This window comes from Telmatherina bonti (genome assembly GCF_933228915.1).
Source record: "Telmatherina bonti genome assembly, chromosome: 7".
In the NCBI taxonomy this organism is placed as follows: domain Eukaryota; kingdom Metazoa; phylum Chordata; class Actinopteri; order Atheriniformes; family Telmatherinidae; genus Telmatherina; species Telmatherina bonti.
Genome location: NC_136625.1, coordinates 18583364 through 18655452, shown reverse-complemented (window position 1 = coordinate 18655452; position 72089 = coordinate 18583364). Strand labels below are relative to the sequence as shown.

Here is a 72089-nt window from a genome sequence, read left to right as displayed (position 1 = left end):
TACTGAACACGTTCTATTAAGCAATTACTTAAAATTAGAGACTTTAGCTTTGGGATAACATGCAAAAGAAAATGTTATGAGGAAAAATTGGCTCACATGCTTCCCAGCATAAAATCGAATTTTGTCTTAATACAGTGAAAATGATCTCATCAAGAAAGTTTGTTCCTGTCACTAAAGCTTGGAGATTTTTATCATCTCACTGCAGGACTTTCCCAAAATCCTGTGGAAAACTTAATCAAATGCTAACAGGAAAAATTTGATTCATTTCAGAGACATTTGTGAAAAAGGCAGAATGAAAAATTCATGAACATAGAAATAGCTGCAACTAAATGAATAATGATGACATAGTATGTGTAATATTAGTTTCACAGAGTGTTTTGAAAGTGAAATGATCACACCACTAAATGGATGCAGAACACAGACAATAAGCTTTCACAAAGGATACAAAGTTTGATTAATAAACCATGTTGTGGTACATTTCAAATCATTGAACTGAGTTTGTAAAATCGGTTGCAAAGTTCAACCACTTCATGTTTACATCTATTTGTTTATGAGGACATCATCATGATGGCTACATTCATAAACATTTCAAATATCTACAGTAACATAAGCAGACAGTAGCGGCAACAATTACCTCTCACTAATCCGGTCATCGACAGCCACTGTCCCATGCATGTTTTGCATGTTTTTCCTGTTTCAGCACACCAGGTGTCCTGGGTCAGGGAAGCACATAAAACCTGCAGGTTAGTGAACAAAAAAGTCTGAGATCTCAGTTGTATTATACTGAAATAATTCTATGGGATGATCTGCTTGAAAAAGCTTGATTTTAACTTCATTCTGTAATTGCAACCAAACAGTAAACAAATTTGGTGATGTCATTGTAAATAAGAATCAATTCTTGATCACATTGCATCAAGTATATTAACGCATTCTGTATTCAGTGTGATAACCCCTTAAGTTTAACTGCAGCAGTTGCAGTCCTGCTACATAGGGGCATCTTTGAGTGAGAAACTCTTGTTTTTTGCTCTGCTTCAACCGATTCCAACAAAAAATAGAAAGAGACTATTTACAAAATGTCAGTTCATCAAATAAACTCCTACAAGGTTACAAAAACAAAACTCGAAACAAGTTGCTGTGATTTCCATTTCGTTCTGTTCCCACTTATAAGGCTGTGCTTGTGGTCTCATGTCCTCTTTGAAGTCTCATTTGAACAGAGAGGGTAAAGACCAGAGTCGCTGGCTAGCATGGAGATCAAGTAAATGTGAGGCCACGTGGGCCTCTTGATTCCCCTTTAATGCATGCCATTAGCTCTCACTCCAGAGTGTAATGCCAGCAGCGATCCCACAGCAAACATCCAAATGAAATGTTTATCATGGCAGCAACCGGCACCAAATGTGAAACATGTTATAAAGTATGTTTGCTGTTTTCTTCCAATTGTCACCCCTTCGTTCCTCTGTGCATTACTCATACTAATTGGCGAGCTTGCTTTTTGTGTGGTTTTATTTCCCAATAGGGTGTCAGTACTTCCACACCCGTTGATACTGAAACAATATGTATAGGAGAAATCCTCAAAGGACTCTATAAACAACACCACTGGAAGCCCAGAAAAGTCAATAAATCATCCAGAGCAGGCCTGCATGCTGAAACTCACACACACACACACACTGATATTCTGAAAGCATGCTTGAGAAAAAAAAAAAAGGGGCTGTTTTATTTTATCTGTGTTCTACTGCCAGGGAACATTAAGCTTTCCCAGTACTTAATAGTATGTGAACTGGTAAGGCAGGAAGGTCAAATGGCAATATGGAAACACTTTAAGAACGGGCTGCATAAGTCCCTTGCAGTATGAGCACAGACGGCAAACGTCTCAGTTTTCCCGTTTTAGAGAGGGAAATTATCTTTGTCACCTGAATTGGACGGCATCTAAAAAGAAAATAAAACTTGTCAAAATAACCAACGTCACATCAGCAAAGTGATTTAATGTAAATAGTCTGGAAAAAATCATTCATATTAACCAATGGTCCATAAAATAAGAGGGGCTAAACTTCCTGCAGGTTCACTAAGTATAATTGTCCAGACAGCTACCAGTTAGAAAACACAGGACTGTTGTAAACATGTCCAAACATATTTCTATATGCAGAAAAAAAGAGATTATTTCTACTGTTCGTAGACATATATGTGCACTAAAAAGGTTTAGATTCTGATCAACACATCTGATAGCATGTTGTGTATAAATTAATCTTTTATTGCTATTTTAATAAAAGGTCATGGGAACTGGAAATATCTTTGACTTTGCTTGATTTAGTGCGATTACTACCAGCTATGGCTGTGTTATGTTTTAGCGGTGTCAGAGAGAGCTGCATGCTCTGGATCATATTTCTGGTTTGTTTTAGTGTTGGGCTAAACTCTGAAGGAAATGAATACAAAATTAAATTCTGCACAATGAATAGAGTTTTTCACAATATAGAGTAATTTTTAGCACATCGCTTTATGATCAGGGGCAGAATGTTCTTTTGTATCCACAATGGTGACAGCAGCTTTTCATCCATAATATACAAGTATGCATGTTCAGTGCTCAGGCTTTTTGATTCACATGAATGGGTATGTTTATGGGGTCTTCATACACAGAAGACAAACAGAGAAACTGTACTTATTTATTTTATTGCATACCAAATGCAGAATTTTTGGTTTTAATTCTACAGAATACAGCCTAAACTCAAGCCAGGTATCATGCTTCTGTAGAAAAAAGCTCATTGACATTATTAAGAACTTAAAACAAACCCAGTGACTCAATCAGACAAGTTTAAACAGTATGCCAATGACTCTCTGCAGTGAACCTGCACTAAATGACCTCAGCCACACCTGATATCTTCTGAAAATAATCCCTTTCATTGAGTGTCCGATAGAGGGAAGAATGTGGTGGAAAGTGTAAACACGATGAGTCACATGAAGGTTGGCGTCAAACTGAAAAACGTTTTGCGAGCAAGCGACAAAGGTTTGGGTCAGACACTCACAAATTGGAGCTGGATTGCTGTCCAGTTGACTAAGTCTTCAAAATTTACACTGCTCGACCACATCAGGTCTGCGTTGTGGCTATGCCATGCTTCCTTCGTGTTTAGAATTAAAGAAAATGTATCTGTGTGTTCTGCATACAGTCAACATGGATAATTGCCTTAGCCTACATGTGATGAACATATGTTCACAGACCTTTTTCCTAATGCCAAACACAGCCTGTGGATAAACGCACACCACCCTGCAGCTCTTAATAACTTACCACAGATATGTATTCAAATGAATTCATCCGCTTATGGTGCGGTGTGATCGTGTGTCAGCCATGGAGAGATGAATTTGTAATTGTCTCCTTAAGTATCATGATACATTACTTCCCTGTTTTGATTAATAACAAATGACAGATCGCTCCGAAGGCAGATTTTAGATAATCTCCTCCTTGTCGATGGTCTCCAGATGCACAGAACAGTCTTTGATTATTTTTCAATGTAGCTTCATCCATGATTGAACCATTCGGAAGATGGTTTTGAGATATAAATAATTGCAGCGAGGTGAAGAGCTTTGTCTGCAGATTTTACTCCTGATTAAAATGACATAAATTAATTCTTGAGGTGAATTTTCATTGTTTTTTGAAACATAGTTTTTCTTTCTTTTTGTGGTATAGTCATAACTCTGCTTTTTTCTATGTTTTTTGTGTTTTCTCTTTCGTTGTGTTTTTTATATATATCTGTCTTTCTCACTCTGTATTCTTGTGCTTGTATGCACTTGGGCGTGGCGTTTCAGCCCTCATTCAGATTGCATCAGCCATTTCAACAGCTCCTCATCATTTCGTTGATGTTCAGGTCTCATGTTGTTTGCTGCCAGATGGATTGATCTGGCACTGTGTGTTTCTGCTTCTTTGTCTTTTTCATCTTTGCTTTCCACAAGCTCCTCAGCCTTTATATCAACTTCTGATCCCTCATAACTGCAGTTGTAGACTGTCCACACTCCCATGCAGGGTTAGTACATTTTTGTATCTCTTTTTAACTTTAAGAGTATTTTCTTAGCCAGCTTGCAAGGTAGTTTATTAGATCTTAAGATCTACAATGTAGAGATTGGGATTGTATCTACTTGTTGTGGGAGATTTATCGCCATGGGAACCTAAAATATAGGGCAGGTGTATGTTGTGTATATTCTATTTTACTCTATTCCACAGTCATTTTTCAGACACCTTTTGCTAAAGTGCATAAAATTTTTATCAGTGTGAATTTTAATCCAACCCTAACAGAGTGTTTGTGTTTCTCAGGATTTAAATTCAGTTTACTGTAGGCTAATTTCCATTGATAGTTTGGGCTGATCCACCTACCCTCAAGTTATTTTTTTGCAAGATGCTGATGTGGATCTCTACCACACGCTTAGAAAAAACAACAGCAAAAAGTAGCCAAGGAGTAAAATATGAACCCCAGGTTTCTGACTGAGGAGTGAGAATGTGCTGACTGCTTGGCTTCAGCAAGCTCCATATCTCCTTCTGTCAGCTCCCCTTCCTCTTTCCCTGCCTGCCATGCCAGCTCTCTCTGACTGCCAATCATTGCCTGCCTCCCTGCCTCTCAGTCATCCATCAAACTGTGCTTCCATCACATTGCGGGTTCCTCAGCCTGCTTCACCATCATCCATCCTCAGTCCTCTACTGGCCAATCAAACTGTCCCCTCTAACTAGCATCCTGTTGAATCCTGTACCATCTTTTCACCCTTAGTCTGAGTTTTGGCTTTTGGGTTCAATAGTCATGACAGGTAGTTACAAAAACAGCAGCTAAAGAAATTGATCGACTTTGTCTTGATACCAGGGTCTCAAGGGTTAAGTTATGATGATGATGATGATGATGATGATGATGATGATGATGATGATGAAACTAAAACTTTATAAATGTATTGTGGTATAAATTACCTTAGGTTAGCTCAGTGTTCAGCTTTTCGTCATAGTTTCACTTTACAAGAACTCAACAGAGCCTCCATGTAAATGAAGCTGCCTGAAGAGAAGACAGCAAATGGGGTATTTTAGGTTAGTAGAAATATAAATATAAACAGAGTAGATTCATATGAAATACTTACTTTTGAAATAGCTAAGTTTCAAAATTATGAAATAGTAAAATGTTTAAGAGAACTCGAATGATCCAGCTTCATACTGTCTTTACTATGTTTTATGTAATTATTATGCTGATACCTTATAATCTCATTCCAGAGTTGGTCACTTCACTTGCCTGGTATACTATTTTTGCCACTATTTTGGTTGGATAACCATGAAACTCAGTTTAGACTCTGCTTTATCCAAAGCTATCAACGGTTCCCTTTATCACCAGCGTCATGCTGACAAGTGCAGCTCTGAGGAAATTCTCCTGAATACAACATTACAGATTTAAAGTGAATTAGTTACAGATACAGATAAATGATGCATGACTCTTCAAGCTCTGATGATTTATCAAGTTTTTACTTTTGTAAATATCTCTCACTTTACAAAAATAGTAACCTGTTCAGGTTGACATTAAGTAATTAAGTAAGATGATCTTACACGGCTACAAATGGCTACAAAACACAACATTGTTTTGTAGCCATTATTTAAAAAAAAAAAAAAAAATCCCAATTTAAGACATGTAATGTAAATGTCTTTAGAAGAATACTTAAGAGTTTTACTTTAGAAAAAAAAAAATCTTTGCTTGGAGGCTGTAAATTGTGGCAGTGGTGAAACACACAATTGTCATTCAAAAGTTCAGAATTTAGCCTCTGCCTGACACAGTATTCTTATAATAATTTTCCTTTTAACTCGTCATTTGACTTGGAGCCCAAGTTATGTATATTTTGGCTATAAAAGGCTAGGGTAAAAAAAAAAAAAAAAAAGTCAGAACGTGCTTGAACGTAGGTGGCACTACTCTTTGAATAACTTCTGATGGGAGTGCTATCGGTCTCTCCAGAAAACATGTCATACGTGTGTAATATAGCTATAAACTTGGCAAAAATAGAGGAAGTTAGATTTTGGGATAAAGAAAAAGGCAGTATGATGGTCCATGAGGCCGACATTGTCTCTTTCAATTATCGCACTTTGAATCTTTTGACCACACAGCATTCATTTCTGAGGACGTGCGCTGACCACGCTTCAAACACACTCAAAAGATGTGAGGCAGCCATGATACATGTGTATACATTAAAAAATTTCTCTGTCTTAGGCTCTTGTTTTTATGATGGGTAGCATCACGGGGCTGTACGAGTACACGAGTGTAAAATCAATCAATCAAATGTGCGCAATTGACAGTGGAAAATATTGACAGAATGGACATCTTGTACTTTATTTAATGGGAATCAGTAGGAATTGCCTCCCGTCATCCATTCTCAATAAGTGTTTATGAAATAAAAATCATCAAACATTTACATATTTATGTAGTGAGATGTCACTTACCAACTTCATAACAGTTTGTCGGGAAAATTAAACTACATGGAAAGTGTGTAAGAAAAACAGTAATTTTGAGATTTTTCTTTCTATTATGATAAAACTGTGAGAATCCGCAATTTATTTACTTGTGAGATCAGGTTTGATGGTGATGGAGACTGGTGAAGAAAAAAAAAACTGAAAACAAATAATGCATTACTTTAAAAGTTGTGTCAGATATCAGGAATAAACAAATACATTAAGGGTAGCTTAAGGTAGGATGTGTGATCTTTTATTCACCTCCTGTTCAGGATTTTTATCCGAGGTCCTACAATCCTCACCCTGTAATGAATCAAACAAAAACAGCAGAAAAAATTAATATAAAAGTACTCCAGTGGTAGTACATTGGACACAAATGTAAAAAGTCTGCATTTCATAAAGCCATTTCTCGGGTTCACTCTTCAGTCATTATATAAGCAGATGGTTAAAGTTCCTCAGTTGGTGGATGTTGGTTTTTCGATGATTTACTGGCAACACACCATAGTATATTAAGATGTTTTTGATGGAGACTAACTTCTGTGCCAGTTCTCAATTTCTACTAATCTAAAACATGGTTGGTAAAATCTGTTTTAGCTGAAATGTTGTCACTTCTGCCAAAAACTGGAAAAATATCATAAAACCATGACAAAATGATAGGTTGCAGGCAAAATAATTAAGACCAAGATCCCTCTTTACTGTTGCAGTCGGAGTCTTAAATGTCTCTCACCACCTTGTTTTGCTCTTTAAGGCGATTTTCTTCAGATTGCAAATGCATTGTCATGATTTTAGCATGAAATTGCCACAGAAATATAATTTGATTTGCACCTGAACCCGTTGTGCGTGACAACTGAAACTGCACACACACACACAAACACGCACAGACAAACACGTTTAATTATACACAGAGTAGGATTGGTCGTGTGAGCCATGTGCTTGTGGAAATCTGTTGGCATCTGGCTCTTATTTCCTTACTCCATGTCACAGACGCAGAAGCTTGAAGCATGAGTCACAGCACTCAGACCTCCAGGGCATCCAGGCTCTCCTCTACAGACAATACATGATCACTGAAAATGTCACAGCCATTCTGCCAAATTACAGCTAAAAAGAATTGATACAACTGTAAAAAAAAAAAAAAAAAAAAAAAAAAAGTCATGTCTTAACACCAGAAAGGCTTTAGTAATCCAGAACAGATGTTCACAACTAATGAGACTTAACTTACTGTATTTTCATTTAGTGTTAAGCGGTTTGAAAAAGGAAACAAAATCATCCTTTTTTTTTTTTTGCCTTGTGTAGTTCACGATTGTGCAGTTGATCCTGCTCCACAACTGCGACAAACATGCCGTTTCACATTTTATCATCAACTTTGTTCATTGCACAAGATGCTGATGGACCCATACACAGGGATATAAAACACAGACTGCAAAGAAAATAAAGGTGCTGACATGTCAAAAACCTGAAAGTTGTGTCTTAAACAAGACAGAACTGGACCCAACAAGTAGATGTGAGCGCTTAAGATGGAGCACATAACCAGTGGAAAACATGCCATTATGATTTTTACTCAGAATATTTAATGATTTTCCTGTCTGCGTTTATTCCTCCACAAATATTTTTGATGCATTTGCCAGCAAAGTGAATTAATAATGGAAGTGTGGGAACAGGACTGGGGCCACAGGCCATGCTTTGTTATCTTCCTACAATGCTCTGGTCCATGAAGGTCTGTAGGGAATGTTTTTGAGGCAAACAGCCACAACAATGATGCACTGACTCACTTGCAAGCTGTACAGGCCGCTTGATTATTTCCAGCATCTATTCAAATATGCGTCACAGTGTTTGAAAATAGTCAGATACACAATTAACAGACAGAAACCGTGCCAAGTACATGGCAGATATTACAGAGGATTCAAACAGTCAGGCGCCGGCAGGCATGCAGATTTTTTCAGTCTTCTATAACTCACTGCTGCTGCTCTTATCTCATTCACAGCTGACTATAAAGAGAATCCCACAGGCATCTTCTTGACTGTTGGAAATGTAAAGTAAAACGTTGTATATTTTGGTTCACTGTGGCAAAATAACGTAGCGATGGAGTAGAGCATCCTCATTTAGAAAACTGGATTCATAAAAAGGCAATTTACTAATTCATCAAAATAGAATTCTTTGAGTTTTGCAACCATTTTCCTGTTTTATAAAACTCCATAAAAATGTTTAAAACTCTTGAGTATGAGAAAATTGAAAATTGAAAAAAGGAGAAAGTCTGGTTTTCTTCTGAATGAAATTACACTGAACAGTTTTCAGTGTTTCTCCTGTATTCACAATGAAGCAGGTAAAGGAAACAAACAGTGCATTTAATTGTGTTCTTTGAGTTATTCCTATTTTTTAAAAAAAAAAAAAAAAAGAAAATTTAGTAAGATGATTATAAATTATGCATATACATATAAAACACCAATTATTGAGAAAGGATTACTTACATTTAATTATGCAAGCAGTGGATCTCATTTTAACTCTTGGACCATGCAATATGTTCTTAACAACTATAACCGCATCACTTAAATTAAACTAATAAATGACATTATTTAAAAACATCAACATTTTGGATTAACTTTGAAAACAATTGTCTACAGGCAATAATAATCAGTATTTTTATTCATTTCATTTGTATACATTTCATTAGTATACATATACATACATTCATTTGTATTTTTGTACAGCTAATTGTTATCCCACAATGCCAAACACGTTGGCGAATATATTAAAAGAGCTTTTTTCAGTTTTTCTTGTTTTTATTTATTTATTTATTTATTTTTACAAACAATTATATTGTATTGCACAGTACACAAACATTTTGGTTATATTCAGTAAAATAAATAGAGAAGAGCAATGCAGAGCACACATTACAGTCACGCCACAATTCTTCTTTTTTTTTTTTTTTTTTTTACCATCCACCAGAATATTGGTGCTTTAAATGCAATTTAATTTAAAAAGCATAAATAATGTGCTCATACCGGCTTTGCTTTTTACAGGTAAATACACAATATGGCTTAAGTCTGAATCCTCATTGATTATGACAAGTTCTTCACTCAATGTTTTCCCATAGTGAGGGTCAGACGCAGCGGTAACTTTGCCTCTGTCTGCTTCTCGTCTGTTCCATTACAACTACACTGTTGTCCAGTCAGCCAGCTGGTCATGACTGTCAGCAGGGCCTCGACACAGGCGGAGGGATGGTGGCCAGATGGTGAGCCTCACACACGCACATACACACACACAGAGCAGAATGCACGAGTGGTACATCCTCCCAGCTATAGAACCTCAGCTGACCCCACTACATGCTGGTTTTATTTCAAAGGCAGAGGAAGAGCTTCTAGGGAGGAACATGAACTGTAGCTCGGGAGTGAAGTCACTGAAATGTGTAACATCAGTAGAGCAACTTTACAGGTCAAGACAAGACAAAACAATGCCACTGCGAACATGTGCCAGTTACTAGCTGTAAAGGCAGCAAAAGCACAACGTTTCTGTTCATCAGGAAAGCAGATTTTTCCTTATATAACATATAATTTGTTTTCAGCCATTAAATACATTGTCATGAGAGGCCACACAAACTGTTGCAAGTTGCTGTGAAGTATGTTGTGATATTCAGATTAAATAGTTTTTCTTTCTCTATTTGTGTGTGTGTGTGTGTGTGTGTGTGTTCATGTATTATCTCTTTAAAATACATACACTTTATGCAATTTCAGTGTGAAATATAGTAAGACCAGCAAATGTAACAAGATTTATAAAACTGTAACTCAAAAACATGTAATTAATTGGATACTAGGATGTGTATATACTAGGGGTGGGAAAATCAAGTCACATTTTTTCACAATTTTAAAATAGATTTTTTGTTAAAAAATCGTTTTTTGTTTTTTTTTAAAATAAATATAATTAATTACAAAATTTTTGTCATTTTTATTGTTTTTATTGATCTTTTTACTTGTTGTTTTGGGCATTATAGCAGCAGAATGATGGTCTGGCTACTGTTTTGTTTTTCCCAATTGAAATCAAGAAAAATGACGAGCAAAAGAAAAAAAGTTTCATACATTTTTTTTTTGTTGCTTTTAATCTACAAAAAGCAATATCAAATAATTGTGAGAATCACAATTTAAATCAAATCGGCACCCAAAAAATTGGAATCGAATCGAATCGGGACAAAAGCATATCATCACAGCCCTAGTACATACATTTAAAATTAAAGAAGAAAAACTAAACTTATTGGATAAATATTTCCTGAGACAGGATGTAGATCCTGCCGTGACCCTGAATTTGAGTTAGCAGGATTAGAAAACAAATGCATCAAAAACAAAAGCTAAATACCTTTAACAATTCTAGTACAAGTCAGTAGATTGAACACACCCTATCTGTTCAATGACCTTGAATGAGATACGGGAATATTAAGTAAAGTTAGAATAAAACTTATTTGATGTTATAACATAGAATGCTTTACTGCATATCATCACTGTTCAAAGGCTTAAACTGTGACTTTTGTTTTACAAAAAATATAAAAATGCAACATTAAACAGAGTTGCAGAAAAATGAAGGACAAAAACGTGTTTATTTCCCCACCAACATCTGTTATGCTGCATCCAACCCTGACAGATCACATCATGTTTGTCTAAACTCAGAAATTATCGCTTCATATTTTCTGTCATTAGTCACATTAATTACATGTTTAGGCAGGCTTGTTTCAATGCCGTGTTTGACCAGCAGAACTGTACATCGTGTATCCAAAAACGACCTCAAACAGAGAAACTATGGGACAGAAATGAGGGGGAAAAAAGGGGTGAAAATTTATTAACTTTTTTTTTTTTTGTGGCATTCTTTTATTTTGCTTGATTTACAGAAAAACAGAAAAAAGAAAAAAAAAAGCCGTATAAAATAATAGCTTCTCTTAATTCAACCTAGTGGGATCTTTTCAGTCACTTTATATAATTTTATCTGACATTGCTGTAGCAAACAGATTCTTATTATCTGGATTTTCTTTAAAGACATGCACATATTTTAAATCAAGATTTTGTGCATATAATACAAGATCAGCTCCAGCAGTAGTAGGGTCACAAATGTTTAGACCCCACAGGGTTTAAATCCTTGAGCATTTGTTTCTTCCATGTTGACTGATGTTTATCAGAACAGAAGTGGATTTTTCTTCTCTACACTTGGACACTCACCAGCAGAGTATTTTGCTGTAGCTGGCGGTGCGTCTGGTGAAGCGGACTGGCAGACAGCCGGCGTTCAACTGCAACCATCTGGGTTTGCTTGAACAGAAAAATATGTCATCTGCAACTATATGTTCTTTATCTAACCTTTAAGGGATTTCATCATAATAGAGATCCACTTTCCTTAACATGTTTCTCCTGGTAAATGAAAGGGATCAAAGGAAGTGCATGCCGTCAGTTAGAGTAACGAACCATTGAAGTGAAAGTAAATCCTGGTCATCTCAGCAGAGTCTGATGAAACAATCAAGTGAAATCAGCAAATGTTTATCATGTTTTCACTTTGTGTTCTTCTTGTTTTCTGGCTTATCTGCACTTTTAAAATTATCTATTTCCACTTAACAAGCTACCCAAGGATTAAAGAAAAGATGTATTTGTTTTTTGTAGTTTTGCTTATGCCCATGTGAGCTGCACCCTGTGTGTGATCCTCTGCAACTCCTTTAGTTTGGTAGCATGAGTAACAACTGATCAGCTTTTGCTTCTAAGAGCACAAAATTTCAGTTTCAGTTGTCTGTTTTGCTTACAAATGCAAGTTAACCCTTTAAAGCTACCATAAAAGCCCAGAGTGAAGTTTGATGCTCTCAACCAGCAGCACAGTACAACATTTTTGTTTAGGTGTTTTAGGCTCTTACAACACTAAAAGGTGAACTTTGACTGGTAGGTGAAACTATTTGAAATGTTTGTTTTATTAATTAGCATGTGAACAGTGGTCAGTACAAACATAATGTAAAAAACGAGGGAAATTTTTTGCAAAGGAGGCAAATAATCAGGTTCCCCAGACAATCTGTTGTTACGTCTATAACCACTAAAAAAAGATCAAGCTGCTGGAACATGCAATCTACCTTCACACATTGTGTACATAGACATTTTTAGTGCTTTGAAACTTTATAACATGGATGAGATTTGAGCTTTGCTTTGTTTTCCAGTTATGGAAACTTCCTGACTTGTTTTTATTTATCAGTGATCTACCCGCCCCTGGTAGGCCTCCATTAGTTTGATCAACCAGAACTCCATTTCTCTTAATTCTTATGTTCCCAGGAAAAAACACATGGGTGTGTAGTTAGTTTAAACCCGAGTTTAAGATTAAGTCTACATTTTAAAAATAAAGTTTAAGCAGGAATAGCTTCTGTTTTTACAGTAATATCAGTCCAAAATAAAAATGTTCCATCCTCACACTATTATGCTCCTTTTTTTTTTTTTAATCTTATAAAATTACTCAAATGCGCATCTCGAAAGGATGGTGGAATAATAGCGATATGGTGCTCGAATGACCCTGGTGGCTTCTCAGTATTGCTTGTCTGTCCCTTCAGTCATTTCTTTAACAATATGTGATTTCCAAAAAGGCTAATTTCTGTGGGTTACATTCAATGCTTACTTAAAAATGAATGAATAGCGCATTTTAGTTTTAGCAACATGCTACACATGGCAGACAGAACTTAAACTGTAAATTTGGGACACTGAAAATAAACTTCAGGGAGAGTTACTGTCAACAAACCACAGTCATGAGCTGAAACTTTGCATTTTACCTCTTCGCACATTTTCCAGTGTGTTGAGCTCAGATCCCACTCGCTTTGTTCTATCAGCAGACAGAACTATTCAGAAATAAGCTGCAATAGTCTGACTTTTAAAAAACATATTGTTCTTCTAAAGCACATGGATGCAGATGTTTATACAGGTTTCACTTGGTCTAAATGGAGTGAATGAACATTGTGGTGCTGCTTTGAGCTACTAATTGAAATATACCTTTGGAGCAGTAGGACACGATTTAGGAAAAAGTACCTAAGGCAGATAAACTATTCCTTTTCAAAATGAAGGATGTGCCCAAAGTTTTCACTATAATGTGACTTATTACTATAAAATAAACCTTTAAATATGTATTTGATGGATATGGGTGTGTAAAGTAGAAAGATGTTAAGTTAACAAAGTGTCCATCTGATAAATGCGAATAAAAAGTGTTTCATACTTCACAAGAATTCATCCAACAGCATTTCAGTGTTTTTCTACAGACATGTACTGTTTGGCTTTCTAAAAGCTTTCCAGAGTTAATATGAAATTAATCTTCTTTCCTGCATCTCTGGAGAAGGTTCTACTATAAAAGGCTTTACAGTTGGGACCACCATCCACGTCCTTCATTCTGACAGTGTCTGTTTGTTATTGCAGGCAACTGCAGAGCCTGATAGGCCTCCAGCACCACAGTCTCATTCAAAATACGCCTCTCTGATTCCCCGCCACAAACCGTTCCATGCGACTTAATCTGTCCGCTCTCTGTCTCCCCCCACCACCTTTGCCTGCTCCACCTCTTTCAGCTCATTTACCCGTGAGTCATCGCTGTGGTTTGGACTGAAGATCAAGAGACTGCAGATGTATGAATGCATCTCCAAAGAGGAAAGGAGTTAAAACAAGTTTAAGGCCTGGATAAGAACTGTTTCAAAATGCCCCGACTTAGTGGTGTGCCAGAAATACTGTCCAGCTTTTCCATAAATGGTGCTGGAGGAGAAACTAAATAACCAGAATGTACAGTTTTTGAATGTGAAGGATATGGCTCATTTATGGCTGAAGCTGTGAACTGTGTCCACTCACCCTGAAAGATGATGTTTAGATATGAAGCTCTGACAAGACAAATCGAACATTGTCTTTCAGCAGACTTGAGAAATATTTCTTTTTGAATTAGCTGGACCACAATGGCTCAAAGGAACCATATAACAACATAGAAGTATGTGAAGGTGAACCATTTGACATGAAAGAAATCCTCATCTCACAGCGCAGTAACGTTTTTTTTTTTTTTTGTCACTTCTGTGCATGCAGCGTGATGGGAGGAAACAAAAATAAATAATGCTTACAAAGAAAGTGTTAAAATTATATTCTCTTTTTAAAGCTCTAATGGGCTACAGTGTAGTTTACAAACTGCCAAAAAAGAAAAAAAAAATCAAAAAGCTGTCCTGTCATGAATTATTTCCAAGCATATATCCCAGCAGGACATGCTTGGTGCAAATCCCTGTTAATGTTCCAGATATCTTAAAGTGTTTTGAACTGTAATTTCTCTCCTTAGTGACTGTCCTGGCAGGATATGTTTACAGTAGCAAAGCTTTTGGATGATAACCTGTAGACTAAATGCAGTGCCAAGCAAAGACAGTTATAAAACATTGTCATTTTGTATCACCATTGACTTTATTTCCACTAAAAATAAAAAACAACACCTTGATCCTGCTGAGTTCTTCTGAATATATATTAAAATCAATGCAATGTGTCTGAATAAAACATTGCTACACACTAAACCTAATTTCACTTCCTATACCTTGCAGGTCTCTTCATCTGTTCATTTTCTTTCCTTTTCTTCCTGGCACACTGTGTCATTCAATTTTAGAGTCAATTTAGAATGACTTATTTGTATGTTGTTGTTTTTTTTATATTCGTGGTGGCTCCAGCCAAGACTGAGCCGAAAAACATCTTGCTTTAATGCAACTAACCATTTGCTTCATACTTTATCTCTGGATTTTAATGCCATCTTCTATGGACAGGTTAGCATAATCTTAGTTGTTTATATCACTTCAATACATGAGCAGAACGCCACATTTTTTTAAGGGTCTGAGTTCCTGTTAAATCCCTCAGACTGAGGTCCTCAGCAGAACCTCTTTATCTGTGTCCTGTATAAGTCAGTATACAGGTGATCATTATTAAGACTTTTTCATTGATAACAACAGCTAGAGGACAAACCTTCCTCTTTTCAGAGCTACGCCAACAAAAACCCAACATCATGCAAACTGAACAAAAACTAATAATCATCTTTTTGCTGATAACTAGCTGGAGTTAGTGATTAAACTTAACTTACATCTTTAAAAAAAAAACAAAAAAAAAAACTCCCCGCTGTGTCCATTTGGTTCATGGAATCACTGTCTTACAAGCAGATGGGAATGAAAACATGGAGCAGCAATAAACAGACAAAATCTGGCTACCAGGGCTTTAAAATGGGAAAAAAGGAGTTGTAATCCAAACATCACTGAACACAGCTCAAGTGATCATTAACATCTCAGTATTAAAGACGCATTACACAACTTATTGACCTTAAAACTTTGCGTCCCGGTCTTGTTCAAGTTAGCATTTTTAATCATCCTTTATTTAACCTGGTAAAATCAGTTAAGAACAACGTTTCATTTACAATGATGATCTGTTAAAAGGCTCCAGGAATTAAACACAAAGACGACACAGTGATTTTTATCATGTGCAACACTGGAGCCACTGCTACCCAGCAGCGTCCCGAGACTGAGAAATTGCGCTATAGAACTTTCACATCCGGGACGCAATGTGACGTTTCACTTCACAGTATCATGAGGAACTGTCTGTTTCAAACACGCAACATCACTGATTCAGTTAGCAAAGCAAGAAGATCAATAGATTAAAAGAGTTAAAGGGAAAAAAACAAGACTCATTGTATTATCGTCTTTTGCTGGCTGGAGAGAACAAACAGGTCAGGTAGGATGCAAGATGGATGCCAAATCAGCCGTCGATAGGAAAAGGTCTGTAGTGTGTCTTTAAAGCATGTATTGGAATCAATGACGGTATGATTTTTAGGGGGGGCTAAAGAACAGTTGAGGATGGGTGGCTCTAGACTTTCTAAAACAGGCCTGACAACGCCCATGAGCCTGACTGTCAGAACACCTAACCCGAACCCATTATACACGCTAGCTTTGCTTTGACCTTTGACTCGAGCTTAAAGTCAACATTAAAAATCTAGTCATGAGAAATTTGTTTTGTTGTATTCAGCCTTCACTAACTTTTATCACCTTGGATAGAAATTTATTCATTTTACACTAGCAAGGTTTCCCTCCTGGAGATTTCCATTTGTTATTCTGTAACTGGGTGTAGTTTTTAGGCTCATCTGTTTATTTCTGCCAAACTGAGTGTCTTTCCGATCGATTGACTTGTGGAACAAAACATACAGTCACCTAACAGTCCCATGGTATGGTAAATGTTTAATCTTTATCTAAAGCTAGGGAAGCTGCTGGGGGTTAACAGAATCCAGATCACAGTTAATCTCTGCTTGAGTCAACCTTCATTATAAAGCAACAGGGAGGAGATGCAGCAGACCCGAGCCTGAGAGCACAGCCCTGTCGCATACACATGCTTGATGTGGGAACATTGCTACTGACAGGGACATATATTGTTACTGCTGAAATTGCTGCTGCACAGAGTACCTTTGTTTTTGTGCTACTTATTCCTTATAAAAGCAAAAAAAAGAAAGAAAATAGAAAAAAGGTCAGCAGCCCATGCACAACAGTTCATTTCTTTGGGGACCTGTTTATCTTTACAACATTTCAAATATCCTTAGGTAGTGTGCAAATGTTTAGTTTGCATAAGTTAAATATTAAAAGTTAAAGTACTTCATGCTGTATTAGTTTACATTTACAAAAAAAGAAAAAAGAACCACAAAAATATTGGATATAAATTTGTTTGGGCTATGACTTGTATATACTTTTAATTTTTTTAATGTCAGGTCATGCCAATCTTAAAACTTCATTAATATTTTGACACATGAAAACATCTGCCATAAGCAATCATGTGAGCCCAAAAAGAAGACATTTTTGTTAACTGCATTTAACAAGAATGGTGGAGACCGTGTTAATGGACATCATGCCAAATTATTAAGTTCAAATCTTCAAAAGGAGTATTTGATCCTATGAAGATCCACACAAAACAAAACCTGCAGACAACCTGCAAAATAAAAGTCTCATGAATAGCTTTTCTTATCTACAATAAATATTATTTTAAGCTTTGTACATTAATTTTCATCTTTAAACATGCAAACACAATTTAAGGAAATATTGATAGCATACACAACTTAATTCTAACTTATATCAATTTATCCAAAGAACTGCAAAGCTGGTGCTGACAGAGAGAGATACCTGTTGTAACATGATTGTATAAGCGTGCTATGTTATCTTCCTCTTTACCTATCAGTGTTTACTTGAGGTGGTTCCTCTGGTATAGCAGGTGAGGTGTGTAATTTCGTAATCTACAATAAAAACAGTAATAAAACCTAAAGAACAAAAACAGGAGGGTAAACACTTTTGAGTTATGAACTACTTTTAACTACTTCTTGTTGTATCTAATGTTGCTAACAATGCTTATACAGACTAAGGTAGTCATGTTATTTCAAACATAAAATGATATAATTTCAAGCAGTAAATTTACCAGTTATGTTTCATAATATTTCTAAAAGCTTTGGAGGTGAAATAAGATAAGTTGTGTCCTCTCACTCCTTTTGACAGGGATAGTTTGTTGTGTTGATTTCTGTTTCTTTCTTTGTTTTTTCTTTTTCTTTTTGTTCTTTTTTACCTCCTGTGTATGAGATATCCTTTTCCAAAGTGTCCACACCCATAATACTCTGTTTCTCTGCTTCCATGGAAAAAAGTGGTGTATCATCCAGTTACTCAAAGAGCAAGGACATGTTGAAAGTTTGTTTCTGTGAGGCATTCCTTTAGTGTAATGTACATTCATTCTGTGATATGGGCCTCACTGAGTGTGTTTTTTGTTCAAGAGGAAACATGGCTTTGTTGAGTCACTGTTGAATTTTCTGGGCCAGCAGTTCTTTCCTGTAGCACTTTAAAAACAACAACAATAACAACACCCTAACAATGGATTTTAAAACTAAAAGCTAGATCTACTAACATCCTATTTCTGCGAGTGGTAATTTGCATGTGCAATCCAGAATTGTTCACGTGGGGCTGAACCACGGTTTGTGCGTGACTTACTAAGTGATTGCGTAACTGGACGGCAGGTGCAAACGTGTTGCAGACTCCCTTTCTAAATTAGGGTTTTGCGCGTGTCGTGGTTTGCAGCATGGCGAGTCTGGAAAGAAAGCGTGGCCTACAGCAAAGAAATGTGTTTGCCACATAAACTCCATATGGGAGTTTATGAAAAAGTTTATGCTGTCAGTAAAGTCACGTGAACAACGGATGATGTAAAAAGATAATGTAAACATTAGAAAGTGAAAAAAAGAAATAGCCTATACAAGCTACTGGCATATAATAAAAAACATCCCTAAATTGAACAGGTGAAGGCGTAAGGTGAAGCACTAGTCTGTGATAAGAAGAGATTTTCCATCAACTTATCACGTGTGACCGCTAACCTTTGATCGCAGGCCGGAGCCTCTGTGGATTGGTTCTGTTCCCGCACATCCCACAGACAATCAGTGTTGATTTGGGAGTTTAGGTCAATGCCATAAGCACTTTGTCATATTCCACTGGTCATTGTTTAAAAATAGTTTTTAATTGTTTCTTGCAGCTAGAAACGTCTGTTAGGGTCAGAGGAAACAAGCAGAATTTGAATAATGCATTGATTATTAACAATATAAAACTTGTTTTTTGTAATGTTCAGTAAGTGCAATTTTTATATAAAGATATTTAAGCAGATTCAGATACAGTGAGTACTAAATGGTGATGCTTTAAGGTGCTTAAAATTCAAAGCATAATGGCAATAAGATGAGTAATTCTGTGTAGTTATCATTTGAAATGCAAGAATGTGTGAAAACAGAGAATAGCTGAGTATTTTTTTGCCTTTTCTTTTACTTGAATCTGACTCCTAGACTGAACATTTTATGCCTTACCTTTTTTAAAAAATGATCACTGGCAGTTGGACACTTCACTTCCACGGTGAAGCCCTGACACAGGCCGTTGAAGTGAATAAATGTCGATTCCAAAAGGACCTGCTATTCTGATCTTCTACTTTGATGGTAATTCACAGAGATGAAAGGCACAGACGGTGAAAGATGTTGGAAATGTTCTGAGAGGAAAATTGTGAAAGGTGGCCTGTCTTTGGTTTAAAGTATGTAAAGTTAAATCACAGGTTATTAATACAGTCCGTGAACTCATTTGTAACCTTTTAGCCAAATTGATTGTATCTATTGTATTCATCCATCTATTTAAAAACCATCTTATTAATCCTATAATATATATATATATATATATATATATATATATATATATATATATATATATATATATATATATATATATATATATAGCCCTGCGATGGACTGGCGAGCTGTCCAGGGTGTACCCTGCCTGTCGCCCAAAGCCAGCTGGGATAGGCTCCAGCATCCCCGCGACCCTGAATTGGAATAAGCGGTTCGGAAAATGAATGAATGAATGAATATATATATATATATATATATATATATATATATATATATATATATATATATATATATATATATGTATATATATATATATATATATATATATATATATATATATATGTATATATATATATATATATATATATATATATATATATATATATATATATGTATATATATATATATATATATATATATATATGTATATATATATATATATATATATATATATATATATATGTATATGTATGTATATGTATATATATATATATATATATATATATATATATATATATATATATATATATATATATATATATATATATATATATATATATATATATATATATGTATGTATATGTATATATAATATAAAATATAGATTTATTTTGCAGCAACTCTCGGTTGCCATATCTGTCCAGATACAACACATTTAAAAGGAAGACTAAAGCATTGGATCATCCAAGTGTTGACCTGTCCAACAGATTATTCTACTGTCAATTTATAGTCTACAAAACATCATTTGGAACTTTTTCAATAAAAGTTTGATGCACTATCCATCCATCCATTTTCTATTCTTATCACATATTCTTCCATACTGATCCAGACAAAAACTAAATTGACAAAAAAACAAAAAAAACAAACCAAAACATAGAAACTAGAAAAAAAGAAAAGAAATCTTGGTAAGGGATTTAAATGCACCAGTTGTCTGTCATAGTGTTTTCTGAACATGTGTAATCAAGCAGACACCATTTTACCATTGAAATCTTTTTAATAGATTATGTTACAATTTCTTAATGCCTTATTACCTATTTCAACAATAATCACATTGATAAACGATGCTGAGGGCCGTCGTTGGGAATGTTAGCAGGAGCCACTGCTGTTCTCAACACATGTATAAATTTTGTTTAACCCAGCAACTCTAAAGCCACCAAACTCTGTCTAAAGGCAACTAAATGAATCTCCCTTCACCTGAAATGTCAGTTTCTTACCAAGCAAAATATATTTATTTAGTCAGTTACATATCTTTAGTCAATTCCTAGCCTGCAGTTGTTCTGAACAGCTAACACACATGGGTTTGAATTGTTGAGTTTGCCACCTCTTTCACCTTCAGAAAACCTTTAAAAGTATTCCCTTGAAAGATTATAAAAGAAATCATTTAAAAATTTTGTTTTAGCTACTTTTATAATTCAGCAGGTAAAAATTTACCAAGCAACATTTTGTAAACCAATTTCTATCAAATGAACTGTTTATTGTTACTGTTAAAAAAAGAGACAAGAACAAAACTTGACCCTTGATTGACCCACACCATTTTGAAACAAGTAATTTTTACATTATTCATAATTTAATAAAATACTACATCCCTGTAGTCGTAGGGCTATAATAATCTGGAAGTAGTCAAGGATTCAGGCCTGAATTTCAGAAGTTATGTTAATATACCTATCTTAGAGACACATTACGGTTATGAAATAGTTAATTAGTACTTTCAGGACATTTTGAGGATTAAAGGGCCGATATCTCGGCAGAATCAAGAACAACTTGTCCAGTAGACTATACTTCTGTAACACTGTCCATACAGGTCCATCAGACAGCTGCAGTTAGTCCAGAATGTTGCTGCTCGAGTCCTTACCAAGATCAAGAAAGTGGATCATATAACTCCAGTCCTCAGATCTCTATACTGGTTTCCTTTCCTGTGCTGTTAGTTTACAAAACACTGAATGCTTTAGAGCAGTGTTTTTCAACCTTTTTTGAGTCAAGGCACACTTTTATTCACTGACAACTCACAAGGCACACCCCAAACCAAAGTTTTTTTTCTTTTTTTTATCTTTTTGGTTTTTTTTTTTTTTTTTTAAAGCCAACATTAATAAAATAAAGCTATCTTGTCAAAGAAATAAGATAAAAACAAGAAAAAGGAATTTTATTATCTTTCACCTGGGCCTCTTTGGATGAACACAAAGCTGCTTTTTAGACCAATCAGGTGAATTTAGATAATATCTCAAGGCACTCCTCATGATCTCTCACGGCACACTCGTGTGCTGCGGCACAGTGGTTGAAAAACACTGCTTTACAGAAAACACTCAGGATCTTTTGGTTCTGAAACAACTTGATCTCTAAGGTCATCAGGGTCAACTCTTCCTTCTGTTCCTTTCTGTACCTTACTGTTAGTTTTTCTTTTTAAGTCAGAACTAAACGCGGAGAAGTAGCGTTTCAGTTTTTATGTGCTTCACACACAGAGCAGACTCCCAGAAAACAGCAGGTCAGCTGGTTTAAATCTGGTTGAAAACTTTTCTTCTTCCGCCTTTTATCAAAAACCTTTTATTCCTCCCCCTTTATCTTTCTGTTACTTGCATTTTTACCTATCACGTTTTAGCTTTTTTTTTTTTTTATCTTGTTTCCATTTTTTTTTTTTTTTTACTTTTTTTAAATGAAATTGTTAAAGCTTCTTTTGCATGCAACTGAAATGCTTTTAATGTATCATGTAAATAACTTTGAATTTTCTTGTACATGAAATGTGCTATACATATATTATTGCCTTGTGCCATAATTATAATCCTTCTTTGCAATGTATGTTGTTAACTCAAAAGGTAACTAAATTATTTGGCATGCATGTGCTCTCAAAAGGCTGGTACATGAACTTGTTGTGAGCATATCTATCCGGTCTGTAGGAAACCGGTTGGGGGACTGTTGGGTGTGCAGGGTGTTACCACTGTGACTCAGCCATCAACAATGTTCATCTTCAAGGTGAATGAGTCATAATTGCCCTTTGTGGGAAGATGTCTAGGATATCTGCAAATAAACCTTCAGTTCAAGCACATGAGCTAAAGTATTTTTAAACGCGAATGTATGTTTAAAGTTAATTTGTTGAGTGAACTTTTGCAGGAGATTATGATTCATATTTCTGTCAGACTTTCTGTCTTTTCCGTCTTGCTATCTGTAGGAGACAGCTGCAAAATAATATTCCTGTGACTGAGTTCATTTGCATTCTTGTGCGTATGGTCTTAGTGACTCAAGCAGAACTAAAAGGCTGTTACTCAGACGCTGAGCTTTTATTAGCCAAAATACAGACATGAGCACAAATCAGTTATTCATCATTTATTTTTGTGTTAAATTATCGTTTTAATGCAGAAATGCATTAGCTTTTACCAACATTAATGTTGTGAATAAGAATTTATTTCTATACTTAAACAGAAAAAGCTTACATCAGGTTACTGCTATCTTGGCCATTTTACTGAAGAAAATATTGCTGGTCCTGATAAATATCAGACCTGACTCATTTTGTTGTTTTTTTCTTCCTCTGCAGGAAGTTCACACTTTAGTTTGTGACATTTTTCTCCATTTGTTCTTCCCCTATGCCACCCTTTTATTTCCCTTCCTTCCCCAGTCACGTTGGCCAGTCTGCCAGCTATATATTTCACCTGCTGGTTCAGTAAAAAAACAAAAAGTTTAAAAAAAAAAACAACTCAAAGTTAAACTCAACAATTTCCAGAAGAACTTTAAATATTTCAGTGAGTACAAGAGAAGTCCTCATCGTTAAAGAGTTATCATCCTAAATCCTGAATCAGTTGTTCCCTGTGGCAGGAAAAATGAGGGAATTAACTCTTTAAGTTCCAATCCACGAAATAATGGGAAGAAAATCCAAATTATTGAATAGGAGCTCTTTATGTTGCCCTTTGAATAAGTATGACAAAAAGGTTTTTTTCTGTATATATACTATTTATCAACACGTGATATGTCAAAATGACTTTAATGCCTTCTGCTATTCTTTTAGGGCACAGAAGACAAGTCTCAGATTGAGCATTGTTTTCACCATAAATTAATGCAAAATGTCTCAGAAACTGGGCTCTAAAGGGTTAAGGTTTTCATTTGACCCAGTTATCAAACCTGAAGTTGTGCCATGTTAACATAAAGCAGATACATATTATAGTTTGATATCCAGAGTGCATACCGAAAACCATTTGTTTTCCTCTGCAATGGAGTCTTGATTTAGAGCAGGATGTGTGTTTCAACACGTCAGCCTGCTGTTGCTGCTGCGACTAAATGAGCCACTTGTTGAGTGTACCACAATGCAGCTCTGAGTAATGCAGGAAGAGAACAGACAAAGAGCAGCATGGAGCAGACCTGGTTTTCTAGGGGCGTTATTTGGCAAGAGGTCACAAAGGAGGTTAGTGTGATCGATGAGCTGATGGGTTCTCTGTGTTTCTAATGGGCTGAAAGAAGGATGAGACTGAGGAGAGAAAGATGAGGTGCAGCAGAGAAGATTCTAAACAGAAAGGTTTATGGACCATAACAGGATTTGTCAAATCAAAACAGGCTTATTTGCCACCTAAGATTAATGTCATGAGCTTCAAATATCTCTGGTTTAGACATGGAAATTGGTAACTAATACTCATTTGTTTAGTTATTTTGTCACTACTTTGGTGAAATATCGCTTTAAGCTGGTTTTCAACTGGTTTTCAACTGCAGCTACATCTCCCATATCCATTTATGAGGAAATAAACATCTACAATAGTTGTAAAGCAACAAATACTTAAGCCAGCTCATGGGTTTGGATTTTCTTTTGTTGCTTTATAGGGGCCTGAGCACGCATGTCGCTGGCTTAAATTAGTTCCATACTCACACAGAGGCCTGAGTTTTCCACATTGAGATGTGAAAATGTGCTGCTGTATCATACAGTTAGCATATAGTTAACTCAACTCACTGTCCTTTCCTTTCCTTTATCTTTTTATGGGCCCCACTGAACAATAAAGGTCAAGTGTTTATAGTCCAAATGGCTGTTAACGCTTTCTCACACACACACAGAGCATTATACTGTTGAAATCTGTTGCATGCAGAGCCGTTTGGTAAACTCCCTTTATGAAGTATACAGAATGCATTTATACTCTTCCCCCATCACTCCGAGGCAGCTTAAATCAATTACAATGATTTGTGCTTGGTCTTTAAAGTATTTTATTTGATGTTTTGTTTTATTGATCCACGATACAATAAACTCTGGTATAACAACAAACAGTCAGACCTACGATACCTTCCGTTGTCTTTTATTTTCTCTATATGGAGAGTCTCCAAATGAGCAAAGCTATTCCAGGCTGCTTTAAAAGGAAATGATTCCTCAGTGACTGTAAACTCTAAAGTTTCAAACAAACAGACTTTTTTTTACTGAGAACAACAAACACTCTTTTGGTTGAACAGCTTAAAACTTTAGATACACAACAAAAAGATTACAAAATAAAAAAGTTGTTTTGTCTAAATGAAAGTCTTTCTGTAATTACTTAAAAAATGCAAACTATGTATGTATGTATGTATATATATAAATATATATATATATATATATATATGTATATATACATATATATATAAATAATATACACATTGCATTATTTTCTTTTACAAAGAAAAAACCCACAGTTCATATGTCCACTGCATTTTCTTGCAGTTGACACTTCAAGCTGGTAACAGAAAATTTGGTATGAAAATAAATGAAAACATGAATAAAATAATAAAAAAAAACAAAAAAAAAAACAAAAAAAAAACAAAACAACATCAATGCAGCACTTTGATGAAGATGTGGGGTAAATCCCCATGGCCTTCCCTGACTTCATACTTTTATTCTTTCAGAAGATCTATACCAGAGATCCTCAACCCTGGTCCTCGAGGGTTGGTGTCTTGTAAGTTTTTCAAGTGTCCCTGCTGGAACAAGCCTGACACAGACTCAGACAAACTCTGCACATGTCTACTAAATACACACTGTTTTGAATCAGGTGTGTTGCATCAAGGACACTCAGAAAGCCTGCAGGACCCTGAAGGACCAGGATTAAAGATCCCTGATCTATACACATTCATGTGTTTACAGGTCAAAAAGATTTAGAAATAAATTACGTTCATGTAAGAATGAGGGTAAATAACTGGTAGTTATAAGAGATCTACTCGCCTCACAATGAAGAAATCCCTTCCAGGCTGTATTTAAAATATTCAAGCAACCTCTACTTGCACTCTTTACTCTAATCAAACTGTCACACAGCATGGAGAAAGTGTCTATTGTCTGCATTTATGATTTGAATGTGTGTGTGCTTGTAAAGGAGAGTATGCCAAGTCACCTAGAGCAGAGCAGGTATTGTTTGTGATGGTGCCAAGACACTCTTAAAATGCAGCCTCTCTGTCTGGTACAAACATGCCCATCGAAGCTACATTCACACCAACGTGTCTGTGTTTGTGCACATTATTACAAGAAAACTGGAACACACCTTCTGAGTTCCCCCATCATTCTTGGAGTTATATTCTATGTTTATTAAAAGTGTATTATCCTCTCACCTGTGACTAAAGAGTGTGAACAGATTACATCTACCCAGTAAGGGCACGGTTAAAAATGCAGAGGCTCCCCCATCGCAAACTAAAAGTCATTGTCCATATTCTCAATCATACAGGATTTATGTCACATTTTGTAAACTATGTTTATCAATAATATCAAGACACTAAACATGGTGAAGCCTGGTGGCTTGTGTAAATACCTGCTGTTTCTTTTCTGTTTCTGTCCTTCTGTCCTGCCAACAGGTTTCCTTTTGCTCCTCAGCTTTCTGGGGTTGCCTCTCTGTGTCTTTTTGTTACTTTCTTTTTTAAAAAGATGGAAACAGCAAAACTTGTCTAAAGTAAAACTACCTAAAACCCACTGAATTATGTGTGAATTAAATGGATAATCTGACAGAGATTTTGGTTTTATAAATTGGTATGAAATATGACAAGGGAAGCCCAAACTGGTGGATATTTCACATTATATATCAAACAAGTGTCACATAAGTACCTCTCTGAAACACAGCAACAGTGATGAATTCACCTGTTGAACACTGTTACTGAAAAAAGAAGTATTGCAACACACTGACAGGAGCTAATTTACCTGTCAAAGTCATCTTGGATTTTCTTTTTTACCTTTATGTATTCTTCTTTTGCTCCCAACAAGAAAATAGCAAAGACTTGAATATAAGAAGAAATTGTGCTATTTATGATTAAATACTTTGTTTGAATGATTTGAAAATATTTTAGTCGTTATTTACAGCATGTGTGTAGAAGCTAGTTCTCTACACTTTGAATCATCACACAAACAAGGAGAAAAACAACCACATTAAGTGTGTCCATCTAAAAAGAGGCATCGCTATCAAATCCTAGTTTAACAAACTATAAAATCCGTGTAAATCTGGAGGAGAAATTATACAATGACACAAAAAGCTTTTAACCATGAACATTTTTGAGACATGAAAGTAAGACTGACATATGACAAATACGACAACACCTCAGTTTCCGTTTAAACAATATTACCAGCACTTAGTTATTTACTATGAATTAAAACTATGTGATCAGAATTCAATATCAAAACTGGTTAGTTGGACTAAAACACTACAGAGACGTAAGTGCCACCTTCATGCAGGCCATTTTTATCTTGAGTTGACAACGCAATCACTGCTGACATTTTCAAGCAGAAAAAAGACTTTATGGAAACTATTATCGTGGATGAAGTCACAGTGATGTCCATCATTAGGAAAGTTATAATGTTTGGCAAACACAATGCACACAGCTGACTCGATGCTGGTATGACTATCAATTATCACAAGATAATAGAGAGTTATGATAAGTAATAATAACCCTCAAGCCTAATGAGCAGTTTAACCTCAAAAGATAAAATACAAGAAAAAAAAAACATTGCTGCGTGGAGGCACAAAAATGGTCTTTTCATCATTTCTAATGGCTACAGAACTTTCAAACTTATAATCTAACCTCTATGGCTAGCTGCAGTGAGGCATAAACGAAGAGAATATGCTTTCAAGGTATTTGGTTGCACTGACTCTCTTCACTTTGTCATTTTGCTGCTGCAAATAGAATTTTCTACTAAATATCTCTCCCATTAATATTCCATTTTATGAGCATGTTGCATAAAATCCAAATGGAAACTATGTTTCTGTGAGCAATTAGTAATTATCAGGTGTCACACAGTCTTAAAATAACACTGCAGGAAAAATGCAGCTGTAAAGTTCAGTTCACCATTTAATTACTTGGACTCAGTCTACCATTAAATTGCCTATACAGCAGAGTCAGTGGTCTGTATAGTTTCTGTAATCAAACTGACATTAACTCTTTACATGCAGATATGCGCCACTTGATGTGACCCCACCCTGTTGAATATGTTTGTGCTGCCGAAAAGGCAAGAAGGGGGGAAAAAATCATTTAAAATCCAAATAAACCTGGAAAATGAATATAACTCTCTCACAGAGTTTATACAGCATAGATACAAAACACATACGAAAACATACACATTCTACAATATGTTTATGTGATCATAGCTCCATTTATTTTTAGACTACAGGCAGGATATTGAGTTTCATTAAATGTCCCAGGCCCCTTTCTCTTACTCATTTCCCTCCTCCTACTAACCCCGTACCGCTCTCCTTCTCTCCTGCACACACATAAACTCAGTCCCGTGGGCAAGGTAGCGGTGGTGGTGTTGGTGTGGTTTCCTGCTTATGTTGTGACGTGAGACAGTTCTCCTTGCTGGTAAAAAGGCTTCTTTGTGTATGACCGCCTGCCTTTTTCCCTCTTTCCGACACTGACAATTATTTTCCTCTGCAACCCTCTGTGGACAGTTTAGTGTGCTGAGCCACTGCCGTCACTCCTCCACTCTCAAAGAAAAGAAAGAAATAAAGAAATTAAGTTTTAGATTTCAACAGATGCACCTTTCATGACCAAAGCTCAAGCAGGCTCACTGCTTTCAAAACTGTGTAAAAAATTTTCAGCTCCTTTACATTTGCCTTATTTATGTCTTTTGTGAAATTCCACCTGGAGTCATACATCTTTTAGATATTTCATGCTTATGACAGGACCACAGGGTAGTTTGTAACTCCACGTGGCAAAGATAATCTCCTCCTTGTAACATGGAAATGTAAATCAGACAGTTCGCACAATATGCTAGAGTTTTGTGAAATAAAAAATCTTTCAGCTGCATCCAGTTGCTCCATTACACATCAGGGGACCTGCCCCATAGGCCCCACAGATCATCTGATGAGGTTTTGAGGGCCAGAGCGGTAGCAGCAGTGTGAACCACTTTACGTTTGTTTCTGTTGCAGTTTGAGCGATGGTTATTTTTCTGTCTTCGCAAACAGATTTCATACAAATTCGGGGTTTTTTTTCCTCTTGTTTTTTTTCCACAGAGCATGCACCAATGCCAAGAAAAACCACCACAGATCATTAGCCATCTGCCAGACATCTCATTTTTCGACACTTCTTCCCCCCCAAGTGACTTTGAACTTTGTCTCCCTCTTCAGGAGCTCTTGTTGCCTCTCAAGAGACCATGCCATTGATATTCTTCTTATAGATTGTGTTTCTTTTCTGGTGTGTTGTAGCAAAAAGGGTCAGCGGTGAAAAATAAAACTTACTGGTATGCCATCATATTGCAGGCTTTTTTCTGAACTCTGCCATTGCACTGCTGCACTTATCACAGTTGGAGGAGTGAGAAAAGAAATCAGTAAACCCATACACACACACACACATCTGTTCCGAGTCCTGCTGTTAGAAATGCTTTAAGTCAACTAATGATCAGCCTGATGCAGCAAATAAAATTGAGTGATTACTATTGATTTTAACTCTTCTCCTTAACTAAAAGAGACGTGTCTTGACACAGAGAAGCCACATTTGATGCAGTAGAAGGTAAAAGTCGTTTTGATCTCTGCAGAACTGTGAACTATTTTCAATAGAGTAGTACACAACATATATTTTTAACTTGTACTGCAAAGAGTGTTTTTTTTCAGAGGGGCGATTGGGTGGTTGTTATATTTTTTTGTTTGTTTTGTGCACATTGAAAATAGTCAGTAATTAATTTTTCCAGCTGTTGAATAAAAACTGGATTACACAGAAAACATAGCAATGATGATCTGCACAAAAAAGGATTTTTACATGTGCATGTAAATATATATATTTACATACATACATATGTATATGTATATATATGTATATATATATATATATATATATATATATATATATATATATATATATGTATATATATATAAATGTATATATATGTATATGTATATATATATAAATGTATATATATGTATATATATATATATATATATATATATATATATATATATATATATGTATATATATATATATATATATATATATATATATATATATATATATATATATATATATATATATGTATATATATGTATGTATATATATATATATATATATATATATATGTATGTATATATATGTATGTATATATATATATATATATACATATATATATATATATATATATATATATATATATATATATATATATATATATATATATATATATATATATATATATACACATAGTATGTTCAATCAAATATCTTAGTAAATGATCAAGTCATGACATATTGTGATTTGCTTTTGACTTCCAAAGCTTATGTAAGTACAAAACCCATTTTATCATCAGCTTGTTGTCCTCAGGCTTTGTTGGACAATCCATGAGATTAACATTCTTTCTTGCACTACTTTACATACTTACTGTGCTCTTTATAAGTTGAAATGACACTGGGGAGTCGGTTTTTATCCTAACAACCAAATCAATCTTTCATTTTTCATTCCTTTGAACTCTTTATGGTGCCTATTCAAGATAGTACAAGTCAGTCAGACAAAGAGTCTGAAATATGATTGATCGCCCGTGTCTTCCACATTGAGTGATTACTTGCTCTCACAAAATGAAACATCAGACTCATTTCCACATCAATTCAGCTCCACTTACTCTTATCCAGTGATAAAAGAAATGCTGTGTCACAGTGAGATTAAAATGAAATCTTCTACAATATTACACTTTCGGTTTACTGTCAAGTTACAATACTTTAAATGGAATGATGAATAGCAGGCTACTTAGCTTCTTGTCAGACAATTTTTCTGTATTGTTTTATATTTCTAAAAATCAAGGTTAATTTCTTATGGGAGCTTCATGTCCAGTGAGGTGACAATATTATTGAAGTAAAGCAGTTGTGTTATATCAACCTGGTATTATGACAAAATTATGTAATATGTTAGTGTATAATACTAAATACAACTGTGTTACAGTAAAAGTTAAAAAGTTAAAAAGCCTTAATGCAGGCAATTCCTCAATAAAGACATGCACATTTTCTCATCACTGAAGTTTCTGTGTCACTCGTGTTAAGCTGTATATAATTTTGCCATCTCCCAATGTACAACCACGCATAGTGCATGTCTTACATTTTTTAGCATGTGGACACATGCACTTTATATTTTCAGGGGACATATGGTTAATTATTTGGCTTAACAGGTGGAAAGTTTTTAAATGGACACAATTTCAAGTGTCCATTTGATTTCAACATTATTGCTGATGCGGACACACTGGAAAAATATTAATGTTGTGAAATAAATGTTCAATAAAACTTTTTTTGATCAGATGTGATGCCGCACAAACTGAGCAGTTGATCTATTTATTCCTGCCTTGAATCAAGCTTCCCACATTAAAAAAATCCTGCACAACTTGCTGCTCAGTTAATGAAATGTAGTTACTGAAGTCAAAAACTTGTTGCATTATTTTATATCAGCTATTCATCCATTTTCTATTCCTGCTTGTTCCAAATGAAGGTTGATGATGGGCTAGTGTCTCTTCCAGCTGCCATCAGGCAAGAGGCAGGCTTCACCCTACATAAGTCACCACTCCATCAAAGAGTCAACATACAGGTGTATGAGGCAAACAACCATGAATGTGTGCACCTAGTTCTAAGGTCAGGTTAGAGTCACAAATTATTACTAATAACGTGCTCTCAGAGGCTTGGAGTACTTTGAAAGACAACAAAGCGAGAGTCGAAGCATGTTTAGTTACATTAGCTAGCATACTATATCAAAATACGATGAACCCTCAGAGATAAGCGTTGTGCTTTTCTGTACTTTGAATTGAATCTTGCTAAAACCAGTCAATTTCTTTTCAGGCTCTCCTCTCCTACCTTTAATATTTTACACAGATTTATACACTAACGGTCAAACATTTGGACACAGTTTACCAATGGTTATAATGGAAAAGTGTGTCCATACTTTTCATTGGTAGTGTACACCATCAGCCTCATAAATCTAATAAATTAATGTTCAAAAAGGTTTTTGCACATTCAAAATCATTAAATATGTTTGCACAAATTGCCTGGTCTGCACCCTCATAGAAAATAAGTACAATTGATAACATTAAAGAACTGATTTATGCTTAGGTAAATCTAACATGCTCTGACATCAGCAATATTCAGCATTCAACATATTTTCAAGGTGAATTTGCACATTATATTGACATTGTCTTCATTTTGCTGCCTTATATAACAAATGACTAAGTTTGAGGTCATAGGCTACCGCTAAAACATAACACGCTAAAACATAACATGTTAAACATAACATGCTAAAACATAGCAGCTGATGTTATTTAATACACAACATAATAGAGAATCAAAACTGTTCCTTCAGCTTCATGCATTTTTACAGATTTTTATTTCTTATCACTCCGCCTTTGCTGTCACTTAGAGCACATAAAAAATTGTCCAAAAAAAACCCAAAACAAAAACCTCTCCTGATATTTTAAAAGTATCAAGTATACAGCAGCAACAAAAACATCCTTCATTCACCTAATATGTTTGTAAAAGACTACGGTACATATAATGAATGTCTAATTCTGAAACATTAACGCCTTCTAAAAAAAACCCTGCTTGTGATCTATGACTAATTATACAAGCTAAAAGGACTACAGCCCTACTTCAAGTCAAGTAATTCTAATGAAAATTTCATTGGCAAATTTTCTGTGGTCCCTAATTGGAGTTCTGTTTTGAATGTCACTTGGAGGCATGAATGGAGAAGGACTCTATCTAGACCAGGGGTGTCCAAAGTCGGTCCTCGAGGGCCGCTGTCCTGCAGGTTTCCCATGTATTCCTGTTCCAACACATCTAGCTTCCACTAAATGGATCAAACAGCCAATGACGTGCACAACTGATTAAGCTCTACTACTAATTAATTTGAATCAGGTGTGTCTGAGCAGGGATACATAGAAAACCTGCAGGATTCTGGCCCTCGAGGACCGGAGCTGGACACCTCTGATCTAGACAGTGCTAGACAGAGCTGACAGAGGCTCTTTGGGTTTATTATCATGGGCTGTTTTTCTATAGCCAGACATCTGCTCTCTGAACGAGCTTGCTTTCAAATTGTACATCCATAACAGAGCGCAGGCCATACGGGTTTCCGTCCTTTATTTAAGCCAGTCTGACAAGATCATAAAAGGGTGTTTCTCACAGATGATGTTGCAACCGAATCCAACAAACAACACCTGAATGGACTGGATGATGCATGTCTGTGTAAAAAAGATGTGTTGAGAAAGATGTGAATGTTTGTGTGTGGGACGTAAAAGAATGGTAAACACTGTCCACGCTTCACTGACTGTGACCCCTGCTCAGGCTTCAGTTAACACTCATCACATTTGACGGCACAAGCTCTTGTTCAGCTGGAGGTTGGCTTTTGTTGGATTCTCAATTATAAGTCACTCAAGGGTCCACAGCTGGGGAAACTGAGGGGGAAAAAAATCCCATTTATTGTAAATATGTAAAGACCTCCAGTACTGTAGATAAATTTTCACAGATTGCAACATCCATGGAAATGCATTCAACTGGTAGGCTGCTGTGTTTGTGTCTATTAGTTGTGATGTTATGAGGTTCCAGTAGATATTTGCTGAGTTAAAGGAAAAGAATCATTTAGGTTGATTACACTGGACAATATACTGAGGTAAGGCAGTGATGTTTATTTGTTTGAATGCTATTTACATTTTAGGATTTTTCATTTGAATTATAGTACATCAATAGCTGTTGATTATATCTGACATATAACATAAATGATCTGTTCATGCAAAGATACAACTAAGTGTCAAATGACTGAGTAGAAAGTGTAAAAGAATAAAACGGGGAGCTTTGCTTTGGCAAATGCAACATGAATCCAAATTCCAAAAAAGTTGGAAAATTTTCTGAATTGCACCAGAAACTTGAATCTGTACATCACTAACACATTTAAACCTTATTTAACATACACAAAAACCCAGGAAATGATTGTCAGTGTCTTCTCTGACCTTTTCTAATGCATTGAAAAAGTTAAAATAGGTTTGACATGTCAGTTCTCTTTTTCTCAAGCCTGGGAGTTACCCCTTGCAGACCATCAGACAAGTAATAAGGTGTAAATTTAAATCTCCAAGAAAGCAAATAAGTGTATTTGATCAAATCTGAGGCTATTTGTAGTAAAAAATTCTGGTACAGACAATATTTTTATACTATTATAATATAATTATATATATATATATATATATATATAATATATATATATATATATATATATATATATATATATATATATATATATATATATATATATATATATATATATATATATATATATACACACACACACACACATAAGGGTGGGTGGCTGTTCTTCTCTCAAGCTCGGATTCTCTATCAGTCCTGGGAGCTTGAGGGTCTTACACAGTATCTTAACTGTTCCTTGGACTGCGCTTTTCTGAACAGAGCTGTCTGATGTTTTACCAGGTATCTGTTGGAGCCACTTCCCCAGTGTGGGGCACACAGCCCCCAGTGCTCCGATCACTATGACCCTCCAGGCCTTCTCCAGTTCTTACTTGAGACCTTGGTACTTCTCCTGTTTCTCATGCTCCTTTTTCCTGATATTTCCATCACTAGGGATGGCTGCATCGATCACTACGCCTTCCCTTTGCTGCTTATCCATGATCACTATGTCCGGTTGGTTGATCACCACTATTTTATCTCTCTGGATCTGGAAGTACCAGAGGATCTTCGCCCTCTCACCACCTTGGGGGGAGTTTCCCACTGGGACTTGGGGGTCTCCAGTCCATATTCTGCACAGATGTTCCTGGACCACTACTTGGTTATGGCACTCCATGTATTCTTTGCCTGCTAGTAAGTTGCACCCTGCTGGGAGGTGCTGGATTGTTTCAAGGGCTCAATTGCAAAGTGTGCACATGGGGTTCTGCCTGCATGGTAAATCTAGGCCTCAATCGCTCTAGTGCTCAGGGCCTGCTCCTGTGCTGCCATGATGAGTGCCTCTGTGCTGTCCTTCGGTCTAGCCCTCTCCAGCATTAATAGTGGTACATTCCATGCAGGGGCTTTTTCTCCCATGATGGTTCTTCCATCTCATGTTCCTCCAGACTCCATTGTCTGAGACATTCACTAAGTGCTTCATCCTTCGGTGCCCTCTTCCTGATGTATTCGTGGAGCTTGGGGTGGAACCCTTCATGCATGGTGAGCAGCTTCAGTGTTTTGATACATATATATATATATATATATTTACACACATATAGAAAATGGAAAAGCACAGACAACAGGGTAATTGATTCAAAAACAAGTATTCTATTTTAGTTTTCCAACATGAGTAGAAGCTCCATCAGACAATTTGGCACTCCATCTCCAAATGGCAGTGAATGTTGCTGTTTGACTTTAAGATTTTACAAATCCCAAAATGCGTAATGTCACATTGTAACATCACATTAGTTTTTAACCTTAATGTCCACTTGACTGTAATAAGAGGGTGAGGGAGGAAGGGGTAGCGACTTCTCACAGGAAGTAGCTTGAATTGGCATTTTCTGAAAACACTTTACAATTTCCCGCTTTGGTCAAAAACCCACATAATGAGACAAGACAAATACATAAAAGCTCAACTTATACTACAGGAATATTTACATAAACTTGTAGAAATGCCTTACAAAGTCCAGTTTCAAACAATAATTATTTTTGTTGAAATAATAGGTGTCTACCTAGCTTTGTTTGTCTCTGTGAAAATAGACACACTCATGGCTTTATTATAATTTACTCAGTTCGGGTCATACTTTTCCTACAATTAATGGTCAGGATCAATTCACTTCATTATTATTGTTGCCTTCCTCTGCAGCAACAAACTTGATCTCAGCATTAGCAGTCCTTGAAGCCATGCTGCTATCTCTGACCTTGTGCTTGAACAGGAAGGGGAAGGTCTTTCTGAAGGACTTCTGAAAACTGGCTCCCATGAAACCGTAAACGATGGGGTTTACTGAGGAGTTGGCGTAAGACATGCAGTTAGCCCATGTTTTGATCTTGTACGTTGTGTAGTTGGGTCGGTAGTTTGGATAGAAGGACTGAAAAAGGGCAAAAATCTGGATGGGACCCCAGCAGATAGCAAAGAGGAGGACTATCACCACAACCATTTTGGAGACTTTGCTCCTGATGCTGATTGTTCTCTCAGAAAGAAGGTGGACCTACGGAAGAAACCAGAATAGACAAGCCTTTAAAAGTTTGCAGTGACTTGGTTGTTTTGTATTTCCTGTTTCATTCACTTTAAACCACAACTTGAGCAACCGTGGACCTGATTTAGCCACCTGAGGTCTATCATTTGGTTTGACAGTAACAAAATGAGGTCGTTTAGGTGCCAGCCTCAGTGGTAATCAATGGTATTGCATAGATTTGGCAGACTCGCTTTAAAGCTAAATTCCATTTACATTGGAGGTCACAGCTCATCACTTGGAATAATGTCATAATACACTTTACTGTGAATTCTGTTTATAAGCTTCTACGATGTCAAACCATTTATTTCCATGCAGTGCTGCATTAAATTTCACTAAGATCTTGTTTTGATGAAATTATAGTGTGGCCACTGCCTAAAGCCTTCTCCACAACATGCAAAGATTCTTCATGGGGTTACAGTCAGGACTCTGTGGTGGCCAATCCATGTGTGAAAATGATGCCTTATGCTCCCTGAACCATTTTTTTTCCACAATTTGCACCTGATGAATCCTAGCATTGTCATTTTGGCAAATGCCCATTCCATCAACCAAAAAAAACTTGTGGAATAGCTAGATCAATCAGTATATCCAGGTGGTCAGCTGACCTCATTCTTTGGGCACATAATATTGCTGAAACTAGACCTGACCAACTGCAGCAACCCCAGATCGTAGTACTGCACCCACAGGATAACACAATGGGCAACATGCATGATGGGTGACTCTGCCTTTCGTCTTACCTTGATGCTCCCATCACTCTGGAACACTGTAAATCTGGACATGACATTTCTTTCATTTCTCCAGACTCCAAACCTTATGCTACCAATCAAATTGAAGCCTTTTTCTCTGGTTAGCCTCACTGATTAGTGGTTTTCTTATGGCTACACAGCTGTTCAGTCCCAATACCTTGAGTTTCTTCACATTGTACATGAGGAAATGCTCTTACTTTCACTATTAACCCATTAAGTACCATCGTATGAATGAAAGGTCGTATGTTGCATCACTGGCAATGCAATAAAACTCAAAGAATCAACCGTAGCTCTGAATCCTATTGTTTTTCTTCAGCTGATGTCTCTTAACATCTAAGTGATTGTTGATCACTATCATTCAGGATTTGTTTTTGACCACATTTCCTCCTCGACGATGATAGCTCCTGACTATCCTTCTAGTTTTTAATGTGTTGAACAGTTCTTCATTTCAATAGTTTCATCTATCTTACATGTTTTTGCATGCATGTGACCTTTGTTAAACAGACTAACATCTTTTCATTACCACGTGATGCATCTTTCAACACAAAGCTACTAATAGCAGCATTAAGGCTTCGATAACTTGTTGCTTGCTGAATCCAAGTGGTAATTAACCAGTAAGAGACTGATATCTTTTTAATTTATTAAATCTAGCAACCTGTTTTTTGTTTTGTGCGTTTGTTTTGTTTGAGTTTTGTTTGTTTGTTTGTTTGTTTGTGGCCAGGCAGTGTATTCAATCCCTTTTCATATGCAGGTTCATCCTCATAAAAATGATTTAATTCTGAAAATAACAGATTCTTTCCAAATTAGCTTGAAGTCATGAAATTAAAGTAGAATTTTCCTCTTTTGTTTTTAAATGTAAGAATGAATTACTTTTCTTGTAGACGTAATTATATATTAAATAAAGCATATATAACTTACATGAATTTACACCTTATTAGCCTAATTAAAGCTAATTTAAAACTTAAATGTTGCTTGTATTTTAATACTGTCTTTTTGTCTTTACAAGTTCCTGAGAACATCTGGTCTCTTCCATTTGCATCAGGTTTTCACTAACTCTGCCCATCTGCAGATTTTATTTAACTTTATTCATTTTACACTACACTTTAAAAATGACATGGAAATGTGCGAACTGCAAACCATAAGTAAAAGGGATAAAAAGCCACAATGTCAGGTATTTTGGATGCAAATGACATTTATTTGCATTTCATATTTTAGTTCTTTAAGCTCAATTTAACAATGATTTTTTTTTTCTGTCCCTGTTGTTGCCAGGCAATGTGAATTAAACAGACCATAAAGCATGTGTTAAAGTGTTCAAAATGGGTTGAAACATCAAAGTAGTTGTTTTAGCACTAAATGAATAAAGTAATACACTGACAAGTCACACTGACAACAAAACTACACACCATATGTGCAGATTTGTCTTTGAGCTTTTAAATGACACAATTTGCTTTTGATATTGAACTACCCACTTTGTCAGAAAGACTGAAAGACTTTTTCAAAGAAATTGGCTTATAAAGACCTTTTAACCCTTTAACTGACTGAATACCAGTAGTTGTAGGGGCTTGCACTTCTGAATGACAATAAGAGATATGCATTCAGTAAAACAAACCTTGTCCATACCTGGTAATTGTTGTCAACAGGTTGTACTGTGGGCTGGCCAACTCTTTTCACCATAAGAGTGTAGCAGAAAGAGATGGTGAGCACAGGCAGCAAGTAGGCTGCAATAAACTGGTAGAGGATGAATGCCCTCTCATGAGTCTTAGATGGAAATCTTTCCATGCAGTATTGTCTTGGACCATACCAGTAACCCTCTTCTATACGCTGGTACATTAAAATAGGAGTGGACAAGACGAAGGAACCTGGACAGAGTTACAGGTATATTAGTTTAAATTGCACAAGCTCATTTTTTACACATCCTATGAGCAAGTTAGAAAATGAGAGAACATACCAATCCAAATGCAGATGCTGACAATCATGGCCACTTTTGGGGTGCGATGGCGGAGAGATTTTAGAGGATAGACTGTCACATAACAGCGATCCCCGCTCATTGCAGTCAAAGTGATACAAGTGGCTTGCACTGTCACCTATGGAAAAAAAAAAGATAGGAGAACAAATCCTTTACTTACACTTGCATTATGTTCTTTAAGCGTATATAAAGCACAACCCCGTCCTCTTTAAACTTCTACTAAATTGCACAAACAAATGCTCCAATTGTTGGGGAACATATTAAGATGGATTTGTATATTGGTATGTTTCAGAAAACACTTGATGCACAAAAAGCCTCCAGTAGTATAAATGTCAAGTGTAAGCCCTGAAAACAGAGAACTAAGCACAGATTTTAAATCATGACTGTGCATATGGGCATCTGCAAGTAAGAGCAAAATTGTTTAATGTGTTTCATGAAAAAACTCTTCATTAAAAGTATTTTAAATTGACATATGTACCTCAGTCTCACAGAACCCCTTTGTCTGTAATAAGGTGATTTTAAAGAGATCATAATGTGACTTGCTAGGGAGTGGAATGCCTCTACAAAAGGTATCCTGATCATTGATTATTTATATTTACAGTCTAAATGAGCAAAAGTTGGTTGACTGCATTCCCAAAGGTGCTTACTATGTTCAGTTTCTACAATAAATCAACTACAATAAATAAAGATAAATAAATAATGCTGCAGTCACAAATAGAAAACATTAAAACTGTTTCTGAACAGTCTGATGCTGACGGTTTCTGTGTAAAAAAACTAAACAACAAAAAAAAGAACAATTTATTAGTCATTAAAGCCATTAGCATGCATGCCTGGGTGAACCAGTAGTTAAGAATGATGCGAAATCCCAACAGGGAAGAGATTGCTTGACAACGCCCTGTGTTTTAGAGAGCTACTTATCAAAACAAAAGAATGAGTGCACAGAAGGTGCTCAGAGACCAAGAAATTCATGAATCACTTGTGTATAATCCGATGACTATACTCATGTCCCAACATGGGACAACTTTTATGTTCTTAAATCATTCTTGTAAAAACACGTTAGTTCTGAGTCCAAAAGGTTCTCATGGTATTGAATTAAAAGATGGATTTACAAAAAATACATATTACAAGTACAATTTTTGGCACATGCTCTGCAGCTGAATATAGTTGTGTGTCACTGACACGTAGGATATAAAATGTCTGTAACCTGGCATCATGGAGCGACTGAGTCGCTTTATTCTCTGTAGGTGAAGTCAGTTTCTCCAGGTGATGTTATAACACAAAAGTTGAAGCTTAGCTAAATGTATAATAAATTGAACGTACACAGTCACAGTTAGTGACTGACTTACATGTGATTTGTTGGAGCGGATTTCTCTGGTAAGTTGTAATTTAAGTAAAGACCACTCTTTGAAAAATGTAGCTATAAAAAAAAAAAAGTGAATCATTGTTTCAGGAGCTGAAGCTTCAGTGACAGTTCTGTGTCAAACTGAGAAAATGACTTCTGGGCCTGTGATGAATAATTTCTTGTTTCTTTTGTATTTGTATGTTTTTGTTTGTTTTAGGCATATTATGGCACTGTGTGAGGATTTTCTAATCTTGAGGTTTGCGAGTTGCAGAGCAGATATAGCCTTATAGGTGTACAAAAGCGATATGATTGGATGTGTTTATGAGATGCTTTTTCCTGCACAGCACAGTGATTTTTGCCTTCAGCTCTCCTAAAAGAGATCACTGTCACAGTGGAGACGTGAGAGGTGAAGGTGTGGACCCAAATGCAGAAGTTATGAAGCCAGGATGCAGAAACAGCCATGGATTTATTCCTCCACAGGAACTCAAGACCAACTCTAACACAATGATCCAGCAAAGAAAACCAACAAGTGAGGACTATAAATACACTGAACCAAACGAGAGACTAGTGACACAAATGAACTAACTGAACACAGGTGAAACTAATTAACATAGAACAAAAGCTAAACAGGACATTAGGGAGCTAAAAAGGAAAAACTATAAAATAAAGCAGAAACTAAGACATGAAAAGTCTTAGCCATGACAATAATAAGGGATAATATCTGTCCTGTATGTTAACTTATTTTTCTCTGCCTGTTTTGATTAACCGTTTACTTATAATTTAATCCTAAATACAGTCTTTAATTTCTTAAATGGCGTAATGATGGAGTAAATGATTTTAAAGTGATTTTATGAATTTTTTTGTTGACTTCATTCACATAAAATGAGTTTTTGCATGCTGCACTGAAAACCTCCTTCATATCATGTCATTCCTTTGCCATCCTTTGTAAGGTTTTCTACATACACCTCTATACGGAAGACAGAAGACAATCAATCACCAATACTTTACACGTCCTTTTTTCTTCATGAATTTACCCTTTCTCTATGGGAAGCAGAAGTCTATGTTTTTTTTTTCTGTTTTTGGATTCTTCTGAGGTTTTATGTGCAAATTAACCTGCATATTTATAACCTGAAAAGCATGCAGTGATAAATGTGAGGGTTAAAGCATTCAGAGTAAGTCACAATGCAAGGAAGCTGCATTTGCGATAAGTATTTTTCCATTTGCATATGAACAAATCATCCCATTTTCAATTTAATGAGGTTCAGTGATATTTGATTCAATTAAACTTAATGAGAAACACATTAAAGGAAGAGCGGAGGAAGATTCGCTGTTGTGTGCAGTTTGATTGTAACATCACACTTTGAAAAAAAAACTTTTGGTACAATGTCACACGCATTTCAAGCAATCCCAGAATTCAAACATACAAATGAATAAATATATGATTTAATCTCACAGTCGTCATACTGGTTGAGAAAACACCCCAACTCTGTATTATTGTGCTGTCCAACATGACTGTACATTTGTTTTCAGTTAAGCTAAACAGAAATAAATCCAACACTTTATGTACACCAACAAAAGTCTAAGACATTTATACAAATGAGTAAAATAATCCATAATTCTAAGGAATATGTTCTTGGGTTACTAAAGATCTGGTTAAAAATTCCCTCTATGCTCCTTTCCAAACAGGATCTGATTTTGTCCATCTCATTTCGAGGCTTTAGCTTTTTCATCTTACGTGCATCTATGAGGCCAGCACCCATTCCCCTCCAGAGATTTGAAGCAGCACATTAAGGTTTCAAAGGATAGAATGAGAAAGAGAAAAAGGGGTCATGAAGAGTTCAGTACTGAGGCTGCTGAGGAAATCATTCCCACAGTCCTGTAATTTTGAAGATACTTTGTGCATTAAGAAGTCCCCTCTTTCATATTGTCAGTGATTTTGCTCTTCTGTGTGATTTCCTTTTGATTAGGAAATATCTTGTTGCACTGTGCAAAAGTTAGTGGTCAACAACGTTTAATTTAATGAAGTAAAAAAGCTAATCTGAAGCAAGAGTATAAAGTAGTTCAGATTGACTTGTCAGATGTGGTTTTTTAGAGAAGAGCCTCATGTGACCCACCTGCTTAAAAGACTAACTTCTATCTTTCAGCCATCATATCTAAATAAGAAGTGAAAACTTGGTGCTTCATCTGGATTTTTTTCATGAACATCTATAAACTGCTTATATTATTCTTAATCAATGTCCATGACTTGTTATAAATTCATAAACAGAAAATTACACAAAAAAAGCTTGTGTGATTGTGAAGGGCTAAAACCAATGCCTCTCTATGGATCCTCATCAGACATCCTGTATCTAATGGCCATGCATGGAGACTGAACACACCACAAACGGAAATATTTTATTACTCGCCTAAGGTAAGTTAAAAAAAAAAATCATTAGTATTGTGAAGAGATGTATGTGTTCTGCTAGATTTAGGCGACAGCAATACCAATTTTAAATGATATATTAATATAGGGTAACAGAAAAGAAAAAAATTCAAACAATCAATTCAACAGCTTCTATTGTTGTATTTCTACATAATTCCTTTATTTGTTTGATGACCAATTTTGTCACTGACATAATATTATATCTACTGACCTCAGGTGAATGATTTAGTGGAATTTTCTGCAGCAGTTCAGTGAAACAGGTTGGTCTTTCTGCTTATATTCTCTTAGGATTTCTTGTAGAACAGAATAGACTTATTTCAGAATAGGACTTGGAAAAGGAGTTCAGGAGGATCGTAAAGAGGCTAAACTAAACTACAAAGAAAAACAGAAACAAGCATCAGGAAATGGGAGGCATGACAGGGTCTGATCATTGTTGGATTGAAAATTTATTTTGATCAAGGCCCGTTGGTAAACTGAGGAGTTTACATTGTGCATTTCAATGTTTAGTCAGATCAAAGTGCTCCATGTGAACACATCTAACAGATTTCTTAAAAAAAAAAAGAACATGAATTAGGAACGAGTATTAACAGTGTGTAATTCTGAACGCTTCTGCCATACCTGGATCAGAGATAAACATTTTTGTTTCTTTTTTCATTTGTTTTTGTTAACTTTCTTGCACTATTCTTTATATGCTGTCGGAAAAACAGTATACAGTATGCAATTCTATTTGTGTTAAGTTTGGAGGGAAAATATTTAAAATTTCACTGCTGTACCTCCAAAGATCCCAAGTTTTTTATTTCTTCTGGATGTTATAGATGAGCAGGGCCCGTGTAAGCAGAAGCCTAAGCCTTGTCAGGAAACAGGAGTTTTTGATGGTGAAAAAAGTTCTCGTATGAATAATATAGGGGGGGGGGGGGGGTTCTACTAGGATGAAGAGTCTCAGGATGTCTTTTTTCCATGAGGATGGAGAGTCTCGGGAGGTAAAGGATAGCCTCAATGTTGCTCATATTTTTCTTTTTTTGTACTGAAACATTTTTCATGTGTGAAACACAGCTGAGTTTTTCCACCAACTTTCACAAATAAAATCATTAGAATCAGCCCCCCTTCAGTTTGCAGGTTAAAGAAAATTTTATAGGACCTGCAGTAGATGGGTCTGTAATGTTATTATGTGGCAACATAACTGTTTAACAGTCAAAAAGTCTGCTTTTGTTGTCAATGTTAATTTAAGCTCAGATCAGGAGTCTTCACAGCTACGTTGGTCTTCTATCTAAACTGTTTTGTATATGTGTCTCTAAGACCTAAGCTGTATTCGCAGCTTGCAGTGCCACCACCTAGTTGAAGCTAAGCTATGAACTTCTATATCCTAATATTTTTGAATGGCTTGCTTTATTTTGCTATGAAAAAAATGCTTTAATTATATAAAGCATTTTATATTGCTTTTTGGAATGAAAAGCTTATAAATCAAGTTTGGTTTGATTTTAATATTAAATGTTGAACGAAAGTGCACATGGCTTTTTATGAAATCTGGTTTTCATAACATCTATTCCTTGAGATCGTAGCAAATGATGATTTCATAGAGATACAAACTATCATTTACAAAATTACTTTTGTAGATTCATTGATCATCATAAACATGTGAGTGAGTCCAGATATAGTTTTCTTCACTTGCTGTGGGCTGCAAATGAAAAGTAAACTTTCATAACAAAAAAAAATATGCTACAACAAATCCCCGCTGCTTTTATTTTATAGATAGGACAGCTATTAACAATACATTTCTTGTTATGGAAACAGAAACACCTGAAAAGTAATTAAATAGTTGAAATAGTTATGAAGTGGCTCTCATTGATCAATAATCATTTCAAGCCTTCATATATTGATACATATTTATATGTATTGATATCTCTCAGAGGCAGCTTTAAAAAAACCATTTTAGAAGTGCTTTTGATTAATCTTTTTTGGGGTTGTAATTGTTTTCATCCCATTATAAGTTTAGTTTATTATTTTACTGTATGTTGACGTTTATATATTGTGTTTTCGTCCTAAATTTGTGATGTTATTTCAATGTTTTTATTTGTTATTTAATGTTTCCTAATGTGTCATTATTTCTATGTTTGATGTTTTTATTCTCATATTTTTATTTCATCTTAACATTGTGTATTTTTCCAGTGTCTTAGCTTCCTGATACAGTTAATGGGGTAAGGAAAGCATCCCTTGAGACATGATTTTACGTGTTTGCTGTGTTGTGTATATGTGGCTTTTATGTGTTCTACATTTAGGGGGATTTGATGGATAAAACTGTTTTTTTTTTGTTTTTTTTTTTGCTTTTAATGTAAAGCATGTTGAATTATATTTGTCATTTTATGGAAAGTTCTTTATAAATCGAGATTGATTGATTTGATATATTCTCCTACATGCTTTTATTTCATGACAAAGTATTGATTGCAATGTAATTCTCTGCCACGTTGCTTATACACAGCTGCCATGGTTCTTTTTAGCAACTCTTGGTTGTTTTTGTTGAACTGTGTTTTAATAAATTTTGTGAAACTACTCCAGCTACAAGTACTTATTTCCTAGAAAAATATGAGCATCTTAGGTTGAAATACAAATCAGCTTTCCAGTGTCATTATAATTATTTAAGACCTAATTACCCTTCTCTCCTCTACATGAATTGAAAATAATGGCGAGGTTCTTGGCAGGAAACTCATTACAAACAGTTGAAAAAGAAGCTGAATGAACCAAGAGAAAAACGGACAAAGCGGCTTGTGTGACATGAATGAGAAAGTTCAAATAAAAGGTCAATACTTGGAAAAAAGACATGCTCAGAAGCTGCCAAATCTGCACATTCAACTGAAATTACATCTACCATGTTATTTGATTAAAAATGACTTTTGTTCATCAGTCTGCCTGCTCTCTTGGTCTACCTCTCACACTGAAATGTTGGAATTAATCATGTTTCTTTTTGAGCCAGGCAGATTTTTGTTTCCAGCTATATCTTAGTATCAAATAAGATGTACGTTTAGCCCTATTGCCAAAGAAAATGTAAAGTAAAATTATTTTCAACTTTTTTTTTATTTTTTTTTTTTTATCAAATAGTTATTTAAAAGTTCATGGTTTCTTCATTGAAGAAGAAAGATTTTTTTTTTTTTTTTACATGCAATGAGTACTTAGTAGATGACTGAACCATAATTAAAGAGCAGCAGAGGAGTGATCTTCATGATCTGAATTGCTGCCTATTCATTGCAATGGAATTTAAATTGTTGATATCTACTCAGTAATTTTTCATTCACCATCTGCTTGTTATTACGTCGATCTAAAAATGTGATGTTCTATGATGGCTGTGAACCTGGCCCGCCATGAGAACTTGGGTTATGTGTGATGTGTTTGTCATTTAGGCAGAGGCATTCTGAGATTCTTCATAAACCTTTTAATGCCAGCTCCAAGAGTTAATGGACAAAAAAATCTTTTTTTTTTTTTTTTTTTTTTTTTTTTTTTTGTCTGGTCTTTATTTAGTCTTTTATTCAAAGATAAATAAATGGAAAAAAATTTAAGTTATTTGCATATAGGTACAGTTTATTATAGCACAACGTCTCAGAATCATTGTAGTGCCAAAGGTATCCACCAGAGAGCAGACGACAAGTATCTATATGCATAGATCAGGGATCCTTAGTCCTGCTTCTTCAGAGCAGGTGTCCAGCAGGTCTTAGTAGTTTCCCTGCTGCAACAAACCTGATTCATTCTCATGGTGGATGCCATTTATCTATCAAGCACCCAAGAGTAGTTGGTATCATTGCCAGGCAGTTGGTGTTCCTGCAGCACCAGCTCAGAAAAAAGACACTTCCTAAACAGCCAATCAGTGAGTTAGGCCATATAAAACCAGAATAATCACAAACCAGTAAATAAAAGTTTACCATGCGTACACAAGGCAATTTTGGAGATAATGATCAACAAATCACACATACCAATTTGACATGCCACAAACCATCCCACCAGAACAACATAATTATCGATAACAACAACTTGGTACTGTTTACACTACAAATAGTGGATTAAAAAAAAGCATGTCCGCTGACGGCAGAGTGTGCACAACAGAGGGAACATAACCCGATAAGAAGTAGCAGATACAAGGCAACTAGCTCTCGCCACCACGGCAATGGCCGAGCCACAAGTTGACACAACACACTAAACTGGATTCATGTCTACATTTTGAGCAAAGTTTTACCATATTATGACACAATTAGTCTCTTACATTAATGTATGACATATAATGCAGTGGGTTTTAAAGAGTTAATATCAAGTATTGCTCACAAAGAAAGTTCTTGCATGCAATTCTACTGCCTTTTGCCCAATTATGCCCATCTGCTGCCATCTGACTATCCGCTTATCACCTATTGCTGCTCTGAATTAGAGTGATAGTGAGAGGAGACCAATTAGTCAGCAGTGCCAAAGTAAGACACCAACACTTCAGAAGTTTTTGGAACTAATTCTGTCTCAAAATTGATCAATATTTTTAATTTTGATCTATGCTAATAGCTTTTTGGACCAATGCATCTATTTAAATCAGTGTCATTACACCCCTAATAACCACCAACATGCACCAATGTGTTGAAATGCAAAAGGCTCTGACTTAATTTAAGTGTGTCACAGGTCAAGAATGAGAGTGTGTTGCCTCAGTAAATAGAATTAGAGCAGATGCAAATCATTTTAATTTACAAACATAGACTGTTGCACTGTCTTTGACTTTATATGAAATATTTCCTGTTTACAGGAAGATGAAGCAACCAAAGCACACGCCATTGTTAAAGCAAGGACAAACAAATGTGACAATACAGTCTGAAATTACAAAATAATGTACAAAATAATGAAATAAGACAAAACATTTTCTTTAGAAATAGCAAAACAGGTGATAAATGAGGCCATGATGACAATAGGATGTGGATTCTTATATTTTCATGAAATATCAATAGTTGTTTTATGGACTAAAAGACTTAAATTGAGCTGAGGAATGCTGACTTTCAATCTTATATCCAGTGTTATTACCTTTCACAATAAGACTGAGTAGAGTGGAGATCGTCTCTGTATTATAGCAGGATGCATTTACCCATCTTAACTTTATGTGAAATTTATGTTTGAAGAGGCATAAGAATTTTTTAAGCATTTAAAAAGTTGTAGAACGTTCTCCTCTCCATGAAAAGTTTGATTGTTGCGTTATTAAATGGCAAGAACATAAAGTATCAATGAAAGCCAAAGTACGGACTGTTCCTGAGTGTGGTAATGCCAGACTTTCTTGTTATTTTTTTCTTCGCCTTTTGTTTTTTTAGACTCTAGTGACCTTTATTGAAAGAGAAACTCTGGACATGTGCAGGGAGAGGTGGTAAAGTCAATACTATATGCTAGGCTCACTGCAGTGAGGACTTTAAGGCTTTTTGAGCAAACAGGAAAAAAAAAAAAAAAAGAAAAGAAAAAGCATTTGAACTCACTTGAAAGAAGATTGAACTTGTCCAACAGATGTCAGGAGTTACATTAAATGCAGCACCTCCCATCTGCAGCTAGAGCTTCTTCTTTGAACAAGATGACATTACATTGTCTGAGTAATAAACCTGTACTTACTGCAGGCCCAACTGGGAGTGGCAGATCCCTGACACAGGCGTTTCATGTTGCAAGCAGAGCTAGTTTCTATGGGTGCTACTTCATACTGGATGCCCACCTTTGTGTAAAACATGTATGAAGACTGTTTTTTTCTGTTGTTGTTATTTCTTTACCTGCTGCAAAAAGGCAACAAACTTGCACATGAAATTGCCAAAGATCCATCCGGGGAGAGGGTAGAGTGTGGCTGTGAAGGGGACACAGCACACCAAGAAGATGATGTCAGTGGCTGCCAGGTTTGCTGCACAGAGAGAAAACAACATGATGCACATGTTAGATCTACAGTTTGCAATGTTCTGCTCCTCCTGCATAAAGATGTGGGAGGTAAACGTGACATGGATTGTTCAGTGACTCCAGAGAAAATACATCTCACCACCATCCCATCCCAGGTAGGGGAAATAACATGATATAACAACAGCAGTACACCTATTCCTTTCCTGATTTATCACAGATTGCAATATCTGTGTGGTAAGAGGGTGCTTAGAGGAAGGGCAAGGGGTCGAGTTGGGCCTTTTTGTGTGGAGTCCAAAGACATGTTAGGTCAATTGGTCTCTTCGATATTGCCCCTAGGAATGAATGCAAGTGGTGGTTTGTTTCTCTGTGTTAGCCATGCAATGTACTGGTGACATATCCAGGCTATACACTGCCTCTAGCTCAGGCACCAGACCCCCATGATCCTGCACTGCAAAAAGCAGGTATAAAAAATTATGTTTGAAATGCAAGGAGCAACCTAACTGTTATTGTTTCTGTCTCTCAAAAAGCCACTTTAACCCCACATCAGGCTAATGCAAAAGTGTTTCTCAAGTCTTGGAGTCACACACCCTTTGTAAAGCTTTTCTCCTCCATACTACTGTAAAATATTTAATGTATGACATTGGGAGTGTTTTGAATTTGACACAGTTTAGCACTTGTTAATAAGACAAAGCAGTGGTAAGGAAAGCTAAAATATCTAAATTCTTTATGGTTTTTCTGTCTGTTTTTCAGATGTCTCATATTATTTTTGCATCTGGTAATCATATGCTATCTCTACACATTTTTGATGCTTGCAAACTGTATTTTTGGCCTTTTCACTAAGTCAGGAAATTCACATGTTTCTCTGGCCATAAAGTGTGATTTCATTTTATAACAGAGGTGTTTCATCCAACAACCGAAGAGGGTGCTGAACATAAAAAAGAAATAAAAATAAAAGAAAACCAAACACACAAACATCACCACTCATAGACCATTTTTTGGGAACCAGCATTTGGTTTGGATATAAAAGACAGTTTGGGCTTTATATGAACAGAAGTAAAGATTGCAGCATTTACAAAGTGTCAGCTAAACGAACGGGATGTTGAGCAAACAGGTGAGCTGGTTCACCTGAACTAACCTGATTAACATGTGTCCCAGTATTACTCTGCCAGACGTTCAGTTAAAACATAAACCCTCTAAAATCCTTCAGTTTTCCAGATCATTTTTTTTTTACAGGTGTTTAATGGATACATGGGTTGTAGATCAGCTGCAGGAATACTTTACATATTCCTATTCCAGGATCCACACATATGGATCCTGGCTGGTCTGGTGAGTAGTTGTTGCAACATTATCTGGAACAACCATAACATCTCAACTGACTTGCAGAAAAACAGGGTAGGACTTTCTGGCATTGTAAATAATTGGTTTTAGTCCTACCTGAAAGACAGAGACTCCTTGATATTTATAGCTAACCAAAAAATCAAGCAAGCAAGAATAACCTGAGTTTCCCCACGACTCATCTTCAGGTCCCTGCAGATCAACATCTACTTGCTCCCATTCACTCAGATTAATTAAAAAATTACTTTATTGTTACTGTAATATAATATAACTATGTATGTTACTATAATTCCTGATAGCACACACACTCATCTCACCTGGAGACTGTAGCCTGATCCAAACACTGATCAAATGCACTCTTTAAATGAGAAAATTGGATGCACCAAAACTTCTTTCGTAAAATGAAGGCAAAACTGGAAAAAAACATTTTTTTCAGTTTTTTCTTGCTCTGTTTAATTTCTTTCATTTCATTTTTAAGTATCTATCTAATGTACATATTAATGATTCCTCCACACCTTGCTGATACACTTTTCATGTTTAATGTAAAGACATTAGAATTTTCTTGTACATAAAATTTCCTGTACAAATAAACTTGCCTTGCCGAACTGGAGTACACTGCAGCTTCAAAGATACATTAAACTGGTATCTGGTCAGAAATAAGAGTTGTGCCTTTGTAACATTGTGTAACATGTAGGTCTTTCGAGGGTAGACTGATACTTATTTATTTATCATGAACCACCAACCGGATGTCTGAGGTTACACGCTGCTTACTGTTTTCAGAAGTTTCAGAGGGAAGCTGACATCATATCCAATAAAGTTAAGTCATAAAAATATAACTCTTCCCACTTTAGCTTTCTTTTATATTATCACTACTGCTCATGCTTAAACAAGCTGTATTAAATGAGTTAGTAAATCTTTTATGTTTAGACACCTGTCTTTTCCTCTCACAAATCCACACAGATGAACAAATCATTTGATTTCAGAATCAAAATATCATAATCATAAATATTTAAGCAAGATTAACAGTAGTTGGTGTATTTGCAGCCGACAGTTTGAAGAATTGCAAGGCTTCATCCTTCCGTTATAAAAGTGTCTGCATTTGCATTTAATATCTGGTGTACTGACAGGTGTACAAACTTACACCAAACACAAGGTAAACACTGACGTATGAGGCAGAAACAGATAGGAGCACATCTAAATCTGAACTCCATTCATTATTCAGCAGCTTATAAGGATCTTAGTTTTCAATTTAAGCTTCATTTCCTAACATCATAATTATTCTAGCATGTTTTTAAACATGTTTTTAACAAAGTTATTAATGCAAACAGTAGCTGGACCCCCCCCCCCAAGATGGCAAACAAAGACCCTGTGTCATCACATTTTCTCAATATAAAGATTAATATATAATAACTATCAGATAAGTTGAAATTGTCTTTGTTGGTATAATTTTACAATCTTTAAAAGTGTATGTTTTTCGTCTGAAGTTACATTTGGTGCTTCTGGTGGTCGGTTTTCTGCACAGGACCCAATAACCTTTCCATATTGGTAAATACATGTTAATATCACAGCAGAACGGATAGTGGCAAGAAAGAGAAAACCTGTTCAAACACAATTTTGAAAATTAGGAATTTGTAGAGACTTCAGATTGTTGTAAAAGCCCTGAAAACAGTTTTTCAGTTTTCAGCCTGGTTAGATAGGTAGTAAGATGATGCTCAGCAGTCTTGCAATATCTTCATAAATGTAACATAGCTTTATATAACTTCCTCGATGAAACGTGCAATTATCTTCACAACATGGTTGTAACATTTAGCTTTATTTTAATTGAGACTGAATTTCTTGTGTCAAGTACTGAGAGGCAACTTCAGACGTTACAGCAACATTCTTTAGAGTCTGGCTTTAATTCCTCCTTTTACGTATGTATCTATCATTCTGACAAATGTAACACACACCACGTTTGTTTTAATGGCTGATTTGATCAAATTGTAGTTGCTGGCTCATTATGTTGAGGGATGAGCAGATAGTGCAGGCGCTGATCAAATGATGTTGAATATTAAACCGTTTCAGCACTGTGGCCTTGACATATCTTATCCATGATCAAATTCTTGTCACATCCACAGTGCCTGTTTTAAATACACACATATAAATCCTGCAGTAAATCATATCTCAGTAACAAAACAGAAAAGCATATTACCTTGTTTTCTGTTACATGTATTAAAGATATGTCTCAACAAGGGTCTTTTACTTTAATGTTCAAAGTGTGACGTCTGTTTCAATGTTTTATTTCTTACAATTCTGATTAAAAATGCAATTCAATTCAATTCAATTCAACTTTATTTATATAGCGTCAAATCACGGCAATGCCATCTCAAGACGCTTTACAGACAGAGGGGAAAACATAATGAAGGCCAATTCATAACAGCCTATATAAGGAAACCAACAGATTGAGTTGAGTCCAACTCAATCTCCCATCCTGAGCAAGCACACTGGCAACAGTGGGAAGGAAAAAACTCCCTTTTAACAGGAAGGAAACCTCCGGCAGAACCCGGCTCAGGACAGGCAGCCATCTGCCTCTGCTGTGTGGGGGGAAGAGGACAGAAAGACAACAGACAACAGGAACTGCTACTCCCGGCCAGGGAGACCTGCTGAGACAGGAGACATACATGTTAATGATGCAACACTGTTATGGGGGGGGGGGGGGGGGGGGGGGGGGGGGTGAAAGAAAGAGATAAAGAGAAAAAGAAAGAAGCTCAGTGTATCAGGAAATGTCCCTCAGCAGTCTAAACCTATAGCAGCATAACTAAGGGATGCTAACCATCCCTAGCTATAGGACTTATCAAAAAGATAAGTCTTCAGCCTAGTCTTAAAGGTGGGGAGGGTGTCTGCTTCCCTAACACTAACTGGGAGCTTATTCCATAAGAGAGGGGCCTGATAACCAAAGGCTCTGCCTCCTGCTCGGCTCTTTGAGACTCTAGGAACCACAAGTAAGCCTGCGGTCTGCGAACGAAGTACTCTACTTGGTATATAAGGAACAATGAGGTCTTTGATATATAGTGGTGCCTGGTTGTGGAGGGCTTTATATGTAAGGAGAAGGATTTTAAATTCTATTCTAGATTCAACAGGCAGCCAATGAAGAGAGGCTAAAACTGGAGAAATATGATCTCTCCTGCTGGTTCTGGTCAGGACTCTGGCTGCAGAATTCTGGATCAGCTGAAGGCTTTTCAGGGCATATTTAGGACAGCCCAGTAATAGAGAGTTACAGTAATCTAGTCTCGAAGTAACAAAAGCGTGAACCAGTTTTTCTGCATCACTCCGAGACAGAATGTCCCTAATTTTGGCTATATTACGTAAATGAAAGAAGGCTGTTTTAGTAACCTGCTTAATATGTGGGCCAAAGGACAGGTCAGGGTCAAATATTACTCCAAGGTTTCTCACTGTAGCACTGGAAGCTAAAGTAATGCCATCCAGGTTCATTACAAAACCGGAAAATTTAGCTCTGAGTTTTTCAGATCCAACGAGAATTACTTCAGTCTTATCTGAGTTTAAGAGGAGAAAATTTCTAGACATCCAAGTCTTTATGTCTATGAGACAATTTTGTAGCCTATTGGGCTGATTTGTTTCATCTGGTTTAAAGGATAAGTATATTTGAGTATCATCTGCATAACAATGAAAGTTTATTCCATGCTGTCTAATAATTTTGCCTAAAGGGAGCATATATAGCGTGAAGAGTATTGGTCCAAGTACAGAACCTTGAGGAACTCCATGACTTACTGTAGTTTGGGAGGAGGACTTGTCCTTTACATGAACAAACTGAAGTCTATCAGATAAATATGATTTAAACCAGCTTAACGCTGTACCTGTAATTCCAATCACCTGTTCTAGTCTTTGTAACAGAATGTTATGATCGACTGTATCAAATGCAGCACTAAGATCAAGCAAGATAAGTACGGACACAAGTCCTTTGTCTGAGGCCATAAGTAGGTCATTAGTAACTTTCACCAATGCTGTCTCAGTACTATGATGAGCTCTAAATCCTGACTGAAACTCCTCGCATAAATTATTTCTGCTCAGGTGGGCATGTAGCTGAGCGGAAACTATTTTCTCCAGAATTTTGGACATAAACGGGAGGTTAGATATAGGTCGATAATTTGCTATCACCTCTGGATCCAGAGATTGCTTTTTAAGTAAAGGCTTGATTACAGCAGTTTTAAATGATTGTGGTACGTATCCTGTCACTAAAGACATATTGATAAGATTTAGTAGTGATGTATTAATTAAAGGGAAAATGTCCTTAAAGAGGCTCGTTGGGAGAGGGTCTAAGATACAGGTGGATGGTTTAGATGAAGCTATTATTTTAGTTAATTCAGAGGGTTGGACAGGACAGAAACTATTTAGACACAAGTCAGATCCTGGTTCTAAGGATGCTTCGGAGACCACAACAGGCTCAACATTATAGGTAGAAGGAAGAGTATTGTGAATTTGATCTCTAATAGTGTCAATTTTATTCCTAAAAAAATACATGAAATCATCACAGCTAAGTGAGAAAGGAATACATGGCTCCACAGCGCTCTGGCTCCTAGTAAGCCTAGCTACAGTGCTGAAAAGAAACACTGAAAAATGCAGTGAAATCTAAAGAGTTTTAGCAAGTCAGCAGCAAATTTAATGTAGTCAAATATGCATTTAATAAGTTCTCTACATGCAAGTAGAAAAACAGATATATATGCTGGGATTTGCTGAAATGTGTGAAAGCATACATAAAAACAGCATCTGATGGAAAAATTGTATGAGTTTGATCAACTTAAAAGTCAGTGTTTGGTATGACCATTTTTGGACAAGATCTTTAATAATTTATATAAGTCTCAAAGGCAGAATGCAAGGAACTGTTTTTCCAACTATGCCCATTTGGTCACATGTAGTAACAAATACTGGCTTTTCATGGAAATTTGGTGCTTATTAATGCTAGAATGATTCACAGATCAGTATTTCACAGCGTAACGAGCAAATACGCACTTTCCTCAGGAAATGGTCAAGTTCAAGGACTAAACTGAAAAAGAACATTTCAGGCCTTCATAAAGCCTGGAGAACCATTGCTCTAAGGATCACTTACACCCTTTGATACCTGACCTTAGTAACAGTGGACAGAAAATTCCCCTTTTAAATCTGTTTATTTTGCCCTTCAACAATATTTTTTTTACAAAAAAAATATAAAATAAAAAAACAAACAAAGAAAAAAAAAAAAAAAAAAAAACGATAAAGGAGCAAAAATAATGTGCAAGTGCAAAAGGTATCCACCAGGGGGAAGAAGACATGTTTAAGATTGTATACTGTCAATTGGTAAGTATCATATATAATACATCAGGCATTAAAGGTGTAAAGGAGAAATTCTGAAAACTTTTCCACCTTGGAGGCAGAATGTAAAGTCTATATGTTTATGTATAAAATATCAGTGTCTAAAAACTGAAAACCTAAGCTTTTGCATAGTAAAACTTATGCCAGTTGTCCTGGATTAGATGTCTATATGAAGTATGGAATTTAATGGCTACTTGGGCTAAACATGAACACAGCTGCACACTGGAACCCAGTCATTTTAATGGCTCACCATACTCAGTAACGGTTTGTGATTTTCCACTCTCACTGGCGTGCATGGTACATACCTCTTTAGGTCTGAAAAGGTTACAATCATGAACTGGGAGAACATTTTTTAGGATACTTTTAATATGTTTGATGCTAGACAAACAGATTTAATAACATGTGGGCTTTAACTCTGGCAATGTTGAGCAAGTGAGGATATTTGAACATATATTTGAACATGTTGAACAAAATATGTTATATATCACATGATTCAAGACTTTCTCAGGTATGGGATGGTGAAGAGATCCACTAGTTTTAGTTATTGTACATCCTGTACTTAAGTTTATTTTGTCAAAATTTGAAGAAATCATTAAAATTTGTATGAAGGGGTTCCATGTCATAATGTCTAACTATTAGTCAATATCATTCCGGCAAAAGTGACTAACAAGAGATGACAATTTTGTGGATGCATTTGAGGTTCAACATAATGTAAAATACACAGTAATGTGTAATCTGGAAAAAATGATTAATTTATTAACCACATTAACATCCTTCAATTTTTGCCTCAAAATGTTTGGTTTTTTTTGGATAAAAACTTTGTTTTGAACCAACTTTTTTACTGGATTATTTTACTAAAGTAACAGAACCATTTGTTGTTGCACTGGAGTACACGACTAATGTTTATTGAATTTACAATCATGATTGCAACCTGGAATGGTGAACATCATTCAAATGTCAGGAATTCTAGTTTTCCAACATTGTATAACATTGTATTTGGAAGGGAGACTGAAAGATAAAAACATATTTATTTGTCATGTCCAGCCCACAGCACATCTAATACCAAGCGGTAAATTATAGCTATTCTTCTCTTTAAGTGATAATCACCTTACAAATATTCTCTTCTATGAAAAAGGAAAATAATGGCAAAAAAGTCCTAGTAATCACATTATCCAGTAGTATTTTTTTTAAGAAAACATTGTTTCATAGATCATAAATAATTCTGACATTATCCACAAAGAAAATCAGTCAACTGAAGCTTGTTCATGATTAGTTACTGATAATTGCTCACTTGCACAAGTGAATACATCATAAACTGTCTACAGTAAATTCCAAAAGATGATTGTAATTATTCCTGCTTGTTATAGAAACATGTTCCACTCAGGAAAAGTAGATTTTCATCTGATTTATCATCTCAGCACATATCTCCTCTGCAAGTAGTCAAAGTGAAAAGTACAATCAACAGAGAGTCTTGCATGTCGCTAACTAGTAATTAGATAAATCAGATCCAATGAAAGCACATTCAGCCTCCATGCGAATCCTTTGTGCATCCAAACAATTATTGCGTAACATAAAAAAAGACATTTGAATGAATTTGAGGCTCATAACATTCAATCCAAACACAGATGTTAAAATGACCACTTTCTTTCTCAGTATTACTGTCATAAACTTGTATAAATCGGAAAAACAAACATGTTTTTGCTCACCTATGTAGAAGTTGGTGGCCGTTCTCATCTGCCTGTGCTTTGAAATGACATAAATAACCAGAGAGTTGCCCACCAGTCCAACCAGCATGATGAGAGAGAAGAAGAGAGGGACCAGCCAGGCGTCAGTGAGAAAAGGATGTTGATCTCCTTCCCCATCAGTGTCATCAAAATGTCTTTCCTGTGAAGAGTTTGATTCCGATCCATTGATCCCAGCCTGCTCTGTGGAGTTCCACAGCTCCTCAGAGGAGTACATTGTGTCACTGCTGAATGAATTGTGGTGTGAGGAAAGAAGTAAAAAAAAAAAAAAAAGTGGGGTTTGTAAGAAATAAGGGCAGATGTGGCAATTACAAAATAAAGTGTGTAGTGTCCATGCCCTGGGTCCAGTTTGCCCTCAGGGCAAGGAGAGCGGAGACAAACACATAGTCTGACATGGGGAAAGAAATAAAGACAATATAAAGAAAGAGTAAAAGGTGAAAGAAAAGTGTGAGATGGAAGAAAGAAAGTAATTTCAGACAGTGGTATAGACTGGGGAAAATAAACAAGGCTTATCAAAGTGGTGAAAACAGATCAGACACAATTGGGAAATGGTTCTTCACACCTTTGAACGAAGTACTAAGTTCAGTCCAAAGTAACAACACAGTGGAAGAGAAATTTTGGTTCATGAGAACAGGATGCAGAGGAGTGGGAAACAAACAAGTGGACAAAAAGGCGTCTTTTCATCAGAGCAAGCTTGATAAGACTGCGCTCTGATGCCAGCATATCCCCTTTGTGAGCGCTAAAGCATGCTGTCTTTCCGACTTGCAAGATAAACCTCCAGACAAACAGCAGAGTGTACACTGAGAGGCAGAGAGATGTCTTCTGTGAGCCTTGTCACAAGCAAAAAATCCACAGTTCAGCTTCTTTTCACCTGTTCCTTCGTTGTTTTTTCCAGAGAGATCCAAACCTCATTCCATTCAGGACTATTTCTTTGGCAGAAAGGAGATCAACTTGGTTATTCATACAGAGTTACTGTAGTAGTCAATGTTTGTTCCACATCCTTGACTAAACTATGACTGAAAAAAAACCACTTTGTATTTTAGGAGAGAAATTATCCTCAGCCACAGCCGTTGTTCTTCCTCCCAGCAGAGCCGAGTTGATTTTGGTTTGTGCTTCAGCTCAAACGGCAGAGAGCAGAGTGAAGGGGATGCTCGCGGCTTTATAGAATGAGCAAGAGCAAGGACACACAGGCACATCAGTGAGGGGAGGGTATACACACACACACAGAGTCACGAACACACACACACACACATTGCAACAAATCCTGATGCATGTGGGCTACTGCATGACTTTGGGATAAATGTCCTCTCATTTATGTTGGTTTCCTAGCAACATTATCCGATTATCTTTTTTTTTTCTTGTGCGTGTGTGTGTTGGGGGGGGTACTCCACCACCATGTTGATAATCCCTTAACAATAAAGTAAAATACACATTCACAACAATACAACTGTTTGAAAAAGATGCCTTTAAGGTTTACTGTAGTTGTATGTGTGTATTTGCGATGTGTGTATGTGTGTGTGTGTGTGTGTGTGTGTGTGTGTGTGTGTGTGTGGAGGGAGGTAAGTAAAACTCTTTCACTTAATATTTTTCCATAAGGTCTGATTTTTTTTTTCAAATTCTCAATTGCAATACCTCACCCCTATAAAAACAGAAAGAAAGAAAACTGGATGTTTCTGAGTGTGTATGGGAACAAATGAACATGCTCCACATTCTTTACCAGTTTATACCTCTGCCTCTACATTCCACTTTTGAGCAACTACCACCGCAAAGAGCCACTTTAGAAGCGTGCATGCCACAACAGCTGAGAAGCCTTGCCTTGATAAATAGATGTTTGGTTATGTATGGGTAAACTGAAGAACATAAACTCAATAATTAATGCAGCTCCAACAAAAATGCTGCACAGATCGTGAGAAAGAGTCAGTATGAATAACTGGCCCTTATTAGATGGAAAATACACCAAATCAAAGGGTAGATTAGATGGATTACTACATTGCCAGTCTCATCTGCTAGAACCTGGAAGGAATGGAAAAAGTCTTTGTGTCCTTTGGACAAGCAGCTTTGTCCATGACCCTTTATGAGTTCATAACATTAACGGTTTCATTGATCTGTTAAAGTGACATATATTTGTCTCGTCTTTCTTTAATGTGTTTCATGGTTTCATTCAAAGATGAGTGTGAAAGTGATAGAAAGCTGCTGTCCATTCATGCATATTTACTATTGTGCAGCAACAGTCTGTTCCTTATATGAGAAACATCAATAATCTCTATATAGTCTCACAGTGTGACCATATATATACATATATATATATATATATATATATATATATATATATATATATATATATATATATATATATATATATATATATATATATATATATATATATATATATATATATATGTATATGTATATATATGGTCACACTGTGAGACTATATAGAGATTATCAGTCAAGTATTTTTCAGTCAGTTTGATGAGAGTAGTTACAGCTTAGCTTGCTAATGTTAGCTGTCAGGCTTTTTTTACTGTTTGTGTTTGGAAATGGTATTAACATGCTTCAAGGGTTACTGTAATTTGTGTCCACATTTGCATGGTGGCTACAAACTGTGGAATAGATCTCAGTGAAGACACAAGCCAGGAAAGAAAGTGATGAGTTGAAGTGTACAACACTATGGCCTAAGATCAGCTTCCATGTGAAGAGCTTGTGACTGTCCATGGTCGGAGGAAGAGGGTCAACAAACCAAATAGTGACTCAGCAGCATGTCATGAGAAAATACAACTTTAATGGCTGCCTGAACAAATAGCTAAAAGCACAGATGCAGCTGGACTACTAATAATACCAGTAAACTGACCCAAATACCAAGATCCACCTAATGGAACTGACAAATGTCAACGCTTGACAAAAAAATCAAATGGCGAACTCCATCATGTGCTGCTGCTCTGATTATGTACATAGATTGTCATTTGTTTTTTTTTTCTTCTAGGGTCGATGTCAAGATTTGATATTGCTTACCTTTGTTATGTCTGAATTTATTATGTTTGAACAAAGTCTGTCACAGATATTCCATTAGGAACTTGAGAAAGTGTGTCAACCTTTGAAAAGAGGGGCATTATATTTCTTTTGAAAAAGACACTTTACAAACTCAAGAATTCTTGTTATGGTTCTGTCCTGGTCTGAAGCGAGAGGCTGCTTGAATGCTCTGAATAGAAGTCTCTCTGATGACAAAAATCAACACCAGGAATCCAGTAAAAGCATACCTAAACACAGTTTTCTGCAGTGTCACTGGGCACACATGGAACATTTTGTGAGGTATCAGCCACATAAAAATCTTTGCAGAATGAACAAAAAGTGTTGAATGTTGAAAGACAGATTTCCCCTCCTGCTATCATTGTTCAAGTCTAAATGTTACACATAAATACATCAAATTGTTATAATAAACACTATTTTATCAATTTGTTAATGTATTACCCACAAAGGCTTGATTCAAGTAGGGCTTTTTCATACATAAATCAAAACAATTATGGATGAACAGCGATTATCTACTGTAGTGATAATGGGTCCAGACAATCACTGCTGAAGTGGAGCCTCTTGAAATAAGGCAAGTATTTTGTACTCAGTAAATATTTGTCAACTGTCACTTCAGGTGCACAACATAGGGGGGAAAAATTCCCATTTTCAGGGTCTGGCTCTTGATTAAGAGTACTATTGTAACAAAAATTCACAAGTGCATGAATCCCACTCAGTGTTCAGGACTGTGTGAAAAGGTATCTGAAAACCACATCAATTTTCATTTAAATGAAACCACTAAAAATGTTTTTTTACTGTAGGTATGTTGCATTAGAGTGTTGGAAATATACAGCTCTCTGACTGATTCATTGTGATTATGTCATGTTGTTACCAGGTATCACTAAACCAGGATCCAGGAGGCGACATTTCCGTAACTTTAGGTTTAACTAGTACTCTGCAGCATCTCTTTGGAAGGTGTTAGAAGAATAAATATTACCTAAACCTTTGCCATGCCTGTGCAATAAGTCAATACCAGTCTAGACATACTGATCCGTATTGGCCATGGAGCCTTTGTGACACTGGATATGCATACACAGATCTCTGTTATTTTAAGCCTGATAAAGAATTTTATTGTTGTAAAGGACTTTAAAAACATATATCTATATGATATTTTAAGAAACATCATGGTAAAGTCGTTTGAAATAAAAACTCAAGAGCTCTAATGGTTCTTATTGCATATTAACAGGATCTTCTAAGGCTGAGAAATTAAAGGTTTTGTGGACAGTTCAGTTTTCCATTTTTTTAAACAAAGCCTTAAGTCTGAAAGGGTCGAACACTCCTTAACATTCTGAGGACCAAACACCTGAACTTTAAGATCCATCAACTGAGGCAAGGAGGAGGTAATGGAAATGGAATGAATAGTGAGGAAGAGAAAATGCCATGAGGAAGGAATAAAAGAGTGAAAGGGAGGTGAAAAGCAGAGGACAGATGAGGGGTATATGGAAGAAAGGTTTAGTGGTTATGAGTTTGTGAGAAGAAAAATACAAGCAGGCTGCAGATATAAGTAAGTCTGCTGCACAGGATGTTTAACTTTTTTTCATATAAAGTATGAAAACAGCATATAAAGTTGGTGTGAGGTTGCATGGTAGCATTTATTTTGACTTTGACTCTCAAATAATGAAACTCTAGACAATCATCTAGTTGTCAGAATAAAAAGAAAAAAAATCAATCCTATTAACCAGTTCTTTAACCACTTGTATACTTTGATGAAAAATTGCATTTTCAGTATAAAATTAATCAATTATACAAGCTGCAAATGGGCCAATGGTTAGGTGCAAATATTAGAATATTTTGGGCATCACGTCCAAGAAGGCAAAAACCTTGTAAGAGATGGTTTTCTGGTCTCCCACATCAGAAATACTAAATAATAGCTGGGACACTCTTCTCAGCTTTAACCCTGAGAATCGCTGAGAGGATCATTGGGGTGAGACTGCCCCCACTTCAAGACCTGGCAAAACTGCACTGCCTGACCAGGATTGTTAAAATCATCAAGGCCTCCACTCATTCCTGCTGTAGGGTGTTTTTTGTCCTGCCTTTAGGCAGAAAGTACCACAAGCTCGGATGGAGAACGGCAAGGTTCCCAACAGGTCAACAGCTTGAAGACTCACTGACACGGAAGCAAGATTATGCAATACTGGGCAATGGCACTTTAATCCAGCATTTTTATTTATATATATATATATATATATATATATATATATATATATATATATATATATATATATATATATATATATATAAACTCCTCTCTCACCCACCCCTCCATCTCCCCAGGGTAGGGTGGGCTGTTCAAGCCTGAGTTCAGTTGTGGAAGCTTGAGGGTCCTACGCAGTACCTTAGCTGTTCCTAGGACTGCGCTTTTCTGGACGGAAATGTCGGATGTGTCACCAGGTATCTGTTGGAGCCACTTCTCCACTGTGGGGGACACGGCTCCCAATGCTCTGATCACTATGGGTACTACTGTTGCATTCACCCACCAGGCCTTCTCCAGTTCTTCCTTGAGGCCTTGGTACTACTCCAGTTTCTCATGCTCCCTTTTCCTGATATTTTCATCATTGGGATGGATACATCTATCACTACGGCTTTCCTCTGCTGCTTATCCATGATCACTATGTCTGGTTGGTTGGCCGCCACCATTTGATCTGTCTGAATCTGGAAGTACCAGAGGATCCTAGCCCTCTCATTGTTCACCACCTTGCAGGGAGTCTCCCACTGTGACTTAGGGGTCTACAGTCCATATTCTGCACAGATGTTTCTGTACACTATGCCAGCTACTCGGTTATGCCGCTCCATATATTTTTATTCTGCCAATACCTTGCATCCGGCTGTGAGGTGCTGGATTGTTTCAGGGGCTCATTTGCAAAGTCTGCACATGGGGTCCTGCCTGGTATGATAGATCTGGGCCTCGATCACTTTGGTGCTCAGGACCTGCTCCTGTGCTGCCATGATTAGTACCTCTGTGCTGTCATTCAGTCCAGTCCTCTCCAGCCAACGAGAGGACTTGTTTATAAATCTATATAGATTTACATATATACCACAGCAAAACTGCGAAATTATAAATACCACAAATACTTAATATTTTTCTGCAAACGTGTACCAGCATGTGCCCTTTGTCCTAACAAAGAAAGCAAACTCTTAGATGTTGAATGGTTGTTTACTGTTTAAAACCATAGATCTTCCTCATCTCACCCTATTCATTCTGTTCCTGTCAGCATACACACAAAAGAGTAATTCACTTTTAACATGAACAAAGACTGAAATACTCGCACCCTTCAGAGAAATAAATGACAGCTTCAGCATGCACTGAACAAAGTAGTAGTTGGAATGTCACAAAGCAGCAGATACCATCTTATCCCATACCTTTTAATTATCTAAGATAAAAAAGGCTTTGTTGGAGAACTTTAGCAACTTTATGAAATTTGACAGGCAAACTAACTTTGTCCTTATGCAGATGATTGATGCAAGCAAAGTTAAGAAAACTCTATAGCCTTGATTAACCACCCATTTGTTTGAAAGGTTTGTGTCAGTCCTAAACAGGACTTGCAGTGCTTGTTTAAAGTCTGAGCTAGCTGGACACAGCCTGACCTGCTGTACCCATGCAGAGGGGGAGGAGGTGGGGACTCCTCCACATAATAGTGGGGGGAAAAAAAGGTTATTTTTTTCAGCTTACATGATTACACCTGTAATTCTGAAATGCTTTTGAAACTGCATAAATGATCTTTCATGGTTGGTCTATATATCTAACTAATGGGAGGATTTTCATCTATATATAAAGTTATATTGAAAGATAAATACAATTTATGATCATTCATTATCCTAACCGCTTAGTCCAATTAAGGGTCACGGAAAAGCTAGAGCCTGTCCCAGCAGTCTTTGGGCGAAAGGGAGAGACAGCTCGCCAGTCAGTCACAGGAATTTATGATCATTTTAAGTAGTATTTAAAAATATGCAACAAAAAGGTAAGAAACCATTCTTGCCCACAGCAATCACTAGATTAGATGGATAAAGACATGTGACTAATGACTGTTTATACTGCAAAATGATTAGTTACATATTTCTCTTGTTTTTTTGTTCAAAATAAATAATTTTTTTCCTTCATTCATTCATATGCCCTCTATTCCATTACATAGCAGAATGTCTTATTAAATCAGTGATGAGTTTACACAAGCTTTAAATATCTGTCAGTTTTGCTCATTAATTCTTCTTTAAGGAATGAGCAGCTAACAAATGTCGTGAGTACTCATAGCAGCATTTCTATCCTTTCGTAGCCTCAGCGGACTTTAAGCATGATTCCAGCTCATCAAGCCTGTTTAATCAATCGTCACTAATGGAGTGCATCACAGCCTCATTGAGACCAGACTTGAGACTTGCAGCAGTGTGAGGAGAATGACAGGCTGACAACAGACTATTCCCAGTCATCATCTTGTCCTGTCGAAGCTTTTGTCCTGTCATTTCAAGTTTTGCAAATGAGAGTCTAAGAATTATCTTCTGCTTACATTAAGACCTTAATTCTCCCTCTGTTAGGGTTTGGTGTGGGAGGTAGGACCCACAAAAGAGACAAAGGTAAAATTGTACGTTATGAGGGATTTATTAAGATGATAGAGCGTAAGTTACAGGGTGGGGTGTGTGTGTGTGTGTGCATTTGAATGGGGGGGTGGGTGCTAACAAACAGCTGGAGAAGATTAAATTGGTGTGGAAATTCCCAGGGGAAAGCTGGGAAGTCAATCCAAAGTGAAGTGACATCTACTGACTGTGAAGGTTTTCCTGGGGTGCAAGAGACTGAATCTTCCAGCAGGTGAAGATGGCTGGATGACCAGAGGATGGATGAACTGGGATGTCTAATGAAAGATTATTCCCACAGCTGGAGAGCTACAATAATTCAAACAACAAAGTCCTGAAGCAAAAGTGGGCAAAATCAATGACAAAAACCTCTTCGAGATTTTAAAAGATTTGCAGATTTGGAATTGCAAAACTACATGTGAACTGGTACTGGTTGAAAAGCAGATCTGGGCTGTAAAGGGGGCAGCAGTCAGTATAGTCACAGATGAGCTGTATGGGCCATCAGATCAGCAACTGGAAGCCACATCCAAGGAAGGCAGGACAAAAAAAACAGGGAAAAAAAGCACAAAACCCAACAGTAGCAACACTAAAACCGGTAAAAACATGACTGGGAATGGACTGTGAAACAGGAGAAACTGCTGATATCAAGAGAGTTGTTAAAAAGCAGACAAAGTGCAGAATCTAAAATAGCCAAATTAATGTCACTGTAATAGTGTGCAGTCACATTAAAAGCTCCTCTTGTGTGCACTGAATTATGCAGATGCAGAGAATTACCTATTCTTCCAGAATAAAGTGACAAAATGTATTTCACCACTAACAAAGGGTGTTCAGCAGATCGATCAATAACCATTAAGCCTTTTCTGCCTGCTGTTTCAAAACATCAGCAACTCAGGTAGATGATATATTGAGTAACAGTGCCAGAGCTGATGTAATTATACTGATTAATTACACTCTGAAAGTACTGGAAAATATTTTAAAATGATAAATGTTTGTTAGTTACAGTATTTCTTTGTTGAAGGGACTTGAAAGTTGATTTTACAATAAAATGTATGGAACAAGTTTAAAGACCTTTGAAGGGTCTTCTACTCTATATTGTTCATGATACTTTTTCAAAAATATGCCCGAAAAGATAGAAAATGAAGAGGAAACCATTAATTCCTTTGTAACACGTGAATGTTACATAAACTGTATCACTGAGATTGAACACAAGGCTGCGTAAATGTAATACATTTATTTATTTACAATATCAATAGACAAACATTTTCTCAGATTTTGAGACTGAAGTATGGAGAATAACTATATTCCAGTTGACTTTAGGTGCATGTAGTTACAAAAAACATAAAGATAGTAATAAATAGAAAACTGATTCAATATATTTCATGAGGAAAAATACAGTAAACAATAGATCTAATGTTTTGCTTCACATTAATGCCTTTAGTGCAGAAAGAGACGGGAGTTTAACGTATCACTTTTCAGAAACTTGAGTGTGCGTCTGGTTTTTAACAGAATCATCAAACTGACAAAGTTCCTGATGTGATTTCCAAACCAGAGTACTGCGAGATTGATGATAAATATTCCCGTAGTTCAGGGCTCCATCATCCCCAGTGGCTTGTCGGTAGTCAGTGGTGACAGGACAGTACAGAAACGAGACCTGAGTGCTGTAAATGTTAACCTGCGAATGATTCCTCCCTTGATTTGCCCTCTGTGACTTGATTCAACTTTCTCCTCCATAGTAACAAGAATTACTTTATGTAAGTTTGTGATATAAATTATAATATTTTCCAGGCTATTTTCAAAGTCTGTCCATTTTTTGTCTTGTTTAATACTAATATTTAAAGAGTGTGTCCAGTTTTGATGTTTTTGTGTGATGGACTGGCAACCTGTCCAGGGAGTACCCTGCCTCTCGCCTGTGATTGCTGGGATAAGCTCCAGCTTCAATGCGCTCAAAACTCCCATTTACAGTGTTTAAAGTGTTAAATGACATTTATTTGCAAATTTGCAAATAAATAATATTATTTTTTGCTGTTTCAGTCATTCATATAAGCCATGTGGGCTCGACACTTTGAGCAAAGATCATACAATATCTTACTGCAAATTTCTGTGAAATGTGGATTAAGCTTAAATGTTTAATTAACATCTTCTAATTCTCTGTGAAGTTATCTGTTTAAGATTTTAAAATGTTTTACTTTCGACCACAATATTTTGTTGTGAGGCCAGAGTTTCTATGGATAAAAAATATTGGTTAAAAACTAAATATCCGTAATGGATCTTTACCTCTTCCACGTTTTAGAATAACGGACAAAAACAACTTTGTCTTTACACAGTATTACAGACTCACCCATGTCAGAAAGCGAATAACTGGAATTATGTAATTCAGGTGAAAACAAGCCGTATCAAAATTCACATCCTGATTTCAGCATAATTTCAATAACAAACAGTTTTATGTGCCTTACATTATGGTAAAGTTCAGAGGGAACAAACTACAATGTAAAAAATAATTCTTTATCTAGTTTATTTTGCATTTCCTGTTTTTTTAATGAGTGTTCTTATTGGTACCGTTGTGTCAGCAAAAAGAAAAAGCACAGCCCATCCCAGAGAATAACAAGGTATTAGTGTGCGTGCAAACACACACAGTTGAGCTTTGTTAATGGAGTATGATAATTTAGAATAGAACATTATGTTTTCTGCCTTGTCTCTTTTATTAACCCCTGGCATTTGTCATCATGGTAAGAAGAAACGCTCTGTTTTGTGTTTCGACTGCCTCTGTGTAATGGAACAAAGTGGGAGAAAAGATGCAGAGACAACCAAGAGGACGTGAAGCATGCACGGACGCAGTGTGCTTTCTCTAATATGAAATACATCACTGAGAACTGAACATTACCTTTGTAAATTACTCACAATTCACTGTCTGTTCCTCCATCCCCTTCAGCAAAATCTCTACCTAAGTCAAAAACTGAATGGAAAGAGATAATAGTAAAACAGAACATTTGATTGCAATATTAGATCAGATTCTTTCCATTCAAAGAAGGATTTCCGTTTTTAAACTGAGGGGGGAAAAAAAGTATGTTCTGCAAATTCCAATCAAGAGTGGGGTAAATGGAAAACATGCTGATACAGTCATGTAAAACTGTGAGTAGACCTTTCAATTTAGGGTTTATTCTTACATAACAGAGCATTGTCACCAGATTCCCACCAGATATTTATGTCAGTAAAAAATACTTTTGCAGTGTGATATTATTCAACAAAAAATAATCAAAGTAGAGAGGTGATATATGAAAAGTATACTCCATTGTTCAGTAGTTTGTAGCACCCCCTTTCGTAGCAGTAAGTAGAAATAATTGTCATTTTTGTGCATGGTAGTAATAGGTTTATTTTCATAGCATTGTGGAGGAATTTGTTTAAGCTTAAAGCTTAAAGCTCAGCTTAAAGGTCTAAATACACCACATGCTGGTGTGTTGTGGATCGTTGTCCAGTGCATCACTGTGTTTAACTGTAACTGTCAGACAAATGGCCACACATGTCACTTTAGCAAACTTTGACAGTGAGTTTATGGTGAAGTCAGGGTGCAAAAAGGTCCAGGTGCAGTGGCAGCAAAAAAAAAAAAAAAAAGTCATCACCCTTCCACAGTTGTGGAGCATTTCTCTGAGCATTGCATTGTCTGAACTTGGAGTAAACCTGCTGCAAGTCCATCCTACAGAAAAAAAAAACAACTTTCTTAAATGTTTACCTGATCTTAAAAGTAAACTTTGTTTCTGTCAAGATGATGAACTCAATGTTGTTTGAAAAATGGTCTAAAAATTTCCCCAGATTGATGGGCAGCTGCAGCACCTTCTCTTACATCATTACCTTGGCGCTGCATTAACACACCTGAATGCTCTAAAACTAGCAAAACCTCGCCATGCCTGTCTGCTACTTACCCTCTTGTAGCGTATTATCATTAACATTAACCTGGGATCCAGTGTTGGAGCGACAGTGGGTGTTTTAATTATTAATTTGCTGTGTCCTTAGACAAGCGGATGATCTCAGGGCACCACCCAGCCCTAAATTTGTTATACGGTAAGGCAGGGAATACCGTAATATGACAATGATATTTGTCTAATAACAGATAACCATCAGGCTCAAAATACGCTTACTGTAAGTTCTCATCAGAGGGAACAAATACTTCTCAAAGATCGATCACGCTACCACGACTTCTTAAAATATAGCACACTTTATTAAAAACCACACCTGTTAAAATCATCAGGCACAAATGAAATTAATGATGTAAACCAGAAATAGCGTCAGCAAGCATCAAATACTGTATTAGCCAAGATGAGAGAGAGAAAGAGAGAGAGAGAGAGAGAGAGTATGGAAGCTCAAGCCGAGCCAACAACAAAAATGTAAAATAAAATTATTAAAGGTAAAGTTATGTAAACAGCTTACATAACTTACACAGCTAGGAAGGTTGGAAAGATGGCAAGTCAAATGAAGTTAACTAACTATGTCGGGATAGACTATCAGGCGGATACCAGGGGAATGGATTTAAAAAGGGCAGCTTCTGCTAAGACACCAGCTGGATCGGAGACAGTGGAATAATGGGTCGGCCTTACTTCAGCGCCTTGGTGGTCGAGAACCTGAACCTTGGGTCCAGTGGGCAAGGATTCAGTGGTCGTCCTGATACTTGTCCAAAGGGGACCTCCACACAAGTCAGGAGCTCGCCTGGAACCGCCTGGTTCGACGTCTGAAGCTGGACCCAACACCGATTAGAATCCACGGGTCACGGGTGCCGGCAAAGTCCTGGGATCAGCTGGAGCAGTAACGTTCGGGTCGTCCGTGCATTGCTGGTCACAGTCTTTGTGGGCTGGGAGAGCAGCTTCGATGGTGTGTCAGAAGCAAAAATTGTTCAGTCAGAATTGGATGAGTTTTCTGGTATTAAGCAGTTGAGCGAGCTTAACAAAAAACGAACACAGCGCCAGACATACAAAAACACGACTAAAGCAAACATCAAATGAAAACGAAGAGAAAAAACCAAAAAAAAGAGAACAAGAAAAACAAGAGAAAAACAAGAGAGACGAAAAAAAAAACAAGAGCTGAAAAACGAGAGCGGAAAAAACGAAGAAGAAGAAGAGCGAGTTCCGGGAAGACCCACAGTTAAATTTGCCGGTGCTCTGGGGCGGACTTTAGATTATCCAATCAGAGCGAAGGGGTCAGGACATGGGGTCTGAAAGTTTGGTCAAAATACTAAGTTCTTGGGGAATTAAACTTAACATTTTTCCAACCTCAAAACATGTCTATAAAATCCATTTATAGATGAGAAGAAGTATGAATGATCCTTATAAACATGAACCTTAAAACAGTTTTGCTGCTGTCAAAAGGGGAAAAGGTTTGTTAACAGGTAAAAGACATTTCAAATCATTTCCACACAAGTTCTTACTTTGAGTCAGAGTCGTTAATAACAACAGCATATAATGTTAATCAAGGTGCATTTAATCAACCTGTTCGAGGGTGTCTGCTAGATGGCGCCATTGCTCCATCTAAGGAATCACAGAAATTAACCAACTTGCTAACTTCTGTGGATTTCACATCTGAAAAACGGTTAAAGTCTTGGATTAATTTAGAAAGGAAGAAGAGTCCATTTATCCAGGTATGCTGAGGATACATCCAGTAATTTATACAGTTTAGAACTCAGATCTTAAAGGTTCTGCTCTGGAATTTGGTCTTTGTGTGCTGTGGATACAAAGGGACCTCCTGGGGTGATGGACAACAGGCTCTTACCAGGGTCCAACTTCAAAAGGGTACCATAGTCTGTCTGTGTAGACATTTCCTACCAGGAACAAGATAAAACCAACAGGGTTCCTGGTTTAAAGTGGAGGTCTGTCTACCCAGATTAAGATGGATCTGATTTTTAGGGCTTTCATTGAGCTCTGTTTTGGAGATGTGTGGATGGACTTCCTTTTGAAGTAGAAAGTCCTGAGTCCTTATCTGATTCGGGGGTTAATTTGGCCTTGGGAGGTTGCTACACTCTTAATGGAACCAGTTTGTGCGTATTGGAATTTTCTCACATTGCTTTTGACTTTAGGTTGTTTTGTGAAGCATAACAAGGACCAGATTATTGGTTCTGTACTTTAAAAGCATAAAATATTAAATAGTCATTTTTGTGCATCCTGTAGATCAGAGATCCCCACACCTGATCCTCAAGGCCCCCTGTCCTGCAGGTTTTAAATGTTTCCCTGCTGCAATACACCTGACCCAAATGATTGAGTCATCACCAGGCTTGTGTAGAAATTTGACAAAAAGCTTTAAGAAACCCATTTTATTTGAATCAGATGTGTTGCAACAGGGAATCTTCTAAACTTTGCAAGATAATGGGCCTTGACAACCACAGCTGGGAATCCCGTTGCTGTAGATAACATATCAGTTTCCAAGGATTTTTTTTTTTTTTAATTTGAGGCTGTAGTGAAGAAGTAAACAACATAAATAACACTGAGATTGATTGGGGTCTGTTTTATATAATCCATGTCTGCAATGACATAAATTGACATGTCTGTCAATGACACAAATGAGACAAGGCCAGAAACTTGGAAAGATGCATCGAGCATGAGTTTTAGCCCTTTATGAGATGCATTTCACATTGCACAGCTTAACACTATCCCAGAGAATTTCAGACTGGGAAAGCTCAGTACTGCAGCAAATTAATTTGAGTCTCGCTTACTGACTGCAGGATTTACAGATTACTGTTTGCCAACATTATCTTATCAGCTTCACAGTTGTGCTCTACATTATATTGATTTACAATTTTTCAGCTGCTGAGTTATGGCTTGCTGGCATGAATGTCAACTGCATATACTACATGTAATCAGACTGAAAAATGGTGTTTTGAAGTGTTTTTTTTTTTGTGTATACCTTAATGCAGAGGTTTTTTTTTATCATTTCTCCTCTAAGATACTCTTAAAGACCTCTTAAAGAGATATATCATGACATTTCTGAAAGCAGTTGCACTTATAAGCAGTCTCAATTAATCTTGTGACACCATAGGAGTATTTACTGAGGATTATTTATGAACAGCAATGCTGCAACATGAACAGAAATGGGCCCAATGGGATTTATTAATGAATACAGCATTGCAAAGGACACAAATTAATCCATTAAAATGTATTTTAGATGTATTACTACTAGGTGGAAAGGGAAAACCCATGTACATAAAATTAAAAAGTGATTCCAGATTTGATTGATTTTAGAGTGGCAGTTTATTGCTGTTTGTGTGGAATTATTTAAAATTCAGTTTCAGACCAAAGAAGGCGGAATACAGGTTAAAAAGAAAAGTAACCTCTTTTGGATGTGTTTGACACACAAAATTAACAAGTTGGATCATAAAGTTTTGCTCTGAAAGATCATTTCTAGGAGCCTGATCAGATCGCAGCTCAACCGAAGTTCGAAAAAGAAAACCGAATTCTTAAAAATAAAAAAACAAAGGTACAAAACTTGTATACTTCCTCATGTTGGAACATGACATGGATAGTTTTTGTCCTTTTAAACTCCAT

At 36.3% G+C, this 72089-nt stretch overlaps 1 protein-coding gene across 1 annotated transcript; it reads right to left on the bottom strand.

Moving 5' to 3' along the window:
- Nucleotides 1-35762: 35762 nt before the first annotated feature.
- kiss1ra (KISS1 receptor a) lies at nucleotides 35763-57160 on the bottom strand (the record flags this gene model as incomplete). The annotated part of the gene is made up of 5 exons (XM_079244259.1): nucleotides 35763-36143; nucleotides 38534-38772; nucleotides 38862-38997; nucleotides 48403-48527; nucleotides 56908-57160. The coding sequence occupies 5 exons, from the start codon at nucleotides 57158-57160 to the stop codon at nucleotides 35763-35765; spliced, it is 1134 nt and encodes a 377-aa protein (XP_079100385.1).
- Nucleotides 57161-72089: the final 14929 nt, after the last annotated feature.